The 63,601-nt window shown below is 30.4% G+C and overlaps 3 protein-coding genes and 1 pseudogene across 4 annotated transcripts; 3 read left to right on the top strand and 1 right to left on the bottom strand.

Moving 5' to 3' along the window:
* Nucleotides 1-5,267: 5,267 nt before the first annotated feature.
* Nucleotides 5,268-6,764, bottom strand: LOC146886150 (uncharacterized). Its single transcript, XM_085673043.1, has 5 exons — nucleotides 6,467-6,764; nucleotides 6,262-6,361; nucleotides 5,710-5,852; nucleotides 5,543-5,617; nucleotides 5,268-5,408 (listed from the first exon to the last, which is right to left on the bottom strand). Exons 1-4 carry the CDS (start codon nucleotides 6,525-6,527, stop codon nucleotides 5,556-5,558), a joined length of 366 nt encoding a protein of 121 aa, XP_085529169.1. The 5' UTR covers nucleotides 6,528-6,764; the 3' UTR covers nucleotides 5,268-5,408; nucleotides 5,543-5,555.
* Nucleotides 6,765-16,980: 10,216 nt separating this feature from the next.
* Nucleotides 16,981-19,519, top strand: LOC114186298 (putative glucan endo-1,3-beta-glucosidase A6). Its single transcript, XM_028074354.2, has 3 exons — nucleotides 16,981-17,585; nucleotides 17,668-18,966; nucleotides 19,157-19,519. The coding sequence occupies exons 1-3, from the start codon at nucleotides 17,525-17,527 to the stop codon at nucleotides 19,192-19,194; spliced, it is 1,398 nt and encodes a 465-aa protein (XP_027930155.1). The 5' UTR covers nucleotides 16,981-17,524; the 3' UTR covers nucleotides 19,195-19,519.
* An 8,296-nt stretch (nucleotides 19,520-27,815) lies between these two features.
* Nucleotides 27,816-30,436, top strand: LOC114183544 (UV-B-induced protein At3g17800, chloroplastic-like). The gene is made up of 2 exons (XM_028070599.2): nucleotides 27,816-28,368; nucleotides 29,443-30,436. The coding sequence occupies exons 1-2, from the start codon at nucleotides 28,019-28,021 to the stop codon at nucleotides 30,248-30,250; spliced, it is 1,158 nt and encodes a 385-aa protein (XP_027926400.1). The 5' UTR covers nucleotides 27,816-28,018; the 3' UTR covers nucleotides 30,251-30,436.
* A 16,148-nt stretch (nucleotides 30,437-46,584) lies between these two features.
* LOC114184406 (ABC transporter C family member 3-like) lies at nucleotides 46,585-53,790 on the top strand (annotated as a pseudogene). Its single transcript, XR_014995011.1, has 11 exons — nucleotides 46,585-48,927; nucleotides 49,105-49,191; nucleotides 49,288-49,938; nucleotides 50,085-50,249; nucleotides 50,399-50,693; nucleotides 50,784-50,998; nucleotides 51,220-51,323; nucleotides 52,608-52,809; nucleotides 52,939-53,002; nucleotides 53,208-53,447; nucleotides 53,529-53,790. The product of XR_014995011.1 is annotated as an ABC transporter C family member 3-like (transcript).
* Nucleotides 53,791-63,601: the final 9,811 nt, after the last annotated feature.

Below are 63,601 nucleotides of genomic sequence, written 5' to 3'. Positions count from 1 at the left end.
ATTATTACTAATTTTAAACATGTCAAATCTTACAAATTTTGAATTTTTCATCTTGATATTACAAGGAAGAATTCCTTATATTGGATTTTAAATTTTGAAATACATTTAGATGCAATGGATATTGAGATACCATTAAAGAAAGAAATAAAGCACCTAAGCAACTAATTTACTCATGTGACAAAAATATTGTGAAAAGAGATTTCACAAATATTATGAATTTATTTCATACCTAAGTATGGTTGGACGAAGCAATAAAGCTTTTGATGAAAAATGATGAGATCTGCCTAATCTGCTCCATTCCCAGAAGTGAATGCAGTAATAAATATTATGAATTTATTTCATGCCTTTGTATGGCTGAACAAAGCAATGACCTTTTGATAGAAAATCATGAAACATGTCCAATTGGTTCTGTTCCATTCCCAGAAGTGAATGCAACAACATTTGATTTATATTTTGATGATCGTGATCGTGATATTGATTATGGACATGATGATAACAAAAATTTTAAAAACACATTTTGTCACAGAAAGTGGCACAATAATGTGAAAAAGGAAAAAGGAAAATGTGAAAATATTGACAAAAAGATGAAAGTATATATTATCATTACGGTGGTAAAGGCCATTTGAGTTGTACTTATTGTACACCAAAGCATCTTACAAATAATGAGAAGAACATAGAAACACATTTTACTTATGAAGATGGTGATTCTGATTATGGCCATATGGATGCTACTCATCGTGATATTATTATTATTTTTTTTGCTAAAGTAAATGGAAGCATTGATCACCTCATTGGTTATGAGAGTGTTAAAAAAAATCTCATATTAATATTTACGTTTATATGAAGAACAAATGTTTGCACTAGTACCAAAGGTTATATGTCTTATTGATAGTGTAATAACTTATACAATTCTCAAGAGTAATAAATTTTTCTCTTGTTTGATAATGCGAGATATCAATGTTAGTATTATTTATAGTACTACAAATATATTTGAAGGCTCTAGAAGAGCTATTATACTTCTACCAAGAAGTTGAATAGAAACTTATTAAGTTTCAAGGATATTTGTCTAAATGGATATCATATTGAGACAAACAATGAAAAAGATATGAAATATCTTTATATCTCTATGATTGAGTTGAAAAAAAAAAGTGTATTGGAGAAATTATCAACATTGTCTTATAGTTTGTACTACAAGTTTATTAGTACAATTGAAATGCATGTCATGGTAACAAGAAGTTTACGAAGCAAAATGAATGCCTTGTTTGACATGATCAGTTAGATGATTTGCACTACGCATATATTAGTACAATTAAAATGCATGTCATGGTAAACCAGAAGTTTACAAATCAAAATGAATTCCTTGTTTTGTATGATCAGTTTGGTCATCTGGATCTATTATGATGAGAAAAAAAAAAGAGTTGAAAAACTCATATTGACACCCACTTAAAAGTCAAGAAACTTCTTCAGACCAATGAGTTCTCATGTACTATACATTCACAAATGTTGATAATTAGACCATCACCAGAAAAATTAGAAATGAGTTAATCTCATTTTCAAAACAAATACAGGGTGATATTTGTGGTCCAATACACCCACCATGTGGAACATTTATATCTTTCACGGTTTTGATTGATGCATTAACTAGATGGTCACATATTTGTTTATTATCAACTCATAATCAAGTAATTGCAAAGTTATTAGTACAATTAAGAGCTCACTTCCCAGATTATTCGATTTAGAAAATCTGTTTTGATAATACTGGTGAAATTACATCTCATGTTTTTCATGAATATTGTATATCAATTGAAATTGAAGTTGAACATCCAGTAGCACATGTTGATACTCAAAATAGACTTGTAAAATCATTACTAAAACGTCTAAAATTGGTTGGAAGACCACTACTTACGAGAGCTAATCTTCCAATGGCTACTTTGAGATATGCAATTTTGTATGTTGCATTATTAATTCGCATCAAGCCAATAAGTTATCACAAATACTCTATTATGCAGTTGGTTTTTAGTCAATGACCTAATATTCTCATGTAAGAATTTTTGAGTGTGGTGTATATGTTTCAATTTCCCCACTAAAAAGGACTTTGATTGGTCCTTAGAGACAAATGAGAATATATGTTGGATATGATCCTCCCTCAATAATAAAATATCTTGAACTACCAACAAGAGACTTATTTATAGTTTGACTTTTTAACTATCACTTTGATGAATAAGTTTTTTCAACATTAGGGGGAGAAAGAAAACAATTGGAAAAGAATATTGGTTGGGATGAATTACCATTATCCTATCTTGATCCTCGTACAAAAGAATGTGAACTAGAAGTTCAAAGGATAATTCATTTACAAAATTAGATAATCAATTACCAACAAATATTTTTATTGACAGAAAGGGTAATCAAATCATATATACCAACTGCTAATGCTCCGAGTATATTTGATATTATTTCATAACACGCGTAAAGCGTGGTAGGCATGTTAGTTCCAAAGACACGTTTGAAGCATGATAGGCTTATTGGGAAAGACACGTTTGTCACGTTTGTTAGTTCTAAAGACATGTTTGTCACATTTCATCAACGTTTGTCACGTTCCAAAGGTAAAAACTCTTGAATGAGAAAGGAAGCTAAAATGCAAGATGACCTAAACGAAAGGTGGAAATCCCAAAAGATTCATTTGACATAATTAATGATTCAGTTCTAGAAGAACCTCAAGTACCTGAAATTGTTCAAAATGATGATATCTTAATAAATTATGTCATGAATCATATAATATGGAACCAAAATGAAATCAACATTGACAAAACTTTTACATATAATATAACGATGAATGCTATGAATGACAACGAGGATCAATAATCAGTGATCATTGAATATTGTCGACAAAGAAATGATTGACCAAAAATGAAAATATGCAAAGAAACATAATTAGATTTGTTTGCTAAACGAAATGCTTTTAGACCTATAGTTCGCACACCTGAAGGTGTGAAACCATGGGTACATATGGATTTTTGCACAAAAAATCAAATAAAGAATGATAAAATTGTTAGATACAAAGCACAATTGGTTGCTCAAGATTTTTCACAAAACCTGATATTGATTTGTGAAAAGACATATTCTCTGGTATTGGATGCAACAACATTACAATATTTGATTATCCTAGTTGCACAACAAAGTTTGTATTTACCTCTAATGGATGACGTTACAACTTATTTGAACGGTTCTCTTGAGAATCATATTTATATGAAAAATCCCTAAAGGATTTTATTTTTCCAATAAGGCAAATTTAAAGAGGGTAATTCAATAAAATGGAACAAACCCTTTTATTGATTAAAGCAATTAGGACGTGTGTGACATAACCGTCTTATTAAGTACCTATTAAAAGAATGATATAGAAATGATCCTATGTGTTCTTGTATTTATATGAAAAGATCCAAAAATGAATTTGCCATAATTATTGTTTATGTAAATGGAATAAACATAGTTGGAATTCCTAATGAGCTCACAAAGGAAATTGATTGCTTAAAGACATAATTTGAGATGAAGAATCTTGAAAAGGAAAAATTTTTGTTTGAGATTATAAATTGAGTATTTAAACAAAGGTGTTTTTTATACATCAAGAGGGTTATATAATTAAGGTGCATAAAATGTTCTAAATGGACAAGACACATCCATTATGCACTCTAATAGTTGTGAGGTTGTTAGATGTTGATAAATGCTCTTCTTAGAACTTAAGAAAATGATGAAGATCTTCTTGGTTCAGAAGCACCATATCTTAGTGTCATAGAAACACTAATGTATCTTGCTAATTATACTCGACCTAATATTGAATTTGCTGTAAATTTGTTAAGCAAGATATAGTTCTTCAACTACAAGAAGAAAATGGTTTGGAGTAAAACATATACTTCGTTACTTTAAGGGTAATATGAATATGAGCTTATTCCATCCAAATGATTCAGATTCAGACCAATGGGTTATGTATATATATGTTATTTTAAATATTCTCACAATGTCACAATGGTTGATCACAAACAAGATGTTTGTTCACATGTGATAGCACAATAGTTTCATGATGGTATATGAAACAAACCATAGTAGTAACATCGGCTAATCATACAGAATTACGAGGAAAGTTTTGAATATCTTTGGTTAAGGTCTATAATTCAACATGTGCAAGAAACTAGAGACTATCCTCGACAAAGATGGAATCAACAACCATATACGAAGACAATAGTGTATTGTTCAATTGAAAGGATGATATAAACACCCAAAATTTCATTCATGTGAAAATATGACAAGTCTATTTATAAAGTTTTTGCCAAGAATAACTTTTGAGCAAATGATTCACAAGTTCGAACTCCGTCACCTTTATGATGTAAGTTTACATAAGGGGGAGAAATAGAATATGTGATGAACAATATTGTATTAAAGAATACATAATGTTGTATTCTTTTTTCTTCACTAGGTTTTTTATCCCAAAGGCTTTTTCCTAGTAAGGTTTTAACGAGGCACATTCTCTTATCAATGGACATTCAAGGGAGAGTGTTACGAATTAATGATTGTCCATTGATTTGATAAATCTACTCATATGATTGATACTCATATGATTCATTACTTTTTATGTAAATATTTGTATTAATTGATTGATTTGTTTCTTTTATGGATTACATGTTGTATTTATAAATATGACTCTTCCTATCAATAATGATACACAAAAAAGTTGCTTCCTATTCTTTCATTGTTTATTCTTCCTTCTATTCTTTTTTCTTTTCTCCTTTATTATTAGCTTTAATTTATAATATCAAACTCTTTTTTGTGTAAATAGAGCTATTTTAGGCTTTGAAGTTGGGTAAGGGAAAAACAATATTAAGAATATACTTTAAGGTAAATGAAGCTAATTATTCAGAAGTTGTTAATTTTCTTAAAATATTGAGTCTTGATTTTGAGATTTAATTTATATTCATAATTTTATCTTTTCCTAAATAGGATGGAGACTGAATTTTTAGCAAGCACTGTGATTATCTATATTAAAAGGGATATTGCAACAAACTTAGTTCTGATTCAATTATTGAAGATTTTAAATTATTGAAAGAGTGTGGAGGATTTTAATATATTTTTATTGATGATAAAATTTATGTTACACTTTCATATATATATATATATATATATATATATATATATTATCATATTTTTGAATTATATTATCATGTGTGTTTGTTTTGAATAGAAGAAATGATGTGAGAAAATGAAAACTTTTTTTTAATTAAAAAATAATTTATGTATGAAAAAGAAAATTTGGTCTCCTAAAATTTTTGTCCAAGTTCTACCAGTCACACAACGAACTTGCAACCACCACTTCTCATCTTTCCTTGGAACAGTTGTTCTGAAATTTCCTGGTATGTTCTCTGCATACCAAAATTCAGTGTCCTCAAAACTATCTAATATTTGCTGCAAACAATGTTATGTTCATGATCTAAGTTACAAGAAGTCTTCATGAAAACTGATGCAAGATGGAAGAAACAATTGAGGTTTGTCTTACTATGAGCATTGTTTCAAGCTTCTATAGTGCAAGGAGGCTGATATTGATGTCTAACCTTGGCCTGTTTTTCATCATCTGAAAGAGAGCCTCAGATCATGTTATATACTACATTTACATATACCAAAGAAGTTCTATTGAAGATTTGATTATCATTTAGCAAATCTCACCCCCACAATTGTGCCATCTTTTAATTGGAGCAAATTCTTGTATGTAGTCACACACTGATAAAAGACCTTCATTTCCCTTTTCCACATAGCCTTCTTCTCTGGCTTTAGTGGTTCCAACTTTAAGCTTTGGCCAAATACAGTTGCTGCAGAATTCACAAATCAAACACATTCAAGGACAAAAAGAATTGCATACAAATATGTGAGTACTAGAAACACACAGACACACACACTTTCTAATGCCTTTTTTTAGAGTTCTCTTATGTGTATTGAAATTTATTTGGATTAAATATATGTTTAGTTTATATTTATTTGAGTTGTTTATACAGTTTCACATTTACTTTAATGTTAACTGGGAGAATATGTTTGACACATAAAAAAAATCTAATTAAAAGGATTATATTCATCTATTCTTAAAATTTGAAGACCATAAGTTAAAGTTAAGGAACTAAAAATATAATTAAATTCTGATAAATTTTAAACAAAAACAGATTGTACGTTTAAAAGTGTGTTGTCAGGGAATGCTATTGAGTAATAAAAAAGTTAAAAATTTACCAAAGAGATTGGTAATGGCATTTGAGATTGTAACTGCACTGCAAATCTAGTAGAAGCTTTGTAAATCTTGCAAATCTTTGCTTCATCATTTCAGGCTCGGCTAAAAGCACAAAATTCAGTCGTTCTCCATTAAAAGTTGCTCTACAGTTATTCAAAGTATCCTAAAACATCACAAATAGTTACTGAAGAAAAAGTGCAAACATACCTGAACCTGAGTGATCACTGCCACCAAGTTTATCATTCATTGAATGCTTGAACAGCTTCATTCCTAGCTTTGAAAGAACATACGGTTTTGCACTTCTTGTATTGATCTCTAGAGACAGAGAAAACCCTAAAGCTCCCCAAGAATGCTTCTTCTGTTGAGACTAGAAATTGATTTTCAGATGAACTCAACAAAGGGTTGTGAAAGGAACTGAAAAAGAAAATGTAGGAGAATTTTCCGAGGCTGAAACGAACTAAAATTTAAAACTTGGAAGATAACGGTTGTCCATTAAGCAAGTGTCCCCAACATTCTTTTTCTATGTAATCTTTTAATGTGTTATATTTGGATTTAAAGTTTAAACTAACATTAGTTAAGAATGTTTGATACAGTTCCCTCTTGAACATTGTGCCACTCTGATTCTGGAATGGTTTAAGGATAAAGTAAATAAAACATATGGATGAGACCTTTGAAAAAGAAAAAGTCGGTTATTGATATGTTTTTATTAAATTAATTATAAAATTATGTTTAAGAAAAAAAATTTTAAAAACTTTTTTTTACTAATACATCTTTGTTAAACTAATTATAAAATTATGTAAGAAAAAAATATCTCAATTCTTTTTATTACTAATATAATTCTATTAAATTAATTATAAGTTTATGGTTGAAAATACAATTTAATTAAATTATTACTGGCGTTTGTTAATTTTTATTGATATTAAAAATGATAATTAAAGAGTTAAAATATTTATTTAGTAAATTATAATTTTGTTTATGAGAAAGAGAATGCTTAGTTATTTTTATTTTCTTGTAATCAATCTGATCCTATTTTTTTCTTTTATCTTTTGATCTCTATGTGACTTCTCTTGTATTTCTTTACTTTTTTCTCTTTTAAGAGTTATTTTTATAGGGTTTTGACATATTACATTCCTTGAATCTTATATTAGTCGTGTATAATAATTCTTTCATCCTTATTTCTGGTTAGTATGTTTTTTCTTTTTATTAGTGTTATTGTTTTTATTTTATATTAGATTTATATTAAAATTGGAAATGTGTTTCTTTTGACCAATTTTGTTCTTCAGTACTTTTCGATTTACGAGTTTTGAGAGTTTTTTTAGTATATATCTTAACGAGGAACTGTAATTCTTCTACAACACTATTAATTAGATTATAGTTTAGTCTTTTGCTGGATAATAGATTAATATGAGCATAATTCAAAGGTGGGTTTTTTGTAAAAAGATAATTTAAGTTTAGGAGAAAAAAAGACTTACTATCAAGTTAAAAAGAACAATAATTTTTTTAATTATTTTTATTAATGATTAATCTTAAAATAAATTATGCAGGTTTGTGAAAAAGCTGAGACTTGAGAAGGAGAAAGAGACTTGAGACTTTACGATATTACAAATCTACTATCAAGTTCACTCATTCATTTTATATACTTATCTTTAATAGTATTTTATATATTATTATTTTTTATTTCATGTAAAAACATATAGATATGTCAACTAGAAGATTTGAACGATGCTATTCAAAAATTCAAAAAAAGAGAAGAATTGATATTTTAATTGCATAACAAAAAGGAGCTATGAATAAATTTATAAAAATAGATAAGAAAAATTGGATTAGAAAATACAAATGCGTCAATAATTTTTTAAAGAAAGATTTGAAGAAAATGTTAAATGAAATTAATTATGACAATTTAATAAATAATTTTGCATTCAAAAAAACTTGAAAAATAAATTTTAAATAAAAACTTCATTTTTCAAGTTTGGTTTAGGTCTCTCAAATTCTTGAGTCGCCCCTACTTTGATCCTTTCTTTTCTTATTCTATTTCTTTCTTTGTTTTTCTTGTTATAGGCATTGTGTATGGGCATTCACAAGAAGGATCAAAGCTTTGCAATTGCTAAGGTCACAAAATTGTTAGATGGTAATAACCAGTAAGAGGAAGCTGAGGTGTTTGAGGCTATGTGACACTGACACGAACATAGGACACGACACGAACATAGACACTTTGACATTTGTAGTCTTCCAAATGTAGGACATGGGGACACAAATCTATATATTAGATCATGATGTATTTACATCCTCAAAATCATCCATAAACAAGATTAGTCAAGTATAATAATCTAAACACATTGTCACCTAACCAAAAAAATAAGTCTAATCTATTTACTTAATATCCAAAAAGTGAGACAAAATTAATATCTTTCAAATTGAACACTTTAGTATCCTTTTGTACACGTGTTTGTATCCGATACGTATCGAACACGAGACACGCCACTTATAAAACATGTTCGAATTTCATAGGTATGAGGATTATCATTGTGTTGAGATTTTTTGTGATAATGTTCCCATTTTTTATGTCACAAATGCAAACCGTTATGATTAACATTATGTTAAAATAATTTAAATTTGATAATTTCATTGATCATGTAGAGACAAAAAAGAGAGTCATCACATATATAGAGAACAAAACAAAGTAAAAGAGACACTTAGTGATGTTACTACTTAAGGATTTGTTTTCTATTTGTTATTGTTTTTCTTACTTATTATGCTTACTATTCGTATTGTTGATGTTAATGATATCTTCAATACTTTAAATTTTGTTCTACTTAGTTCTTCCAAGTTTTATGTTGAGGAGTGTAATGCATATAGATGACATATTAATAAGGTGCTTGTAGTTTCATTTTGTTTGTTTTCTATACATTAAAAAACATGTGGGTAAAAAAATTAAAATAAATGTCACACTTGCATACATTCAAATTTGAAAGAAGGACATATTTCTTTTAAGTTGGGTTTCATGTCAACACCATCTAGTCTCTTAGTGTTCATTGAGCTGTGAATCATCTAGTGAAACTGTATAGTGTCTAATGTTAATATTCGAGGAGTTCCTATTATATCATGAAGAACTTGCATAACACATTGCATATAAATCCTTAAAAACAATGAATATACATGTCTAAAAAAATCTATTTTGTTCGTATTTCGTCGGATTTTACAACAATGATCAAAGGATAATGATTTGCTGACTCTTAGAATTTGACTACAATTTTACTCCTTGAGCTGGCATTTGATGTGGTAGTAATATTTGATTGTTGGCAGCACTAAAGGGAGAGGGGAGAAAGTATGTTTTGTTTGAAATTGGGTTAGGTCATTCAAATTTCTCCTTTCTTGTTCATATTCTCATGTCTCATGGACACCACTCTGTTGCTCCAAAACCCTCTCATCTCCTCCACTTCAAATCTCCAAATGGCGGAAACCACCAAAATCCACTTCGGTTTCATTGGGTGCACCGTAATTGTGCGTAAAGTCTCCCGCACCATCGCGCTCTCTCCCAATGTCGTCCTTCAAACGTAGGGAGCCACTCCTTTGACAAGGTTCGCACCTTCGCCGCCACCAACGGCTTCCTGTCGTCGCCAAGGTGTACAACTACAACGAGTTTGTCCTCGACGACCCCGTCGTCGTCTACGTGCCACTCCCCACCAGCCTGCACTTGTGTTGGGTTCACCTCCAACAAGGAGAAACCCATGTGATGCTTGAGAAGCAAGTTGGTTGTGCAACATTGGAGGTATGAAGCATTGTTTTACGTTTTGTAGCCTTACGGTTTGTTTTTAGTGTTTAAAAAACCCAAAGTTTTGATTTTTTTTTTCCATTTCATATGTTGATTGTAGGGTTTCAGTTTTTGGGTTCCTATGATGGTTGATCGTTCATGAAATTAAATGTGGTATGTGTTATGTAGATATTCTGTTATTGGGTTTTGCTGAATAAGGTTATTAGTACTGTGTGATTTTATGTCATGAGTTGTGTGCGCATAAGTGATGACTTGTGTTGTATTTTTTGTATGCATGTGAAATCACTCAATTTTTGAAACTTTCATATTATAGCAGTAAGAAGTTGTTAATCTGGTGAGAGGTGCTTCTGTACAAGTTACAATCATGTGTGATCGTTTAAGGATATGTGTTTCATGCATTTTGATACACTTGCTCCGTTGTTTTAGGAATTGGAAATATTTAGACTGCATTATTAGATGAAGCAAGTATTTTTGATAAGTGCTTGAATTGTTAGTTTGCTGAATAAGATCATTAGTACTGTGTGATTTTATGTGATGAGTTGTGTGCACATAAGTGATGATTTGTGGTGTATTTTTTGCAAGCAAGTTGGATTTTTTAATATTTGGTACTTTGTTGTTATAATGTCGCACAACCACCATGCTTCTTAAGCATCACATGTGTTTCTTCTACTGGCGATGAGCACGGCCCAACACAAGTGCAGGCTGGTGGGGAGCAACACGTAGATGACGTCGGGGTCGTCGAGGACAACCTTGTAGTAGTCGTACACCTTGTCGAAGGAGCGGCTCCCTATGGTGTGAAGGACGACATTGGGAGAGAGTGCGATGGCGTGGGAGACTTAACGCACAATTTCGGTGCAGCCGATGAAACCAAAGCGAATTTTGGTGGTTTCCGCCATTTGGAGATTTGAAGTGGGGAGACAAGAGGGTTTTGGGGCGACACAGTGGTGTCCATAAGACATGAGAATATGAACGAAAAAGGAGAAATGTGAATGACCTAACCCAATTTCAAACAAAACATACTTTCTCCCTTCTCCCTTTAATGCTGCCAACGTGGATTTTAGAAAAATAAATTTCAAAACCAAATATTATTATCATGTCACATACCAACTTAGGGAGTAAAATTGTAGTCAAATTTTAGGAGTAAGTAAATCATTATCCATGATCAAAGCATACAATGTTATAAAAGGGTGTATACGAACCCTTTAACAAACAAGGAGATTTATCTTTATATATAAGTTCTTCAAACTTGATGTTTATTTTTTCCTTGTCTCTATAATAATGTCAAATTTTAAACAATAAATGTAGCGCGTAGAGATGGCAAATAAACCCGTGCCCGTGGGTATCACCCGAACCCGTCCCCGTTTTGACGGGAAATCCCCGCTTTGACTGGGTATGGGTATGGGTATGGGTAATACCCGAAATTTTCAACTGGGGATGGGGATGGGGATGGGGATATATATATATACCCGCCCAAATACCCGTCCCCGCTTAAATTACTAAACTATTTATAATTTATTAAATAATCTAAAAAATATATATAAATAAATAATATATTTACACATAAAATATAATATAATATAATATAATATAGTATATATACATATAAATAAAATATACTTTTATATATATATATATATATTTACACATATACATGTAATATAATATAATATAATATAATATACATATAATATATATACATAATAATATAATATAATATATATAATATATACGTATAAAACAAATTAATCATTTAACTAGTGAGATATTTTATAAACAAATTTATAACATGACAAATTTATAAAAATTTAAAAGAAATATATATATATATATATATATATATATATATATATATATATATATATATATATATATAAAAGCATAAAATATCTACGCATATACATATAATATATATACATAATAATATAATATATATTATTATATTTATATTATTATATAATATAATATAATATATACTTAAAATAAATATATATCTAAAAAAAAATAAAATATATATATATATATATATATATATATATATATATATATAAACATAAGATATCCACACATATAATATATATATACATAGTAATATAATATATAATATAATATAATATAATATAATATAATATATATATATATATATATATATATATATATATATATATATATATATTTAACATATTTCTCATTCTCTTTGTTTTTTGTTATACACTTTATTTACTCTCTCAATTGTCTGGTTTGTTTTTCAAGATTTAATTTTGAAGGTAATTTTTCTTCTTCTTATTACATAATTTGTACTCTCTGTACATGGTTATGTTCAAATAGGTGTTCCTCAATTTCATTCTATGAAATAATTTTTAGGTTACACATTTGATTATCTTTATTTATTTATTTATTTTCATGAAAATGTTTGACTCTTATTTTGTAGCTCTTCTTTTTGTTACTTTGGTTATACAATTTTTTTACTCTCTTTTAATTGTTTGGCTTGTTCTTTAAGGTTTAAGCAGATCTTCAAGGTACTTTTCCTTTTATCATAATCTTAATTATACATTTTTTTTTTCCGTTATGTTATGTTCAAATGGATATTCTCAAATTTGGGTCACACATTTAATTATCTTTACTCCTTTATGATAATTTTATTTATTATTTATTTTTTGTTTCATGATAATGTTTAATTCTCAATTTTAAGTGCTCAATTGCATAAATCCTTAATTTAATTCAAGATCAAAAGATGAAGAATCTATGTTTAAATTTGAATTATTATTAATTTAATTTTGTTATTTGTGCTATTTCGTTTAAGTGGTATAATATAAATTTTTAATAGTATAAAAAATATTTGAAATATTTTTAAACTTGATTATTGGTTTTCCTTTTATATTTTGTTAAAAAAGAAATTAACCTTTTTTACTTTGTTTGATTTTTTTTTGTTACGTATGTTAGTTTCTAGAGAAAATGAGCACAAGAGATCAAGATTTGCAGGTACCAAGTCCACCACAGTGTTCACAACAACCAACTCCCTTTCAAAGTTCCAATAATGACAGTCAATCTCCATTGAATCCATCTACGCAAACACCTTCAGAAGTTCATGATGAAATACATTCAACAACACAAGTAGAGCCTGAGAAAGGGAAATTGAAAAGTGTTGTGTGGGAACACTTTGAAAAGATAAAAGTTGATGGAAAATACAAAGCTAAATGTAACTATTGCAAGAAACTGCTTGGTGGAGAAGCAAAGAATGGAACAAAGCACTTGCACCATCATACAAACATATGTATTCAAAAGAAGGCTTTAGCAAAAGGAAAAGGGGGACAAAAAACACTTTTTTCTAAGATTTCAAGTGGCAAAAAGGAATTGGCTTGTGGAGCTTATAATGAAGAAAATGCCAAGAGGGAACTTGCAATAATGATTATATTGCATGAATATCCATTGTCAATAGTGGACCATATTGGTTTTATTAGATTCGTGACAACAATTCAACCATTATTTCAACTTCCTTCACGAAATACGATAAAGAAAGAGATACTCGGCATCTATGAACATGAAAAACAAGTTGTTATGAAGTTGATAGATACAAATAAAGGAAGAATAGCAATTACATCAGATATGTGGACTGCAAGCAATCAAAAGAAAGGGTATATGTCTATCACAGCTCACTATATTGATGACAATTGGACATTGCAAAATATAATTTTGAGGTACACCTTTTTTAATTTATAAATTTTCCAGTAATTTTTTTTATGCACCTCTAGAAAGATTATATGTCTTACAAAATATTGCTTAATTTATAGGTTCATTTATGTTCCCGCACCTCACACAGCTGATCGACTTTGCAATGTATTAGTTGATTGTTTGTTCGATTGGAATATTGATACAAAATTGTCTACTATCACTTTAGACAATTGCAGCACAAATGATAGCATGATTGAAAAAATTAAGGATAAGTTGAAGTTGGACACATTCATTAAGAAAGGGTCTTTGCTTCATATGCGTTGTTCAGCACATATCCTTAATTTGATTGTGAAAGAAGGGTTAGCCGTCCTAAAAGAAGGGGTGGAAAAAATTCGAGAAAGTGTAGCATATTGGACAGCAACTCCTAAAAGAATGGAAAAATTTGAGGAAACAGCTAGACAATTGCGAATTTCTTTCACTAAAAAGTTAAGTTTGGATTGCCCAACTAGATGGAATTCTACTTACAAGATGCTTGATATTGTCATATGTTATAAGGATGTGTTTTTTAGGTTAAAGCAACGTGAAGCTCAATACACTTCTTTGCCAACTGATATGCAGTGGGAATTTGCAAAGGATGTTTGTCGAAGGCTAAAATTATTTAATGACATCACAGAAATCATTTCTGGCTCCAAATACCCAATTGCCAACATCTTTTTCCCAAAGATTTGTGAGATCAAGATTGCAATAAATGATTGGGTTAAATCTCCTGAGATAACCATTCAAAATATGGCAATACAAATGTTAAAGAAATTTGAAAGTTACTGGAGTGTTATTCATGATATATTGGCAATTGCTTCAGTTTTAGATCCAAGGTACAAGATGGACATGTTAGAATATTATTTTTATAAATTGTATGGTAATGATTTTGATCTGAAACTTAGTAGGATTCGTCAAATGTGCTATGATTTGGTTTTGGAATATCAATCAAAAAAGAATGAAACTTCTTCTTATAGAGCTACATCATTGGAGTTGGGAAAGGATGTTGATAATGATGCGAATGAATTTTTAGAGTTTATGGCAAAAAAGAAAAAATCTAGAACTACAGTTATGAAAACAGAGTTGGATTATTACTTGGAAGAAGATAATTTGTCGGTTACACAAGAATTTGATATCCTATCATGGTGGAAAACAAATGGGTTAAAGTTTCCAACCCTTCAAGCAATTGCAAGGGATGTTTTAGCTATTCCAATAACAACTGTAGCTTCTGAATCTGCTTTTAGTACTGGTGGTCAAATATTAACTTCTCACCGTAGTCGACTTCATCATATTACTATAGAGGCTTTGATGTGTACAAGAAGTTGGATATGGAACTCAAACCATCTAGGTAAGTTACTCAAATTTATTAATATTTTTTGTTAGTATTTTTTGTGAATTCTCATCTAATATTCTACATTTGGTGTTTGTAGGTGTTAAAAAATTAAAAGGAAAAGATGTTCTCATGAGTGAAAATGAATCTGATGAAGAAGGTACATTATATTCTAGTAATTAAAATTTTCAATTTCAATTATTATATCATATCTAATTTTTCATTTTTTTTCTATGTGTAGGTGGATCGAATGCAAATGAAACCACTGATCATTTGTAAAATTAATAAATATTTTGGTTATTATAAAATTTTAGTAATGTTTAATTTTTTAGCTTTTATATAATTATTTGAATTTTATTTAGTTGTTATTTGATACTTTAATTTGAGATTTATACTATTATAATATTTTTCTTAATATTTGACATCATGAAAATCAAAAAGAGTATGTTATTTTAATATTGAATATTTTGATAGTATCATGATTCCGTTTGTGTGATTTTTAAATTTTTTTTATAAAAAATATTTAATTGATATATGGAACAATAAAAAAATGGGTATGGGTATGGGTATAAGAAAATACCCGTTACCCGGTGAGGATGGGGATGGGTCAAAAGTTGTATACCCGTTGGGTTTGGGGATGAATTTTTATTATGGGGATGGGGATGGGATCATGATACCCGTACCCGCCCCGCCCCGTTGCCATCTCTAATAGCGCGCATAGCCAGCCCAACTACACTCAAACACTTGGACTTTCTTAAAAGATTTTAAATTATATGTTAGTAAACAAATATATGTACTTTTATCAATTAAAACACTACTCCAAAACGGATTAAATATAAATGAATAATGTTCAACAAGATCCACTTTTTACTATTTATCCCACAACTCATAAAAATTTTAAAAACAAATGTTACATAAAATGTGTAACCCTCGACTGCACTCAAAAGGTTATCAACTAAGAGGTCTTTAATATGGACTTAGTAAAAGCCTGCTATTGATAGTATAAATAGGTGATGAGGTAAGGTATTTAGGATTCCTGATTTAAGCTCTTAAAGTATCTTCTAGAAAATTTCATTCGTGCTAAAGTCCTTACTTGATTTGTTCAACAGGGAAATGCTAGCAGAGACCAAAATCAGAGCCATGCCAACAGAGACCATGGATAAGGAGGAGAAAAAGATTCTCCAGACAAGGTAGAAGAAACCATTACATAAATTGAGATGACTTTCATAAATACTTTTTGCAACAGAATATAGTTGAACCAAAAGATGGCCACAATGTCACCTTCCCACCTATTGCTAAAGCTAACAGTTTCTAGGAAGCTGAGTACGTAGCTTGAGAAGAACATCTCCTCACCATTTTATAGTATCAAAGTAAAATTGTAAATATTTTATCATAACTAAAAATAATAAAATTCTCTCCTTTATACGTTATTTCAGAAATTTGGATGGAGGAAAAGAACAAAAGACTACAGAAGTAGAAGAGAAATTATGGAAACCAGTGAAGCAAAGTTCTAACCTTCAGAGTAGCAGTGTCGGTGTCTGTAGTCCATCATAAAGGAAAGGAAAAAGCATTCTCTGTCTGTTGGGCATCAATGGCTTTTTAGTTATCTTTTCACACCAACAGCTTTTTGCTTTCTTTTTTTTTTCTCTCCAAGTGTAGTGATAATAAAAATGGTTTTAAGGACATTAATTAAAAAAAATTTATTAACCACTATTATTATTTCATTTATCTTATGTTATTCTAAATTTAAAAACATTATTGCTAATGTAATTTTTACTTTCAATTTTTCATTTTTAGATATTATATAACACTGATTGTTTGTACTCACACAAGATCCTGCTTTATCACACTCAAACGGCTAGCTTCTCTTTCTGGCACATTTACGTACTATGAGACCTTTTTCAGACTCACTATCACCCACTTTTCCTCTTCTTCCTAGAAACACCAACAACTCACCCATAAATAAATCAACAATTAAGAGAAAAATACAATCATTCTCTCTATCCAATGCTAAACAACAACATGGTCCCCACTCTTTTCACTAGATTCTCTGTTGTAATTATGTAAATCACAATTCTACTACTAACATAATGTCACTTTTTGCAGTGAGAAAAAGATAATTATTCCCTCATTTGCAAATAGTCGTTGCAATTCTTCAAACTATTTATGATCTCTCCTTTCTTAAACCCGTTATCAAAGCTCGTCTTCCAACATAATCTCACCAATTTCAAGCATTCATTCCGTCTATTATATCCTCTCTGTGCGATACAGCTTCCATTTTTATCTTCCCCAGAAAAACCTTTGGCTTCTTCCCTCACCAACAAACAACATTGTTTCTTTCTGGTTATTTTAGCTTCTTCACACTCTCACACGCGTCGTTCCAGGTGAAGAGAACCACACAACACAAAAAAAGAAGTCTCCTTTTCCAAACCCTGAAAGAACCATAGCCAAGACAAAAATGGCTATGCTTCTTCTCATTCCTCTGTTACTATCTTCCATTTCACTGTTCACCATTTCAAGTAAGCAACCCCAAATTTTCTTCTTCTTTTACACACGATCTTCTTTCAAAATGCAATTTTTCTGATTTTTTTTTCTTGGCAGCTGCAACGTTCTCCCCGCAACCCGGAATATGCTACGGCCAGCTCGGCGACAACCTCCCGCCGCCGCGAGAATCAGTCTCCCTCCTAACCTCCCTTCACGCCAAGCGCGTGAAGCTCTACGACGCCAACTCCACGATCCTCAACGCGCTTCGGCACACGCGCCTCCAGGTCTCCGTCATGGTACCCAACGAACTCATCTCCAACATCTCCTCCAACCAAACCCTCGCCGACAAATGGGTGTCCTCGAACGTCGCAGCCTTCCTCCCCAAGACCCGCATCCGTTACATCCTCGTCGGGAACGAAATCATCAGCAGCACCACCAATGCCACGTGGCGCCACCTCGTCCCCGCCATGCGCCGCATCAAACACGCACTCAAATCCCTCGGGATCCGCAAAGTGAAGGTCGGAACCTCCTCCGCCATGGACGTGCTCCAAACTTCTTTTCCTCCCTCAAACGGTTCGTTTCGTGCAGACATAGCTGTTCCCATCATGAAACCCATGTTGAAGTTCCTCAACCGAACCAAATCCTTTTTCTTCTTAGACGTTTACCCTTTCTTCGCGTGGTCCTCTGATCCGGTTAATATAAACCTCGATTACGCGCTATTTGAATCCAAGAATCTTACGGTGACGGATCCGGGTTCGGGTTTGGTTTACACCAACCTCTTCGACCAGATGGTGGACGCGGTTTATTTCGCAATGGAAAAACTTGGCTATCCGGGTATTCGGATCTTTGTAGCGGAAACGGGTTGGCCCAATGGCGGGGACCTCGACCAGATTGGAGCGAATGTTTACAACGCTGCCACTTACAACCGAAATTTCATAAAAAGGGTTACGAGAAAACCACGGGTTGGGACGCCGGCTCGACCGGGTTCGCTTCTTCCGTCTTTTTTGTTCGCTCTATTTAATGAAAACCAGAAACCGGGTCCGGGCACGGAGCGCCACTTCGGGTTGCTGCACCCGAACGGGTCCAGGGTTTTCGACATTGATTTGTCGGGGCGGACGCCGGAGTCGGACTTCCGGCCGCTTCCGGCACCGGAGAACAACGAGAAGTATAAGGGGAAGATATGGTGCGTGGTGGCGCGCCGGGATAACGCGACGGTGCTGGCGGCGGCGCTCTCTTACGCGTGCTCGCAGGGGAATGGGACGTGCGACCCGATCCAACCCAGAGGGAAGTGCTTTAAACCCAATTCGGTTTTCTGGCATGCGAGCTATGCTTTTAGTGCTTATTGGGCGCAGTTTAAGAAGGATGGTGCAACTTGTTACTTCAACGGTCTTGCCACACAAACAGCAAATGATCCAAGTAAGTTAAAATGAATTTTCGACAAAATTATAGTGTTTTTTTTCTTTTCATTATTATGATTTGTAGTTAATTTTAGCACCGTGAGATTAAAATTGTGCTCTTGGGTAATTGGTTTTGTCAAGTAAATGTTTTGAAGATTTTGAAGATTTTTCTTCCTGCTAATTCATTTTCTTACGTTGAGTTATTGTAGGTTATGGATCTTGCAAGTTCCCAAGTGTGACACTTTGAAGAAGAGGAGAAAACAAACAAATAACTCAAATGGGTTTTCATGACTCAATCATACAATTGATTATTTGTTTTGACACTTTTTTTTTGTTGCTTTCATTTCATGAATGTGTGTTCCTCCTATATGTAGCAGCACCCCTATGCCAACGAGGAGGAACTTACATTGGTGAATGATTTTGAATGGATTGTTTGGATAACCATTTTATGTAACATTACTATCATTCCCCAATGGATGGTCATTATTTGTAGCCATGCTCTCATTGTAAGGTTCAATGTTTCTATTTCTTTGGGCAACATTCATTCATTAATAGTACATTATTTGACATCATGCTTTGCTACAATTAGAAAAAAGTGTTGAAGAAAGTGCAATATTTCTATTTACACAACTTGCATTTTATGTAATAGTAATTTGCAGCATCATTTTTATGGGGATGATTTGAAATATTTTGTCCTTTTTGGATGTGATTAGTAAGTAACGGCTCCAAAACAGCCCTAGGAGGTAAGGTTGCTCTTGACCTATGTTTTTCTGGCCTGTGGTGGTCCACTATACTGTTAAGTTTTGTTTTGGTGTGAGTTCATGTACTTTTCAACGTTGTTTTTTGGTCGTAAGTTGTTAATCAGTGTAAGATATAAATTCAATCAATTTAGTTATTAAATTTCATTAGATTGATGGTACAAAATCTTATAATAGTTTAAAATTATTTAGAAGTTGCGTATATTATTTTATTTTATTGTTTAATGTTTTTGTATGATATCTATGTATCTAAATATTTGTTACTGGACAGCATATTTATAAAAATTTAAAGTTGGTAAAGTTTGTGAGGTAAAAATAGGCTGTGGTGTTATGTTTTATAACAATAACACCGAAATCAGCACGTCTTTTAAAGATTATGTTTATGTGTAAATTATGTATCTATGACATGATTTTTATGTAAAGAAATTGTGGTTGTATGTCATAATTTATGACTTTTCAGAGTGAAGTCGTATTGGACTAACGAATTAATTATGATTTTTATATGATTAAAATAGTCGTGTAATTCAGTTATTCTTAATTTTAATTTTTGTTATTTTTTTAAATTTTATTGAAGTACTTGACATTTTGTATTTTTTAATTTTTGTTTATAATATGTTATATCAATTATGGTTTTATTTAAAATAAATTGTTGTACTTTATTGTTAACTTTTATATAAAAATATTATAACATATGAAGTATTTAATAAAATAAATAAAATATAAGAAAAATAACGCATACAAATTGATATGTAAAAATTAATTTATGCAACTATATTTGATGTCTATATTTAAATATTTGATTTATTTTAGTTTTTATATTTGTTTCTTATTCTTAATTTTGGTTAATTAGAGTTAATGTGGTATTTTATCTTAAATTAGTGCTAATATTCTTTGAAAGGTAATCATATATCAGATTAATAAAAGGCTTAAGAATTATTTTGATATTTATATTTTCTTAGATTAAATATATTTTTGGTCTTTTAGGTGAAAGTTAAAATTAATTTATTTTTGAAACTTTAGATCAATTTAACCATTTATTTTTAGACATATTTAAATTTAGTCTTTTTAACCAAACTAATATCAGGACCATGCGTGAGCACAAGTTTTTTTTTTATTTATTTGTAATAAAAAATAATATAATTATTATTATATTTAACTTAATAATATATTTACATGATTATATCAAAATATTATAATTATAAATAGTTAAAATATAAATATAGAATATGATAATAGAAAAAATAAATAAATAATCAATTTTAAATATTTTTTATAATAAATTAATTAAAGATAAATAATATTATTTTAATTTTGATCTTTTACTTCTCAATAATAGATTATAAAAAGTATAATTAATATTAATAATAGTAATGGATTATCGTATAATAATAATTATTATTATTTATAATAATAATAATAATAATAATAATAATAATAATAATAATAATAATAATAATAATAATAATAATAATAATAATAATAGCATGCACTCTTTTACACTGTGCTGCACAAAAAAATAAGATGAAAAGATAAATTCAAATAATAACAATTATACGGATGAAACACGTAATACGAGTTGTTGTTAAATTAAAATGTAGATATAACATCTCAATTTTAGCCGTTTAAAACTAATAAAATAAGATATTCCACCTTAGTGTTCAAAACAGATAAACAAATGTATAAAGTATATTAATACAGTCTTACAAATAATTGGACTATATAAATTTATTATTATACATACCAAACTTTTTTAACTCTAAACACAATCTAACCACTTACAACAACTTCCCACTGAGACCTCCTTCTGACCTAAAAGATGGCTCCTCAACCTCTAGAGGTGCCTCTGAAACTGCAACCATCACTGCTCCCACCGAAAAGGTGATCATCGCAAAAGAAAAACATACAACACAAGACAAAAACACAGAAGAAGGGTAAGCAAATGACTTTTAAAGAATATTCTTAAACCATATAATATTGATATATTAACAACTATAGACATGTAGATATTCACATACATATATTTATAGATTATGACTCAACTAATCTAGATATATGCATTGAGGTCGGATCCAGTCAGTTCTGCATTTGTAGTGACATCTCATGCTTTGTAGAGCGACAAATTAAGAGTCAAAACTCTTCCACATACAAGGTAAGTCTGTTAACACATATGGTCAAGGAAAAACCCTAGGCTTAGACCTCCTGCTCCTCTCACTACATACTTCATTCCTCTCTACTTGAGAATTTGAATGGTTATTAGAGCGTCAGGATAATTATCAAGACAATCCTTACCTCAATGCATACATTACCACAATCACTACTAATCCTCCTTGGGTTAGCATCAACCAATCTCAACTCAGTCTCATATAAACAATCTCATATCATACACTCATCATTCATAATAATTACAAAGCTTCTATGATAACTAAAATACCACCCACTTTAACTCAAAAATACAAGTTTCAGGTTCTGACTTACTCGCCCAACGAGTAGCACTCGCCCAGCCACTGGCCCATGCTCGTCCAGTGAGTAGCACTCACCCATCGAGTATGCGAATTTGCATAATCTACAGATCATGTTTTGCATAGTTATGCAGATCAACTCATTCGCCTAGCGAGTAAGCTCGCCCACCGAGGAAGTGAATCTGCATAATTCTGTAGAAATTGATTTAAGAAAAATTATACCTATTCAACAAATCCATCAACTCCAAAACCTCCACCAGAGACCATTCGAGTATCAAACATTAATTCTATCAAAATATTCACACCAATTGCATCCAATTGCACCCATAACATACGATTATTCTCAAACAACAGATAAAATCTAAGTACTTATCATTTTCAAACATCACAACCCAATTCACATATCAAACACATTAGTCAATTACAGAATAATCATATAATAATATTCCTAACAGGTTTGTGAGACATAATAGACATTAGCTTCCCATACCTGATATCCTGTTTAAACAACTCTATAAACGTCAAACGTCTCTAACTCCACAAGATGTTCTATCTACACATAGAAACATCACAAGAACGATAAGGACATACCATTATGATCACTGATCAGCAGAAACTCATACTGATAAATAAAATGACGCATACAAGCGGAAGAAGGCTTACATGCAACAGAAAACAGAAAAAACCAAATACGTATACACAGGTCGTTGTTAAACTAAAATATAAGTATATTTGATGTCTATATTTAAATATTTGGTTTATTTTAGTTTTTATATTTGTTTTTGAGTCTTAATTTTTGTTAATTAGAGTCAATGTGGTATTTTATCTTAAATTAGTGCAAATCAAATAGTAATAATTATACGTATGAAATACGCATTCACATGACGTTGTTAAACAAAAATGTAGGTATATTTGATGTCTATATTTAAACATTTCATTTATTTTAGTTTTAATATTTGTTTTTTACTATTAATTTTTGTTAATTAGAGTTAATGTGGTATTTTATCTTAAATTAGTGCTAATATCCTTTGAAAAGTGATCACATGTCAGTCTAATAAAAGGTTTAAGAATTATTTTGATACCTATATTTTTTAGATTAAATATGTTTTTGGTCTTTTAAGTGAAAATTGAAATTAGTCAATCTTTGAAACTTTATACCAATTTAGTCATCCATTTTTAGACATGTGAGAATTTAATTTTTTTAACCAAATTTTATTAAGTGTATTTGACGTTTCAATTATGATAACATTTTAGTTGTTAGGGCATAAACCCATGTTTTAGGCCTATTTACTTGTGGCTTATAGGGTTAGTTTTGTGTATATATAATACATCTCTTGAAACATTTTAATACACAATCAATAATACATAATCTCTTTCTTCCTATATTCTTTTTGTTTTCTACATGGTATCAGAGGCTCAAAACAATCTATGATTGAGAAGAGGTTCTTACAATAATTCTTCTTTCCTATACCTTAAGCCTTAAGCGTTAAGCCCCAAGCCTCTTTTGCAAATATTATGATTGAGAAGGGATTCTTGTAGTAGTTCCTCTTTCTTAAACCCTAAACTTTAAGTCCTAAGTCTTAAGCTTCTTTCACAAATTTTTAGGCGTTTCACCCATAGTTCCTTTCTCCTAAACCTTATGCCTTAAGCCTTTTTTGCAAATGTTATAATTGAGAAGGGATTCTTGTAGTAGTTCTTCTTTCTTAAACCCTAAGTCTATGTCCTAAGCCTTTTTTTTCATAAATTTTCATGCGTTTCACCAAGTATTTGCAATCCTCTAATATTAGGTACATATTATGTTTTGTTCGTTGCTTCCGTCGTGTGGTTCACATTTCTATTTTGTATTCAATTTATTATGGCGACTCGTAAATATGATTTTCTTCAGTCTATTAGTGTGCAATTGGATGGTTAAAATTATTCCTACTAGAGTTATTTTATGAAAAGCTTTTTTCGTGAAAAGTCCATGTGTGTTTATGTTTCAAGTGTTAAGGCAAAAATGATTGACACCAAAGTCAGTGATTATGCTACTACTTTAGAGGTATTAGAAGTTGATAACTCTAAAATTGTCAATTGGGTCAATAATTCTGTCACACACTTGATTGACGCTTAATTGACAAAATATGATACTACAAGGGAGGTACGAGATCACTTATCTTGATTGTATACACAATTTGCCAAATAGTATCAACGTGAGACATATATTCGTGCATTGAAGCAAATTGACATGTGCATTCAGGAATATTATTCTGCCATGATAACCCTATGAGTTCAACTTGCCTTGACTAAGCTTGCAAAATTGAGTGCTTTTGCACTATATATTACTCGTAGAAAATCACAACGTTGGGTTCAATTTTTTATGGTCTTGCATAGTGATTTTGAAAGTTTGCATGACTCAATTTTGCATCATAACTCTATGCCTTTTTGTTGATGATGTTGTTAATGAATTATTAGTAGGAGAAATTAGACTTCAAACTTATAATGATCACAATACCCAATACCAAGTTCTTCTTCTGCTCCATCTGTTTTTGCAGCTTCAAACGGATCTTTTACTGGAACTCAAAAAATAACATGTTGATAAAGTTGTTTTTGATAAGTATTTCTTATTACAAATAGAAGAATCATTTAGAAGTGAATCTCAAGCTTGTAGGAGTTTTTCTTTTATAGAAAATATACATATAAATGTTGGGATTTTGTCCCTTTCAAAAGTAAATTTAATATTTTTGGACATTTTTATTTTCTTTTCTGGGGCATTATCTTTCATTTTAATTCAAAACAATTGATAATACTAATTTGGTACATTTCATTATTTCTTATCATATAACTTAGAAAAGCTAAATATCTCTAATTGTTTAAGTTGTAGGATAGTTAGAGCTTTATAAATATCATCCGTTATATGTCAATAACCCTAATTTTATCTTCAACAGGGTTTCTATAGGAGCAAGTGACAAACATAATTATGTGAGGTTGGTTCCTTGCTTTAGATGCCATAAATCTTTTGTTTTATTTTTTATTTTTCTTAGTTTTTATTTTCTTTTATATATTAAATTGAATTCACTAAGCTATTGATATTCAATCTAGCGTGCAATTATACTGACAATTTTTTTCAAATGGTTTACCAATTTGAATTGTAACTCGATTTACTCTCAAAGATTAAGTTGTATAAATATTTGCTTGCAAGTGTACCAAACACGTTAACGTGTGAAATTATTTTGATGATGATAGATACAATTAAAATTTACTACGTAGCTTATAATATATCCCTTGTGTAAGGATGACAACTGGTGATGGTGACCAATAGGAATAGTACAATAAACACACACACACACACACATATATATATATATATATATATATAACTTTTATTACTTAAGCACATCTATGATATATTATTAGTTTTTTTTTAACTATTTAACAGTTGTATTTAACAGTTGGTAGCTTTTTAAAACTATTGAAATTCAGTTTAGATTTAGAGATAATGGAGGACAGATTAAAAGGGGTCAGTAAAAACTATAATTTATGTAAAAAAAATAAATAAATACTTAGAAATAACTTCTTTATATTTGTGAGAATAATATGTGAAAATGTATTCATAAATAATAGAATATTGAGAATGTCTAACTGAAAGAGTGAGGTAAGTGAGAGTCTCACCTTCTAAATCAATTATACATCTTTTTTTCATATTTAAATTTAAACAACTATTATTTCTAAAATATTATTTGTACATCTCACTCCTAAATTATATAATACCGTTATACATAATATCTCATCAAATAAATAACAGGTAGTACATAATGAAATAATATTATACCAACAAAATCTATTACAATTTCTTAATTTAAGTAATCATATATATATATATATATATATATATAATAAATTAAATAACAAATAATATAATAAAAAATATTTTTACTTTTATTGATATATGTCATATTCGGTCTCAAAATGACTTATAAATACTATGTAACTCAAAATAGAATGCTAATTCAATTTCTTATACAGTGTATATTTATATTTTCTTGTATTTATACTGTCATGTGTCGAATAATCATAAACTATTCTTCAATTAAACCATTTCTAAATATCAATAAATGAAAGAGAAAAACTAAAAAAAGAAGAAGATCGATATAGTTAATAAATAAAGTACTTCAAAATGGGTCACCATTTTTCTAGATGTTTTTTTTTCTTAAAAATAAAAAATAACATGCTTTTCATTTTTTCCAAAAAAAAAATATTATTTCTAGAAAATATATTATGTATTGTTGAATATTAAGATATGTATTTTATTTTTAATGTTAAAAACTTATAAAATATATAATTTTGGTTTTAATATTAATAAGATGTGATATTATATGAGTTGAATATTTTTTTAATAAAATATAATTTATAATAAGAGGTATATGCAGCTGGATGTAGTGCTCTTCAATCTTATCTGAACCTAAAAAGCTATTCTTATCTGTTATTGAAAACTTGACACATTCCTAAATCACTTTGTAAATTTGTTTGGCAAAGATTTTAGGAATAAAAGAAAAAACAAACACAAAATGAATCTTAAAAAAAAAATATTATCTGTTATTTTTGAAGATATCTCTTTCAGAGTTATGAAGTTGGGTTGTTGTTTCTTCGGCCGGCTTCTTCGCTTTTCTTTTCTGTTTTGTTCCTTTTCATCTCATTCTTCTCTCTTGAGATTATCTTTTTCAACAATGAACAATTATTTTACATTAAAACCCACCTTACGTGTCTACGTTTCTTTTCAATACCACTCATCAATGTCAAAATATGTTAATACCATCAAACAAATATACTAAATACTTATTCTCATATTCACTTTTATATCATTCTTCATTTCGGGATTTTGACCATGAATAAAATTTTAAATTCTATTTTTATCAAAATAAATAAATAAATATGAATAGTTACAACGACCGAGTACTTTACTTTTTAATTGAAGAATTAGATGAACATTAGTCTTTTGAAATATCATTCATTCATAATCCAAATCAAATTTTAAATGGATATGAAAAAAATTGTTCAAACACATTTATTATCTACAAAATAACAAACATTCTGAAAGTTAATATAAACAATGCTATTTTTAAGTCAAAATTAGGTACCATAAGTAACCGGTCATAACAGTTTTATCTCCAAATAACAAACGCTTTATTATTATTATTAATGCAAAGCTGTTGTTAAGTCACTTTTTTTTTATTGTTAAAAAGTTTATTAAAAAAGTACAAAAAGTATATAAAAAATGTGACAATAGTAGAAATCATCTCTCTATGACATCTCTTTTAAATATATATGTATGCCTATTATAACACTAGGTTCAAAAATAATTTCTTTGGAATAATAAACAAATTTATTATTATTATTGTATATTTACTTCTCTTCTATATTTCGTTTTTATTTTGTTTTATTTCCTTTCAAGTAAATAAGATGAACTTTAAATATTTTCCTAGTGATATGAATAATATATGATTAGAACTTAAATATATTTTATTTGACTTAAATTTTGTCATGCAATTTGACCTGAATTTCAATTTCTGCATTTATAACTAAATAGAGTTCTTCACTCTAGTGTGCATATCAATCTCAAGTTATCAATGACTTATCCATTTTCATTATTTATAGGACCAACTTTATCTACAACATTCATTCATCATAACTGAAATCCTTCCATTCCACAAAAGTCTCAAACAAACCCTATCCTTTTACCAGCCAAAATCTCTTCAACACACCACTTCACTCATCACACTTCTCAAACCAACCCTTCATTGTTCCATCTTCTCTAACCACACCCAGATAAAGAAGAACCCAAAAAGTCCATTTTTTTTTCCTTTGGGTCCTCTGAAAAATGGAAAAAAGTGTCTCCAACAACCACCACCTCCACCTTAGGACCATGCTCACTCCTTCACAGCCACCACCATCATCACCATCTTCGTTCAAAACACGCTTGAGATCGTTCCCGAAAGGGTTGACGGTGAGGGCAAGTGCGGGAAGGAGGCACTGCGAGTTCAGCAGCCTCAACGCGCCCCTTGAGCCACGCTCCCTTGTGGGGAAGTTTCTCGGCGGCGTGTTGCAGAATCGCCGCCAAATGTTCCACGTGGTTACCAAGGAAGAGTTGAAGATGTTGAGTGAGGATAGAGACTCTGCTATTGCTCGCATGGTTATCAGTCAGCACTCTGATGAAGCCCTGCTTCACAGGTTTCTCACCAATTCCAATTACCCCGTATTGGTTCTTTTCAATTATGTTCTTTCCCTTATTGGTTATTGGAATTTTTAGCTCTGCTTGATTCCCTAACATTGTCGTCATGTTAATTAAAGTGCATGTGCATGTATGCATTTGATTGCAATGTAATTTATGATTTTTAGTTTAATTTAAATAGTTAAAGTTTTTTAGTTTGTGTTCTAATTTACTGTTTTTAATTTAATTTAAACACTTAAAAAAAGAGATCATTTTACACAATTACTGAATCATAGACTTTTATTTATGGTAAATTTTTGTGAACATTAAATTATATTTTTTGTGTGTATATTTGATTAATTGGGGGTGGGAATTTTGGTGGTGGTTTTCTCATGCTATCTTTTTTTGTATGAATCCCTAAAATTTTCACTCTCTCCTACAGTATGGAGGAAATACAGTGATCTTATATTATGTTGTAGAAACTTGCACCTATTCATCTTTTAGTTTTTGTGGTTATTATGTGGATGTGACTTGAACATGATCTGTTTTAGTGTATTTGGAAACAAGAATGGGGCAGCTTTTTGTGAGACTAAACCTAATTATATTAACTAACCTCACATTTGAGGAAGGAGAAGGTTGTGCTGTATTTCACTTTAAACACTGGTAAATGCCAGTGATAGTGAATGTAAAAGGAGGGCAAACTTTTTCCGTTCTTGTTTCCAGTTCATTAATTTCCTTGTATATTATTTCTGAGGGTGCCAAGTTTATCTGCATTAACCTACTGTAATTGTGTTACTTTGGAGATCTAATACCCTGATATTTAGAAACTGTAACTGCTCTTTGCTGAATATATGTGTCAGTTCCTTTTCCTTATGTTTGGTGGAAAACTATTTGGTTTTAAGAATTTTAGCCTTAACCGATGCCTCACAAAACTTTGTTGTCTAAAGTTAATGTTTATTGATTTAGAATCATCTGTTGCAATGCAGACTGAACATATTAGACCTTTGTGCATATGTAATATTCAAAATTGCATAACACTACAAATACTAGTGGTACTTGTGGAATGTATTGACTTAAATGTTTCTGAATTCCAGGAGGATTGCAAAAGTGAAGGAGGATGAGTGTATGGTTGCTATATCAGATGTAATGTATTTGCTGATTCTATACAAGTTTTCAGAGATCAGGGTTCATTTGGTTCCAAAGCTTTCTAATTGCCTATACAATGGAAGACTAGAGATATTGCCTTCTAAGGATTGGGATCTGGAGTCTATTCACAGCATGGAAGTTTTGGACATCATAAGGCAACATGTCAGCACTGTCACAGGCTTGAAATCAAATCCTAGTGTGAGGGAAAGTTGGGAAACCACTGCTATTCGACGTAGCTGGCTTGCTCGAGTCTATGTTGCCTCCATATTATATGGTTACTTTCTGAAGTCAGTTTCATTGAGGTACACCCTAGAGCAAAGTCTTTCTTCATCTAACCATGCTCTTCATCCGGGTCAGAAATCTTGCCCTTCATTTCCCGACATGTATCGATTCGGGTCGGAAGATGTGATGCTTGGCAACAAGAATAATGACATGCAATCTGTGTGGCATGATTTAATGAGGCAGGAAGAGGGAATTGAGGATATAAAATGTTATGTTATGAACTTTCACCCTGGCTCATTTCAGAGGTGTGCCAAACTGAGATCTAAGGAAGCTGTGCAGTTGGTAGAGAGTCATAGTAATGCACTTTTTGGAAATGGGAAATCTGGTTTGTCTCAGCATGATGATGTTATTGTAACCTCATTTTCTAGTCTGAGGAGGCTAGTCTTGGAAGCTATTGCATTTGGATCCTTCCTGTGGGAAACAGAAGATTATATTGACAATGTGTACAAGCTTAAAGATCATGAGGTAAAGTAAAGGAGAAACATGTTGCTAATTAAGTTTCCACTTTTAGGCCTATTCTCTTTGTATATAAATGTGGTTAGATTTAGGTTAACTTTTATTTTGTATAGGATGATGCATTACCTCTTTATAATGTATAGTTTTTAATGCTTGGATGGTACCTGGGAACGAATAAAGATGAAGATTTTAAAGGGTGACAAAGTTAAAGTTGTTTACTTTATGTGGATCTATGTTTGGTTTTGTGCAGTTTTTCATATCATGGTTATAAATGCCATTTTTCTTTAAAGAATGTTTTACTTGTTCATTTGGTCACAATTCCAATTATAGTTGAAACTGTTCAATTAAATTCTGTAATTAGCAACACTGGTATATTTTTGGTTTGAGTGAATTTAATTTGTTTCTCTAAATTAAAATGTCGAGTTTGAGTACTTCAAAAATAAAGTGATTAGTAAAATCTTTAATACTTTACATTAATCACTTGGTAAACCTGAAATAATATAGTAAAATCTTTAGCATTTTACATTAATAACATGGTGACTAAACAAATTTAGTTATTAGAGGATACTATTAATTTGACGATTAAAGAAATGTGTGAATAAATTTGTTGATAAACATTAGTAAGAGAAGAAAATAGCTTTTTCTATAGAAATTATAATTTATATGTAAGTTAGTTTATAGAAAATATTTTACATTATTTTTTGAAAAATTAATTTTTAACTTATATATAAACAAGTCGTATATTAAAAAATTGTATATCATATAACTTTTTTAGTTTTTTCTTCTTTTATATTATTATTATATTATATATTACATTATTTTTAAAGCAATGTAATTTATAATTTATGCATTAACTGGTCCTATATTAAAAATATGTATATTATGTATTATATTATAGTAAAAGCACTTCATAAAAAAATGTTCTAAATAAGTTATATTTTTTTATATTAGTGTACGCTATTTCATTAAAAAACAAATAAGGAAAAGTTAAGGAATTTAAAAATTTATTTCTAAGTTAGTTTATAGAAAATATTTCACATTTTTTTTTTTGGAAAGTAATTTTTAACTTATATATAAATATATAAATTAGTTGTATATTAAAATATTGTCTATTATATATATTTTTTAGTTTTTATTTTCTTGTATGTTATTATTGTATATTATATATTACATTATTTTTAAAGCAAGGTAATTTATAATTTATACATTAACTAGTTCTATATTAAAAATATGTATATTATATTACAGTAAAAGCGCTTCATAAAAAATGTTTTAAATAAGTTATCTTTTAATATAAGTGTACGTTATCTATTATATATGATATATATTAAGAAAAGAAAATATTAGCAAAATTATTATATTACCCGTCTCTTTGATTGACAAGCATACATATTTATAATTATTTAGTTAATTTTTTTATTGTTTGGTCTATAAGGACTTGAATTCAAATTTTACAATATCTAATTTATTTTAATTTTTTTATTTGTGATTTTAATTATAATATTAATTATAAAGAATATTATTATATGTGATATTATTATAAATATTATTATTATTATTATTTATAATTAATAATAATAATATTATTATTATTATTATAAATTTTATTAAAATAATATTACAATTATTATTATTAAATATTATAATAATAATAATAATAATAATTATAATTATTATTATTATAATTATTATTAATGTAAGTATTATTAGTGATAAAATTATTAATATTATTATTATTCAAATTATTAGTAAAATTAATATATAATATACTAGTATTATTGTGGCTATTTTTATTACGTATTTTTACTGATTATTGTTAGAATTATTAGGAAAATTTATTAATATTGTTATTGTTATTATTAAATTTATTAATATTATTAAAGGTTACAAAATTATTATTATTATTATTATTATTATTATTATTATTAGCAATATTAATATATAATGTATCAATATTATTATTATATATCACTAAATTTATAATATTATTAGTAATATTACTATTATTAATATTATTTGTAATATACATTATATTAACTACAAAAATTATTATTATTATATTATGTGATATTACTATAAGTATTATTATTATTATTTATATTTATTAGTAATATTTTTATTAATATAAATTTTATTCAAATTAATATTACATTTATTATTATTTTTAAATATAATTATTGTTATAATAATTATTATTATATGTATTATTAATAGTTAAATTGTTAATATTATTATCAGTATTATTACTACTATATATTAATATTATATAAGATATATTATTATTATTATTATTAAATTTATTAACATTATTAATAGTAAAATTATTAATATTATTATTAGAATTATTAGTAAAACTAATATATAATATATTAGTATTATTATGGTTATTGTTATTACATACTTTTACTAATTATTATTATAATTATTAGAAAAATTTATTAATATTATTAAAAATTTTAAAATTATTACTATTAGCAATATTTATATATAATAATATTATTATTATATATCATGATTATTATTATAAAATTTATAATATTATTAGTAACATTATTATTGTTAGTTTATTTGTAATATTAATGCATAATATATTAACTAGAAAAAAATATTATTATTGTTATTTTTAATTATAATATATGAAAATCAATACGTAGATTAATATTGTAATTATTAGTATTACTTTAATATTGTTATTATTAATATATTAATCTTATTACTACTAAGGTTATGAGTATTATTATCATCGTTAGAATTATTAGTAATATTAATATAGGTTAAAATACAATTAATATTATTAAAATATTTAATAAAAATATCAATTTTAATAAAAATAATCATAACATTATATAAAAGTAAAATTTGATCTAAATTTGAAATGTCTGAAATTGAAAACTTTTAAAAAAATTTAGGATTCAAATCAAATTAACAAATATAAATATCAAATTGAGATTCATACAATAATTTGACACGTGTCACCATATTAGATTGACACGTAGTACACTACATACGTGACACGAGGCATAAATATTTTTTTAAAAAAATTAAAAATTTAAAAAAAAATTCAAAAAAGTTTCAAAAAAAATTCAAAACATTCAAAAAAACGAGTAGTTGACACGTGGCACCTACCTAACGGTGTTAGTTCTCTATTCACGGAAAGCATCTAATTGATATTAATCTACAAAAATGAGGACCTAATTGAGACTAATAAAAATACAATGATCAAATTGAAATTTTGTGACGAAAACAAAGACCAACGAAGTATTTTAACTTATTAATATATAATATATTAGTTTTATTATAGTATTGTTATTCCGTGTTTTTAGTGATTATTGTTAAAATTATTAGTAAAATTTATTATTATCGATATTATTATTAAATTTATTAATATCATTAGTAGTTATAAAATTATTATTATTAGTAAAATTTAATAATTTTATTATTGGTATTAAACTTATTAATATCATTAGTAGTTGTAAAATTATTATTGTTGATATTAGTAGCAAAATTTAGTATTACTATTATATATCGTTATTATTAATATTGTAAAATAAGTAGTTAGAAAAATACTATTACTATTATTATAGTTATTGTTATTATTAAATTTATTAATAATTTTAATAGTAAAATTAGTAGTGATAATTGTAATATTAATTAATATATAATATATTGATATTATTATTAAATAATAATAATAATATTATTATTATTTGAAAAGTAGTAATAGAAAATCTATTATTATTTTATGATTGTTATTTATTATTGCTATTATTATTATTATTAAAATTATTAACATCGTTAGTAATAGTAGAAGTACTCTTATTACTATTATTATTTGTATTATTAACAATTAAAAATATTAATATATAATATATTAATATTGTTATATATGATTGTTATTATAATTAAATTTATTAATATTATTAGTGGTAGTAAAAATATTAATATAGTATTATTTGTAATATTAATATATAATATATTATTTTTTTATATGTCATTAGTATTAATATGGAAAGAAATAACTAGAATTATTATTATTATTAACTATAATATAGAAAATCAATACTTAGTGAAATTATTAGTATTGTTATTATGGTTAATGTTATTATTATTACATATTAATTTTATATATTATATATTATATATTATTATTATTATTATTATTATTATTATATTTATCAATATTGTTAATAGTAATAACATGGTTAGTATTATTAGAAATATTAATATATAATATATTTATATTATTACTAATATAAGGAAAGAGAAAATAAAAAAATATTATATATATATATATATTAATAATAATAATAATATTATTATTATTATTATTTATTATTATTCTTAACATTATTCTTACTATTATTATTATTCATATTATTAACATTATTAACAGTATATTACGTTTTTTATTATTATTATTATTATTATTATTATTATTATTATTATTATTATTATTATTATTATTAACAATATAATACTATTGTTAATATTATATTGTAATATTTATATACGCATCTTACTTTTATTTATTATGGGATTATACTTTAATTACCTGTATTTTTATTTGTTTTATTGTTAATTTATCTTTACATTTAATTACTTGAATTCAAATAAGTAATTACTAAAATTAGTAAAATAATAAAATCAAATAGTAATTTTTATTATAAATAATCATTTTAATTTAAATAATAATAATTAGAATTAGTATTGATATTTATATAATAATAATTATTATTATTATTATATTATTATAGTGATATTACTATTGTTAGTATTATATTGTAGTATTTACATACATATCTTACTTTTATTTATTTCAGATTATACTTTAATTACTTGTATTTTAATTTACTTTACTGTTAATTTATCTTTACATCTAATTACTTGAATTCAAATAAGTAATTACTAAAATTAGTGAAAAATAAAATTAAAAAGTAAGTTTTATTATGAGTCATCGTTTTAATTTAAAAAATAATAATTAGAATTAGTATTGATATTAAATAATAATATTATTATTATTATATACTAATTTTATTATTATACAAATTATTAGAAGTATTAGTTGTAGTAATATTATTATTATTATTATTATTATTATTTATTATTATTGCTAGTAGTACTATTCTTATCATAAAATATATTAGTGTTATTACTATTATTTCAATTCTGACACGGGATTATATTTTAATTACTTATATTTTTATTATTTGAATTATAATATTTAGATACACATTTTACTTTTATATACTACGATTAGAAGTATTACTTGTTGTAATATTATTATTATTATTAACATTATTATTATTATTATTATTTGTTGTTATTATTATTATTATTATTATTATTAGTACTATTCTTATCATAAATAATATTAGTGTTATTACTATTATATCAATTTTGACACAAGATTATGTTTTAATTACTTGCATTTTTATTATTTGAAATATTGTATTAGGATATACATTTTAATTTTATATACTACAAGATTTATTTTAATTACTTACATTTTTATTTGCTTTGTTGTTGATTTATCTTTATATATATAAGCAATTAGTTGAATTCAAAAAAGTAGTTTCTAAAATAAGTAAAATAATAAAACTGAAATGTAATTTTTTTTATTATGAATAATAATTTAAGTTTAAAAAATAATAATTAGTATTAGTATTGATATGAATATAATAACAATAATTATTACTATTTTTGCATTTTTATTTTAAATAATATTAATAATATTATTATATTAATATCAATCTTAGTGTTATTATTATTTGAATTGTAGAATTTAAATACACATTTCACTTTTATTTACTACGAGATTATATTCTAATTACTTGTATTTTTATTCGTTTTGTTGTTGATTTATCTTTACATACGAGTAATTAGTTGAACTTAAAAGAGTAGTTAATAAATTAGTAAAATAATAAAACTAAAAAGTAATTTTTTTGTTATGAATAAACATTTAAATTTAAAAAATAATAATTAAGAGGATAAAATTATAAAAAAATAGGATATATATATATATATATATATGTTATATTAATATGGTTTTTTTTATCACTACATGATAATAATAATAATAATATTATTATTATTATTATTATAATAATTAGACATACATTTTATTTTTATTTACTATGGGTTCTAATTACTTGCATTTTTTATTTATTTTGTTGTTGATTTATCATTATATTACATATGAATAATTAATTCAAAAAGTAGTTACTAAAATTAGTAAAATAATAAAACTGAAAAATGATTTTTTATAATGAATAATTATTTAAATTGAAAAATAATAATTAAGAGGATAAAATTGTAAAAACAAAAGAAGACACCAAAATGTGTATATTTTCATATATGTAGTTGTTGTATTATTATTATTTTTCTTTTTATCATTACGGGATAATATTGTAGTGGTAGTGATATTATTATTATTATTATTATTATTAGTATTATTATTATTATTAGTATTAGTATTATTATTATTATTATTATTATTATAGTCAATACACATTTTACTCTGATTTACTTCGGGATCATATTTCAATTACTTGGATCTCTTATTTGTTTTGTTGTTGACGTATCTCTTTATATAATTATAGATCATTGTTATTAACATTAAAATTAGTATTAATATTTATATTAATATTTTTAACATAAATTCATTATTATTATTATTATTATTATCATCATTAGTGTGTATTATTGTTATCATTATTATTTTTATTATTATTATTATTGATAGTATTTATTATTATAAGTGTTTTTTTAATTATAAAAAATATTAGGTTAAAATATCTTTTTGGTCTTAATTTTCGTCAAGTTTTTTCAAATAAGTTCTAATTTTTGTGTTGTGTTCAAATAGGTCCAAATTTTCGTCAATTTTGTTCAATTGGGTCCTGTTTTGCTAACACCGTTTAAATCATTAACGACCATGAACAATGACTGCCACGTGTCACATTGTGGTTTTTTTGAATTTTTTTAAATTTTTTTTGAAATTTGTTTAAATATACGCGTGTTAACCTAGTAGCGTGCCACGTGCCACTTTGTGATTTTTTTTTAACTTTTTATTTTTTATTTTTAAATTTTTTTTAAATGTCCACGTGTCAACCCAGTAGCGTGCCACGTGTCAAAGTCAATGTTCTATATTCAATTTGGTCCCTATATTTGTTATTTTTTAGTCCCAATTTTTGTTAACATTAACCAATTTGGTCCCTCTCAAAATTGAAACCAAATTTAATTTTTATATTAAAATTCACATTTTTTATTAAATATTTTTATATAATGTATTTAAAATTCATATCATTATAACTTTGATATAAAAATTAAATTTGGTCACATCTTTGATTGAGACCAAATTGATTATGTTAACAAAATTTGGACTAAATTGAACAAAAATAACAAATATAGGAACCAAATTGAATATAGAACATTGATTTTGACAAGTGGCACGCTTGACATGTGGACATTTAAAAATTAAAAAAAATAAAATAAAATAAATAAAAAATTCAAAAAAACCCCAAAGTGACACGTGACACGCTATTGGATTGAGACGTGTACATTTTAAAAAAATTAAAAAAAAAATAAAAAATTAAAAAAAAAATAAATAAATAATTCAAAAAAACCACAAAGTGACACATGGCAGTCACTGTTCATGGCCGCTAATGATTTAAACGGTGTTAGTAAAAAAAGACCCAATTGAACAAAATTGGGACCTATTTGAACACAAACCAAAATTAGAACTTATTTGAAAAAATTTGACGAAAATTGGGACCAAAAAGGTATTTTAACCAAAATATTATTATACTATATATTTTTATTAAATAAATTTTTCATCTCTTAAAAACTTATAATTATTATTAATATTGTTATTAGTATTTTTAATAAATAAATAAATATTTTTAAATTTATTTAAATAAATATAATATCAATTATATTATTTAAAAAAAAACAAAAAAAGTCATAGACTAGTTTCATTAAAAAATAAATAACGAAAAGTTAAGGAATTTAAAAATTTATTTTTAAACAGAACGAACTAAGGAGTTTTATCAAAAATTATTTATCATTACAATATAACTTAATTTTAATATTATATCACATCTAAATTATAAAATATTACAAAATTGAATTCTTCATATTTGAAATTGTGAAATTTATAGTTTTACTTGTTAATTTTAAGACTTTAAATATATCATGGCATGTTCCTACTTAAATATGAAATGTTGTTGGATAAATTGTTACCATGCAATCTGCCGAAAGATATTTAAACATTAAATGTGTAACATCTCATTTTAATATCTTAATACTACTAAAATAAAACATTTCATTAAGAATAGTTAGAAGATAGATAAACAATTGTATATCGTAATTTAGTATACTTTTACAATATAAGATTATAGTAATACCACTCACACATTCTCAAGTTATTATACCAGGATCCTATTACAATATTATACCTAACATGATTTAAAGTCGTTCGTCGTCCAGACAACTGACTTCTCAACATCAAGATGTGCCTCTACACTTGTATCTTCATCTGCTCACACCAATAATGTTATCATTGAAAAGGAAGAACACAACACATACAAACAACAAACAAAAGGGAGTAAGCTAGTTTATAAGAGAAATAATCATATAATAGTTAACTTATTACATCATAAAATAGCATATTTAAAACATTCATAAAAAAATATCAAGCATACAATTACAAACTATCTAGACTCATTTATCCGGATTTATGCATTGCCTCATATATAAGTTGTACATCTGTCATAAAAGTGGATTGCGACATAGGCCCTAGCTCCAGTTGGCCTAACCAACATGAATTAATTTCCTCTCAACAGTGTGAGTTACTTATGACATCACCAGATTAGTGATCCCACCCTTAAGTGCCATAAAACCCCCATGAACTCTCACTACCTAGGTCACAACACTCTATATGAGTTTGTAAAACTAAAAGAGTATAGGATAACTTCTGATCAACACATATCTGTAACCAATGCGTAACAATCTACTGGTAAGGACTGCACTTCTTCCTTATAAGCCAAGACTCAAAACAAGGATGTAATTCAACCTTAACCATTTCATTCCACTGATTCACTTTTACACTTATAACCTCATCACTTCTCATAAATCATGATTTCACACCAAATTCCTCATGCTAAACAATCATACACAACTCATTCATCATATTCTATAAATCATCACATTCTATTAAAATATCAAACATATGCATATGTACATGTAAATATATATATATATATATATATATATATATATATATATATATATATATATATATATATATATATATATGCAGAGCATGTGGGGGCCACAACCCCAAACTTTTTCATTTTTTTATTTTTATTTTTATTTTTATTTTTTTAACTTTTTTTTTTAATTTTTTAAATATATTTGTGTTTACATTTTTTAAAGTATGTATATTTTTCGATTCTTTAAATTATATGTATCTTTTTAAATTAGGTAGTAGTATATTGAAAAATTAATGAAAATTTATTTGGTATTTTTTATTTCTTTTACTACATTTAATATTAATAAATAGTAAAATATAAAATTAAATATAATAAAGAAAAAATTATTAAGATAATTTTTTAATTTTTATTTTCATTGTCTTTTTAGTTTTTTACATGTTGTATTCATTTGTCACCCTTACCTGATTTCTTTTATTACCAAAGAAAAAAAAAAAACAAAAACTCAGTATCTCTGCCCTCATTTTTTATATCTTCTAAGAAAATATAATTTTCTCTTGTTTCACTTAGTAGTGAAATACTTGTTTAATTTTAGCACTATTTTTTATCTTATAACATTTTTGTATATTCATTTTTTTATATGAATATAGAAGAGCAAGTAATGTATTATGATATTTTTTATAGACAATTTTTAATTGTTAGTTGATTATCATAATTTTTTTTAAGTAATTATGTCTATCAATTATTTATTATATTATGATAAATTGATTTTTAGTCTTAAACTTGTTTTTCAAATATGTATATTGATGAAAAAAAAGAGAATAAATTCATTTTTTTTAAATTCATAAAAGAGGAGTGAAGATTAAAATATGACAATATGGTTGTTCATCGTATAACAATAAAATAAAATGTTTGTGATGACTTTTGAATCGATCTGTGCACAGTAGTAAAATGGAAAATGAATATTTTGCCGATAATATGGTTATTTATATTGAAAAAAAAATAGCTGAAAAATTTAGTTATGATTGAATTATTTGATAAGTGCAAGAATATGAAAAAACGATGAATAATCATTTAGATAGTGTAGTTTCTTTTATAATGACAGTAATGTTAAATATATTAATTCTAATTATATTATTTTGGCTACCCCATAAATTTTAGTCAAGATCTGCCACTATATACATATACATACATACATACATATATATATATATATATATATATATATATATATATATATATATATATATATATATATACACACACACATAAAGTATATCAAAACAGTGAACATTATTTATCTGATCACAAACTTCAAAATAAAGATCCCATAAGTCAAAGTGAAAGATTGTGTGTTTATGATTATTTGTTAAAATTTTAGCTCGAACGATAGTTAACGAAGTACGAATCTTCATTTTACCAAGAGGATACAAACTAGAAAAATAGTGCTGGGAAAAGTCGCGCCCGACGCTCAACCCTTGGAACCCACTGACTTCCAACGCTCGACGATCCAAAAGTTGTGCCCGACCGCACCAAGTCAATGGCCTAACATCCGATGACATTGTAATAATGCCCGACGGTGTATCAGAAACAACAATTTTGGAAAAATTGATCTTGTGAAATTGACTAATTGAGTACATTTCCTTTAGTGTTTTTTATTCTAAGTGGTTTTAGAGAGTTCAAAACTAATACTCAATCACTCAAAACACATATTCAAACTTTTCCCCAAATCAAGACCAAACATAAATTAAATATCAAACAAGTCAACATACAACTTATCAATTCAACACACCACAATTAACTACCAAGATGATTAGTTCACACAAAAATTCATCATAAACTTAGCTTCCCTTACCGGTAAAAGACAACCCAAATAACTTTTGGAACACCAAACTATCTACACATAGAAACATCACAAGAACGATTAGGACCTACCGTTATGATCACTAATCAACAGAGACTCATATAGAAGATTAAAAGGACACATGCAAGCAGAAAAGTCTCACATGCAACAAAAACTAGAAGAAGACCAAGAAAAAAGGGTTGAAACTTAACTTACGTGAATGGAAAAGCTGATCGATTCAAATTGAAGAGTTTGTCACGAGAATCACTCCTATGGTCTCAGATATTCAATCAGGCGAGTAAAGAACGGGAATTCAGAACTCTTAGAGATAAGTCAGAGAACTCTATAAAAGTGTGATTTCTAAAAAGATTGTATGTTTTAAAAAACTCGTTTATAATAAAACTATTTATACTAAAACTTTTTAATATTAACATAATCAAATTTTACTATTTTTAAATCACTATCACTCCTAAAATATCATTTTTTCTTATAGAATTAACGATATGAATGTTGATTTGTAGAATGTTTTTCGATGTTTAAGTCAATAAAATAAAATACTAAAGGTAATAGTATAAAAGTGGGGAGTGAATTGAGAAATAAAACACCACTCCCTTTTATGGAGGTGTTCTTATATAAATTTTTAGTTATTGAATAATAATAATAACAACGTAAAAATTAACAATATATATATATATATATATATATATATATATATATATATTCAAAAAGATTAATAGATTTTTATTATGTTATATTATTTTATTATAGATGTATGATTGTTTTGTTTAGGGATGTCAACGGGGCGGGTAGGGTACGGGTAGTAGTTCCCCCGTACCCTACCCGCTGAATAAATATCCGCCCCGTATCCGTACCCATATTCGTCGGGTATCCGTTATGCGGGTACCCGTCTATTTTTTTCATATCCGCGGGTATCCACGGGTATCCGCGGGTATTTACAAAAATATTTAAAAAAATAATTATTTAACCATAATTATTGTTTGGATCAACAAGTTCCCTTTCTCCGATTGATTCTTAAAAAACAAACAAATAAAAAATCACTACCAATTTATATTGTAGTTTATTTTTGAATAAAATATTAAAGAAATTACTAACTTCATCAATATCCACCTCTTGCAACATTGTATAAAGTTTCATGTTGTCCAATTTTAATCTAGAAGAGCCTTAAAACATAAGGAGTTCAGTAAAAATTTCTAACAATCACTTAATTAAAATATCTAAGTAAAAATGTTAATTTCATTACCTTCCATATTGGTCCATAACCAGTCTTAGAGACACATCAATGCCTCCACAGTATATGGAAGTAATTTACTCATTTGTGGGGTAAGAATCTGACCACCATTATTGAATGAAGACTCATAATGTTTTTACTAATATATATATATATATATATATATATATATATATATATATATATATATAAATTTTTTGAATTAAAGTTTTTACTAATATAATGAAGACTCGTAATGTTTTGACTTATTTGTGGGGTAATAATTTTTTTGAATTAAAGTTTAACGGGTACGGGTATCCACGGATACGGATACTATGATATCCGTACCCGCCCCGTTAACATGCGGGTATCAAAAATATCCATACCCACGGGTAGCGAGTATCCATTTTTAATATCCATTTCCTATCCGTTGCGGATTTTATCCGCGAATACCCGCGGGTACGGATTTTTTTGACATCCCTAGTTTTGTTATATAATATAATGGTTGGGTTATAAAAGATTATTATATATTTTTGAAAAAAATTATATCAATAGAGTTTGATTAATAACTAATTAATTAAAGATCTTCCAGTATTTTGACAACATGCACACAAATTTATGAATTAACTTATATAGTATTCATAAGAAATATTGACGTTTATTTTATTTTGAATTTCAATTTTAAAATTAGGTTTTTAGATTTTATGAGGTTTTGATTACTGTAATGTCTAGGTATAGAATTTAAGTAATGGGTTTTATCTTTTTTTTTTATTAGTTTGTTGGGTATCATTAAATTTTACAACAATTTGTGACCACAAAATAGTACCTACACGAATTCTCTCAAACATTCAAATTTTAAATAGTTACTAGAATCGATCAATTGTACTTAAATTAGAGTTATGAATTCAATTCAAGAAAAAATAACAACGTAATTCTAAACTCAATTCTATATGTAATCGAAAGAATTTTACCAAACAAAATCAATTATTCTTCAAGAACATTCAAATTTAAACATTTCGAATGATAAAAGATCAAATCTCAACCAATGAACCAAGATTTAAATCAGAAAATTAACCTAAAAATACGTGAAAGTGATAAAGAAAGCAATAAAGTGTAGAAAATTAAATTGCATGATTGAAAAGTAAAGAAAACAAGGAAAAAAATTAATTGATTAGAAATTGAAAAGAAAAAAAGGACATTAGATTTTTGAATCTGAAAGTGCTCCAAATGCAGAAGAAAGCTAGTAAAGAACAATGAATTGATAGAAATTTGGAAATCTAAAAGGAAAAATCTAAACTTAAAAAAAATGAAAAAATAATTGTGTGTTTATATATATATATATATATATATATATATATATATATATATATATATATATATATATATTGTACAATATTGTAGAAGTTATACAATGCAGAAGCCCAATCAATTTTAAGTTTATTAGCTTGTTGAGTTTTTCAAATCTCCATAATTTTGCTCATTAATGAATTGCTTCTTAAATTGGTTATTGCTATCTAAAGTGATTTTGTTTTGCTAAGCAAAATGGTAATTAAAACATAAACATGATTTAATTAATAATTTGATCTCTGGTGGTAATTCACTTTGGTTATTATATTTTTTATTTTACTAAATTGATTCACAATATTTTTTAAATAGAATCAATTTTATCTTTTACGTTAAATTTACGTTAACATTATTTAAAAAATATTATATATAAAAAAGTAGGTCATTTTTTGAATTTCCTCTGAGTTTAAGATTTTGAATTAAAAAAAAAAAGTACTCAAAGTTGAAACTTTTACTTTTATTTGGTTTTCTTGGTTAAGATTGACATTCTAAATTATTGTCATGTATAGTTAGGAAAACAAAATTGAGATTTTAAAGTTTGCCACATTCTTCTATTATAATCTGATGAGAATTTATGTGTATACAACGAAAATTATTTAACATTAATGAAAATATATACAATTAAGGTAACTTTTAAGTAATTAGTGGTTCATTTACCAAAATTAAGTTAAGAATGAACATTTATGTGCTAAATAATTAATATGGCATAAAATGTGTTGGTCACCTCGAAGCTCGAAATTTGAATGAGAATTTCATTGAGTAGGTGGATGATTTGGTTTACGAGATTGATGATTCTTTGTATTGTATAATCGAACGTTTGAGTTTTATGAGTAGTTGAGTTTTACTTGGACTTTGTTTCAAACACAACAACACTTTGATTGAATAATTTTTCACTGGTGTAGCATTTATGAATAATCATTAATTATCATAATGAATGATTTCTCCTATATAATATTCCAGCACCAAATGAATATCATACCTACAATAAAACAAATATGAATAATAATATCATAAAGAACCAGTTTGAGTTGGGAGATAAATGTTGCTCTCTTTTGTTATGACATTTTTATATAGACTTTTAATCCTCAAATAATAAGGTAAGGACCAACAAATATTAAAAATATTATTTAATTTGGAACAATGGGAATTATACAAATTTATGTATTCTTAAAAATAAATATCAGCAAACTTCAAAAATGGATTAAGACATAGCTCTTAGTTATTTATGTGGTGGCAGTAGTTAACATGAATCCCATAACATCATCGTTGATTGTTTTAGTGGTTTAGGAGGTAAAAAATTGTGGTAATGTTAATAACCATTTTGGTACTTTTCCACGTAAAACAAAGGCGTTTTTTTGTTGACTTGGTCTCTTCTCTTAACAAAACAAGAAAACCACACACAGTCTTTAATTCAACCACAGTTGTCATCCTCTTATACGCACGTCACGTCATCCTCTTATACGATAAAACTAAAAAAATTATTCATATTTAATTTTATAATTAAAATAATAATAACAATAATAATTTTATTATTTTTTATTATCACAATTTTTATCATAAGAATGATATAAAAAATAATTATATGTAGTTAATAAATTTTATTATAGGTTATAATTGACGCATTAATAGATATAACTACTAATTAATAAAGTTGTAACTCGTGACAACTTATTTAAAAGAGAAGTGAATGTGACATGTTATGTGTGTAATGTGTGGAAGGTTGGAGGAATCAATACAACATTTATTCTTTATTTGTACTGTAATAGAAAGATTATGACAGTTGTGCGATAAATGAGTTGGAATTGTTATGGCACATCAAAATATACAAAAAAAAAAAAAACACTTCCAACACATAAATAATAAAGACAACACAACTTGAAAATGTATGTGGATAGCTATTGTATGGTCTATCTAGACACATAGAAATAATATAATTTTTAAGAACTCTGAAAAAGATTTGTAAGAGATGTTTAATTTAACCCAAATTAAGACTTGGATATGAATTACAAATAAAATAACAAAAGCAAAATTTTCATACTCGAATTGGTGCTATCCTCTTGTTTGCATTAGATACTTAAAGTTTCTAGTTTCCTATGAACACTTTGTAAAGGTTCCTTTTTGCATATACATGCACTAACCCCACTTTAAGACTTTTAGTTTAGACTGTTTTTTCTTTTTTAAAGAGGAGATTCACACGTTTTTTTTGGCCGAAGAGAGTCTCCTTAAAAGGTTTATTTTTGCAAGTTTGAAGTGTTACCCGAATGGAAGTAGGAAAATTCATATGAAGGACTAGCTCAATAATAATGGAAACTTTTTGTTGAATTTCCTACTTTGTTAGATGTTTATCATAATAATGGGATTATGTGTCTTTTTTTTTCTTAGGTCTCTTTCTGTAATTTTAAACATCCAAGTGTTCCCAATTAATATATTTTTTATTGTTGATAAAAAAAATTGAATAATAAAATAATTTATATTAATAAATCTTTCTGTTTTTATTATAAAAAATATCTTAGAAAATATGGAGCGAAATAGTATAACAGAATCTGTTACTTCTACTGTTCTTTCTTCCTTTCTCTTCCTTCAATAAGGATTCTCATCTCACTTTTGACTCTTTTTGTCTTTTCTCTATCTCTGTTTTCCTTTATTTCTTCTCTGCATACAACTTTCTACTTTGTACCTTTCAATTTCATCTTCACTCATTTTTTCCATTTTCATTGTACATTGTGACTGCATGAACTACAACGTTGTTCATCTCCTCATGCACCCTCTTCTCCTCAACCCCGTTTTCCTTAACGTCTTATCCGCCTCCCTCCATTGTCTGTTGTTGGTATCAGCTTTGGTGTCATGGCTTTGGAACAAAATGACATTCACTGCACAAACCAGGGAAGAAGGCTCTATGGAGGAAGAGAAACCCAATGACAGAGACACCATCTTCAAAATGACCCTGTTTTGTTCTCTTGGTGTTTCTGCTTTCAGTTTCATTCTCTGTTTCTTCAATTACTTCTACTGGTATGCAAGTGGGTGGTCAGAACAAAAGTTTATGACCCTTTTGGATTTGGCTCTCAAAACACTTGCTTGGGGTGTTGTTTACGTTTCCTTGCACAAAGGGTTCTTCTTTTCCGGTTCTGGTGAAACAAGGTTCAGGTTTTCATTCATCTTCAGAGTTTGGTGCACCTTGTATCTAGTTTTTTCTTGTTATTCTTTCATGGTGGATATTGTTGTTGTGACCGAGATACCAACTCAGTCATTGGTTTACGATGTTGTGTCCACCTGTGCGGGCTTTTTGTTTTGTTACGTCGGGTACTTTGTGAAAAGAACGGTTCACGTCAACGGTATTGAGGAACCTCTTTTGAATGGTGATGCAAGAGAGACCAAGGGTGGGGACAATGTTACTCCTTACTCACATGCTGGAGTGTTTAGCATTCTCACTTTCTCTTGGGTGGGTTCTCTTGTGGCTGGTGGCTACAAGAAAACCTTGGACCTTGAGGATGTTCCTCAGCTAGACAACAGAGACAGTGTGGCTGGTGTTTTTCCTAGATTCAGAGATAAACTTGAGGCTGATTATGGTGCAAATGCCATTAACAGTCTCACCACGCTTAAGCTGGTGAAGAGTTTAGTAATGTTAGCGTGGAAGGAAATTCTGTTCACAGCTTTTCTTTCATTGTTAAGCACCGTGGCTTCTTATGTTGGTCCTTACCTTATTGATGATTTTGTTCAGTATCTTGATGGACAACGACAAAACCAGGGTTATGTTTTGGTTTCTGCCTTTTTCTTTGCAAAAATTGTGGAGTGCCTCTCTCAAAGGCAATTGTTCTTCAGGTTTCAGCAGATTGGAATTCGAATTCGAGCACTGCTTATTGCGATGATCTACAATAAGGTTCTCACACTTTCTTGTCAATCAAAGCAGGGCCACACTTCTGGGGAAATAATCAATTTCATGACTGTTGATGCTGCAAGAGTTGGTGTCTTCAGTTGGTACATGCATGATTTGTGGTTGGTGGTGCTGCAAGTCTCATTGGCCTTAATGATTTTGTATAAAAGCCTTGGCATTGCTTCCGTGGCCACTCTCATTGCAACCGTTGTTGTTATGTTGGCAAATGTTCCCTTGGGGTCATTGCAAGAGAAGTATCAAAAAAAGTTGATGGAGTCAAAAGATATTAGAATGAAGGCCACATCCGAGATTTTGCGGAGTATGAGGATCCTCAAACTACAAGGTTGGGAAATGAAGTTTCTATAAAAAATAACTGACCTCAGGAAAACTGAGGAAGGCTGGTTAAAAAGCTTTGTTTATACGTCAGCCATGACCATATTTGTGTTTTGGGGTGCACCCACATTTGTGTCTGTCGTTACTTTCGGCACTTCTATGTTTCTAGGGATACCCCTTAAAGCAGGGAAGATCTTGTCTGCACTTGCAACATTCTGGATTCTTCAACAGGTCATTTTTGGCCTTCCTGATACAATTTCTATGATAGCACAAACTAAAGTTTCTCTAGATAGGATTTCATCATTTCTCAGGCTTGATGACTTACCGTCTGATGTTGTAGAGAAGCTTCCTCAGGGAAGTTCGGATACAACAATTGAAGTAATTTATGGAAACTTCTCTTGGGATTTATCTTCCCCTATCCCAACATTGCAAAACATAAACTTCAAAGTTTTTCATGGGATGAAGGTTGCTGTTTGTGGTGCTGTTGGATCAAGCAAGTCTAGTTTACTTTCTTGTGTATTGGGAGAAGTACCTAAGATATCAGGCAATCTTAGGGTTTGCGGAACAAATGCTTATGTTGCTCAGTCTCCATGGATACAAAGTGGCACCATAGAGGATAATATTTTGTTTGGTAAAGACATGGATAGGGAAAGGTATGAGAAGGTACTTGAAGATTGTTCCCTGAAGAAGGACCTGGAGATTTTTTCTTTTGGTGATCAGACAATTGTAGGAGAACGTGGAATCAATTTGAGTGGTGGACAGAAACAAAGAATTCAAATTGCACGTGCTCTGTACCAAGATGCTGATATATATCTATTTGATGATCCTTTTAACGTTGTGGATGCTCATACAGGCTCTCACCTGTTTAAGGTTTTCATCATTTGTTTATTATGTGCAATGTGCAATATAATATGAGCTATGATATTTTGCTTGCACCTATGAAATGCAAATAGTCCTCGGTTTAACTCTTTTTACGTGCAGTTCTTTCCAAAGCACGAGACTAGAATTATTAATTTCCAGTGAGTGCTTTTTTTTTGTGTACTACAGGAATGCTTGCTGGGTCATTTACAGTAAAAAACAGTGGTTTATGTCACTCATCAGGTGGAGTTCTTACCTGCCGCTGACCTTATATTGGTGAGCATTTCATGTAATTTTATTGTCAATAACGCAAAAAGAGATGTGTTTTTTTGTTTTTTGTTTTAGTTCCATAATGTCATCTTTTGTTGTTAGGTCATGAAAGATGGGAGAATTACTCAATCTGGAAAGTATATTGATCTACTTAATAGTGGAACTGGTTTTATGGAACTAGTTGGTGCACACAAAAAAGCTCTATCTACTCTAGATTCATTGGATGTAGTGACAACATCTAATGAAACAAGTACCTTAAAACAAGAAGCAAATGTCTCTGGCACACATGATTCTAAAGAAAAAGAGGCAAACAAAGATGTTCAAAATGGGGAAACACACACCCAAAGTGAACCACAAGGTCAGCTTGTTCGAGAAGAAGAAAGGGAGAAAGGTAGAGTTGGGTTTTCAGTCTATTGGAACTATATCACAACCGCATATGGTGGAGCTTTGGTACCTTTCATATTGCTGGCTCAGATTCTTTTTCAAGCTCTTCAAATAGGAAGCAATTATTGGATGGCTTGGGCCACTCCTATCTCAACGCATGTGCAACCACGTGTTGAAGAAATGACTATTATAGGAGTCTATGTTGGTTTGGCTACTGCAAGTTCTTTCTGTGTCCTTATCAGAGCAATGCTTCTAGCCACAACAGGTTATAAGACAGCTACCATACTCTTCAATAAAATGCACTTCTGCATTTTCCGTGCTCCAATGTCATTTTTTGATTCCACTCCATGTGGCCGAGTACTTAGCAAAGTATGTTTACATTCTTTCAAGTTTTGTCTTTCTGTGTTTTAGATTGTTGTGTTTTTTTTCTCCTTAGTTTGTTTGTTGTTTTTGAACAACTATAGATTATAGAATACTTTGTCACCTCTCTTTTTTCAATGTTTTTTCCTTTTTAGGCTTCAACTGACCAAAGTGCAGTGTATACATGCATTCCTCATGAAATGGCCTCACTTGCCTTCTCTACGATCCAACTTCTGGGAATTATAGCAGTGATGTCTCAGGTTGCATGGCAGGTTTTCATTGTCTTTATACTTGTAATAGCTGTCGGCATATTGTATCAGGTACTCATTGGATCGTGTTCTTTGGTAACAAGGTGACAAATAATGTCTTCACACGCAGAATATGTACCAGATATATTCTGCAAAATTGACTCCATTATTCATTTTGTATGATATCATGGCAAACATCTAAAAAATTTATAATTCTGCAGCAATACTATGTACCATCACCTCGAGAACTATCACGTTTAATTGGACTCTGCAAAGCCCCAATCATTCAACACTTGGCTGAGACAATTTCTGGTACTTCAACCATCAGAAGCTATGACCATCAGTCAAGATTTAGAGAGACAAATATGAAACTGACTGATGCGTATTGTCGGCCAAACTTCAGTATTAGTGCTACCATAGAATGGTTGCGCTTCCGCTTAGATATGCTGTCTTCAATCACATTTGCCTTTTCCTTGTTAGTCTTAATATCTATTCCACCGAAAATCATTGATCCAGGTATATATATTCCAATCTTGTACTGTTACAAGTCAAAATCAACATGGAATTCAACATAATTGTTTCCCTTTCGTACCACTTTCTTTGAAGGCATTGCTGGTTTAGTTGTTACATATGAACTTAATTTGAACGCGATACAAGCTTGGGTGATATGGAATATGTGCAACATAGAGAACAAAATTATATCAGTAGAAAGAATGCTTCAATATACTTGTATTCCTAGTAAGCCTCCCCTTGCTGTAGAAGAAGATCGACCCAACCCTTCTTGGCCATCATATGGCGAGGTTGATATACAAGATTTGCAGGTAGTTTCAGCTACTATTTGTATGTTTATAGTTTTGTACTATTGTTTTCTTTCATTTTCTGCCAATTGATTTATAAAACTCATGCTAAGTTTTTCTTTTCCTGAATGTTTAGTGGTTAGTTTCTGATACAGAAAACTTGTGCCAACATATTTCATAGCAATAGCATAACTTCTGCATGATATATTTGCTATGTTTGCAATGATGTGCTTTCCATGATACAGGTTCGTTATGCTCCACATCTTCCACTGGTGTTGCGTGGAATAACATGTAAGTTCGGTGGAGGATTAAAAATCGGCATTGTTGGAAGAACAGGAAGTGGTATATGAAGCTCCGACACGGCGTCGGAGCCACGCTTCCCCGCGTCGGAGGCGCACCGGACACGGACACTTGCCGGAAGCGCACACGACGCGGTGTCAGAAGCTTCTTTTTTGCCGGACACGGCCTTCTCTCTCGATGCAGAAAAGAAACGTTTGTGGTGCTGAAAAAGTGGAACGTGGACGCCTTGCAGAGTTGCCTGTTGCATAATTGCAACCAAATTCGCGGAGAGGAGAAGGGAAGATAGAAGATAGGAAAGGGAAAGTTAAGCAAAACAAAAAAAATCTGAAAAGAAATACATCTGTTCAGATTTCACTTTATCTAAAATTTTCTTAAAATATTTTATTTAAAGAGATTTTAACTTGTTTTATCATTATATAATATATTATATTATAATTAATTTTAATCTATAACATCTTTCATTTTTTATACGTAAATAAATATAAATAAATTACTAGATACATGTTCCATATTTCAAATAAATATAAATAAATTACTTTATATATAAAAAAATAAAGATAAATATATAAATAATCTTAACTAAAAATCTTAATAAATTATATAGAATTAAAACTAAAAATTTTAACAAAATAATCCTCAAATATATCTATTTGAATATCTTTATATCTCATCTTTTAATAACAAAAACCTTATACATGTTCTATAAATACATACAGAGATTTACAAAATATACAAAGAAAAAGAAATCAGTTAGAGGTAAAAGAAAGAAACCTTGAGATTTAGTGAGCGAAACACATAGTCATTGCAAAAAAGCTCTTAGAGGAAGAAGGAATAAGATGACTCCCAAAAGGGCAGAAGATTTAGTATTTATCCATAGTAATCTCCGTCTTCTCTCAAGAAACTCCTCAAAGTATAGAGAAGAGGAAACTAAATTGTGAGATATTGGAGGAGATGACTTTTCATTGGAAGACAGCGGAATTCTTCAGATTGCTAGCCTATCTCTTGATGAACCAGAATTAGAAGAAGCATTTTTCAATGAAGATGAACAAATATGAGAGTTAAACATCATGATTTACTTACGTTTTTTTTTTTGTTTTTCTTTTGCTAGACTTTGTTTCTTTTATAATTGTTTATCTTGATTTCTATTAGATCATGAAGTATAATTGGTGGATTGTTTTTTATATAAATATTAATTTTCAATTTTTTAGACTATGAATTGTAATTGTTATATATATATATATATATATACGTGTCCGTGTCTTACATTTTTTCGATTTAGACGCTTCCCCGTGTCCATGTCCGTGTCGTGTCCGTGTCCGTGTCTGGGCTTCATCACCCTCATTCAAACACTTTTCAGAATTGTTGAGCCTACCTGTGGTCAGATCATGATTGACAACATCAACATCTCTTCAATTGGACTTCATGATTTGAGGTCTAAACTAAGCATTATTCCACAGGATCCAACAATGTTTGAAGGAACTATGAGAAATAATCTAGACCCTCTGGAAGAATACACTGATGAACAAATTTGGGAGGTGGGTTGGTTTATATTTATGAACAGATATAGACACACTAAGGTCTCTCCAAAAGATTATACTTTTACTTGTTCTTCGATTTTGTATTTTGTGTTGCGTTCATTCACTTGTTTACATTCTTTTAAATAGGCCCTGGATAAGTGCCAACTTGGAGATGAAGTTAGAAATAAAGAAGGGAAGCTAGACTCCACAGGTTTGTCTTTGAACCTTGATCACATTAAGTTTTCCATAAATACCTGTAGAAAGATAAGTAGAACAAGTTTTTTGTATTAAGTTAAAATTAGTTTAGTTTATAGGAAGTACTTATTTTCTTTCAGTTTTCCTTCTTGTTTTCTGCTTATATAAGTGTTTAGGAAGAAACTTTAAAGTTGTTTCTAATATGGAAGTTGATGTTGTAGTTACTGAGAATGGTGAGAATTGAAGTATGGGTCAGAGGCAGTTGGTGTGCCTTGGCAGGGTGCTCCTGAAGAAAAGCAAGATTTTGGTGCTTGATGAAGCCACTGCATCAGTAGATACAGCTACAGATAATTTGATTCAGCAGACTCTTAGGCAACATTTCTCTAACTCTACAGTCATCACCATTGCACATAGAATAACTTCGGTTGTTGACAGTGACATGGTTCTGCTTCTTAGTCAAGGTCAGGAAATGATGTCATTCTTCATAGAACTTTGATATTCATCATGTTTTTGTTGTCTGATGTGGTTAGACATTACTGCAGGACTTATTGAGGAGTATGACACCCTAACAACATTGCTAGAGAACAAGTCTTCATCTTTTTCACAACTTGTTGCAGAGTATACCATGCGGTCCCACACCAATTTTGAGAAATATGTGGATCACTGACTTTTGAGCTTACACATACATGGATTTTGAGATTTTGTTTATAGAAAAATGTATTGGGGCAGTACAAATGTTATTTTAATCAATTATAGGTCCACACGGATTTAAAAATTGAGACGTTTTGGTTCTGAAATTTTCAATGCTATAAGAGAAATACTCAAACGATTTTCTCTTCCGTGCTTCTGCTGTTATTTTTCACCACTCGCATATGTTTGAGGTCATGGTGTTCTCTTTGCATACGTATTTGACATGATTACAACGATGAAGATGATGATAATATTTGCGAAGTCTTTGATCGTGGCAATGAAGTGTGAGATGATAAATTTGTGGATTTTAATGCAAAAGAGATGATGATATATTGGTGACAATTGAATATCTTGATTTAACCCTAACTTAGCAAAATGTCTTTGACGCCCAAAAGTTTTTGTGAATGGTACACGTCCAATAAGTTAATTCAAAGGAAAAGGGTTATTGAAAACAATTCTTCATGGTAGAGCATAGTAAAAGTATGGGTGTAATAGGCAACGGCTGTCACAAATAATTTTTATTTTTTAAATTAGGTCTAAGTAGTAAATTGATTTAAATTGATTTTGATGTTTAAGTTTTTTATTTGTTTTGGTACCTATACTTTTTTTACTCAACTAAATCTGTATATTTGTTAGCGAGTCAACGTGATTCATCACTTAGATTAACATTAACATTTTTTGGAGAGTGATTATACGTGTGTCCAACAAAGAGTTAGATAAATAATGTGTGGTGTCTATCTTGTACCATACACTAATCAAAAAAAAAAAAAATCTTATATTTCTTTTTTTACTAGACTCTATTTAACAAATATTGAATATTACTTTAATCAAACAAATATGATACAAACAAATAAAGTTTATTTATTATTCCTTAAAATTTAAATTTCTTCTATAACGTTAAAATTTAATGTTGAATTTGTTTTTTCAAAACTAAAATAATAATAATAATCAACCAATTGGTCTGGAATTTTGATTCTTTACAGAGATTTAGTGTTGTTAATTTGTTATATCTTATTTCAGTATATTACAAGATTTTTAATATATTTTAAAATGTTAAAATTAATGTACTTTGAAAGCACAATAAAAAGGCACTATAGAAAATTTAACAAGGAATTAATAAAAAAATCTTATTAGATTTGATATTAATAAGCTATTTTTTAAATAAGATGTTAAATTTGATAATTTTGATAAAAAGATCACGCTAATAATGTTCTATCAGGAATCTATTTATTAATTCTAAGAATAAATATCAAAAGGAAACTTCATTTAATACTTTCTGAATAAATAACAATCGCTTATATTTTAAAACATAACTATAGTACCTTGCATAATGAATATATGTCATATTTTAATCTTTTTTAATAGATGATCCTCCCAGAGTTTTTTTATATCCTGGTAAAAGGCAATAAAAAGGTTTTAGACGAAACATTAAAGTTGATAATATAACTATTTAAAACATCATTATATTTACAAAAGTACTAAAATAAATAATTGAACGTTGTTAGTAATACTAATAGAGTAATAGTTATCAAAGAAAGTCCATAAAATATAATTAGGTGACAATCGTATTACGTGACTAATAATATATATATATATATATATATATATATATATATATATATATATATATATATATATATATATATATATATATATATATTTTGAAAAATAAAAACTGAAGTGTTCTGTTGTCATCGCTCAAGAGAAGTGAGTATTTTAAAATAAAAGGATAATGAAATTCAATTAACTCGGTCTTATTTAGATAAAGGATTTTCTCAAATATTTCTATGAGAAGAAGATAAAAAATGTAACATCCTATTTTCATAGCTTTTATACTATTAAACAAAACATTAAATTTAAAAAAAGAATTCAGAAGCAGGTGATAGTAATAGGCCAGTATAGGTAACGATACAGTCATCCTCAAAATAACTATACATATATTGTCTATACATACAGCCTTTACTAAACAAAAGGGTTACAAAACACCCTAAGCATCTAAGAGGAATAACAGATGACAACTACTACTGGAGACGTCCCGGAACCCACTCAACTCCTGTCCAAGAGTGGTGTATCCTCACCTGCACCTATATCTGCTCACGCCATTCAATAAGGATGATTATTGCAAAAATAGAAGACACATAGAACACACAGCATGCAAGAAGGGTAAGCTAACTTAAATCAAGAATAAATCATGCAATTTTGATAGTTAGGCATTAATCAAAATTAATCACACAATTATCAGAATCATCCAATTCATCACAACCATAACATCATATGATATCCGGATTATGTAAGTGACATTGGAGCTCTCAGTGGCTTGCACTTGTGACGGTTCCCAAACTCTGCAGAGTTTTAGGCACAAGGGGTATTCACCCAACCACTCCCAAGGTAAGCCCCCTTCACGCCTATGACGGATCGGGTCCATAGACTAGGACCTCCTGCTACTCCCCCCGACATAATCCATTATACTCTATATGAGTCTTAATGGTTATTAGGAGCGTCAGGATGCCACCAATATGAGTCCTCATGTCCTTACATTTACTAAAACCACCTTCCTTAGAATTCTCTTGAATTCCTAACTCCAACATATTCTCATACAGACCAATTTCACACTCAATTCCATCACACTGACTATTATGCATAAGAATCACATACAAGACTAGCCATTATCACATCAATCCAATTAATACAGCATCATTTAATCAAAAACAGAGAAAGAGCTCAACTTCTGTAGGGAATCTCGCTTAGGCTAGAGGGTCTTGCCTAAGCTAGAGAGTTGTCTCACTTAGGCGAGCTACTCTCGCGTGGGCGAGACCTCTTACAGTGGCAAATTAAAAATCCTGAGCGAACTCTCGCTCAGGCTAAGCTAGCTCGCCTAGACGAGAAGTTCTCTCGCTCAGGCGACTCCAGCTCGCCTAGGCGAGACTTCGCGTAGTGACAGAGGCGATCTTCTGGTATTTTCGCTCAGGCGAGAGCTGCTCGCCTGGGCAAAATTACCAGGATTTCTCATCTATTCTTCACATGCAGACTCGCTCAAAATCATCCAACACTCAATTTCACACACAGACAGTTCCAAACATGAATTAAACACATAATCAAGCAATTCAATCACTCAGGAACACATTTCATACAAAAATTGGGTGAAAAGTCAGCTTCCCTTACCTATTTTTGGGTGAATACTTGAGTGAAGGCAACTTAAGAGAGGAGGAGCAGAATTCCTTAGCTTAACCTAGAGAATTCATCATCCAGCCACATGGAAAGGATGAACACTTGATTAAACTCTGAATGAAAGTAGAAATTCGAGTTGAATTTCGAAATTGAACCTCAAAACACAAAGAGAGGTTTACCTAGAAGAAGGGAGGCTAAGAGTGGAGGCAGCAGGAGGCTCAGGCGTGGTTACTTCTCCAGAACCTGATCAAGAACCAAGAGATTGTGAGATGGCAGCAAGGTTTGAGAGAAAGACAGATGGAAAGAGAGTTGAATTGCAGAGAAACTGAGAGAGAGGGGGTTGGGTTTATGGGAAGAAATGGAAAAAAGAAGGGTATTACATTCTTCCCAACAACAAAAATTTTCGATCCGAAAATTGAGACTTACCAGAGAACAAGTGTGGATATGACTTTCTCACGTCTTTTTCTAATTCCCAAGTGGAATCACCTGTCCTCTTGTCCCAAATGACCTGGACTAGTCTGATGGACTTCCCTCTGAGCTGCCTCATCTGAACATCTCGTAAACCAACGGGTTGAACCTACACTGTGAGATCTCCCCTAATCTACAAATCTTCCATCTCAAGCACATGAGAAGGGTCAGGCACATACTTCCGGAGCTGTGAGACATGAAACACTTAGTGGATGTTGGCTAAGGGAGGAGGTAGGGCGATCTCATACGCCACTGGTCCAAATCTTCTCAGAATCTGGTATGGACCAACGAACTTAGGAGACAACTTCTTCTGGCGAATTGCCCTTCCCATACCAGTGGTCGGGGTAATTTTCAAGAAGACATGATCCCCCGATTCAAACTCCAAGGGTCTTCTCCTCTGATCAGCATAGGGTTTCTGTCTGCTCTGAGATGCTTTCATTCTTTCTTGTATGAGCTTGACTTTCTCAGTAGTCTGCCTCAGAAGCTTTGGTCCCACCACCACTGATTCCCCGTCCTGGTACCAGCACAAAGGCGTTCTGCATCTCCTGCCATAGAGGGCCTCATAAGGTGCCATGCCAATGCTGGTATGGAAGCTGTTATTATATGTAAACTCCACCAAAGGCAGGACCTCATCCCACGCACCCAAATGGTCCAGCACGCATGTCCGTAAGAGATCCTCAAGAGACTGGATGATTCTCTCGGACTGCCCATCAGTCTGAGGGTGATAAGCGGAGCTCATAGCCAACCTGCTACCCATAGCATCCTATAGCGTCTGCTAGAAGCGAAAGGTGAATCGTGGGTCTCTATCGGAGACTATACTCGACGGCACACCATGCAACCTCACGATCTCACTGATATACAACTGTGCCAGCTTCGCCATGGACATCCTCAAGTTTACTGCTAGGAAGTGGGCACTCTTGGTGAGATGGTCTACTATAACCCATATAACATCGTGATTCCTCACGGTCCGGGTAAATGGGTGACAAAGTCCATAACAATGCTATCCCATTTCCACTCGGGTATCTCAAGCTGCTGAAGCATCCCTCCCAGTCTCTGATGCTCTGCCTTAGCCTTCTAACAGGTTAAACATGATGACATATACCGAGCAACATCTTGCTTCATGCCCGACCACCAGAATGATTCCTTTAGATCATGATACATTTTAGTCATGCCTGGGTGCATGCTAAAACGGCTCTTGTGTCCTTCCTCAAGAATCATACTTTTCAGCACCCTATCACCTCCCATCATGAAATCCTTGGCCTTCTCAGTGCCAAGCAACTCTACCGTCCTTTGTAGCTTGGGTCCGATGGCTGTTTCTCCTTTATCAATGTAAGGAAATCATTAGGCACCGTGAGATGGTTACATCTAATGACTCCCTCATCTAAAACCACTTGTAACCGCATATCTCTGAACTGCTCCACCAAGTCTAACTCCCTGACCATCATATGAGATGCGTGAACTGCCTTTCTGCTTAAGGCGTCAGCCACCACATTCGCCTTCCCCGGGTGGTACAACAACTCGAAATCAAAATCTTTCAAGAACTTCATCCATCGTCTCTGTCTCATGTTTAACTCTTTCTGGTCAAACACGTATCTCAGACTCTTATGGTCACTAAAAACCTGGAATTGTGCACCATATAGATAGTGTCTCCAGATCTTCAGTGCAAACACCACTACTGCTAACTCCAAGTCATGTGTGGGGTAGTTCTTCTCATGATTCTTCAACTGTCGTGAGGCGTATGCCACTACTCTCCGTTCTTGCATCAGAACACATCCCAACCCCTGATGGGAAGCATCACAGTAAACCTCAAAGGGTTTACCAGTATCAGGAATCACCAACACTAGGGCGCTAGTCAACTTTTGCTTTAGCTCTAGGAAGCTTTCTTCACACCGGTCGGTCCAAGCAAAAGGTTGGTCTTTACGGGTTAACTGGGTCAAGGGTGCAGCTATCTTGGAGAATCCCTCAATGAATCTCCTATAGTAACTTGCCAGCCCCACAAAGCTCCTTATTTTAGTCACTAACTTAGGGTGTTCCCATTTTAGCACAATTTCCACTTTAGATGGATCCACTGATATGTCCTGAGCCAAGATCATGTGCCCCAAGAACTGAATTGAAGTCATCCAGAATTCACATTTTGACCGCTTTGCATACAACTGCTTCTCTCTTAGTATGCTCAGAATTGTTTTCAGATGCTCTGCATGTCCTTCTTGAGTCCGTGAGTAAATCAAGATGTCATCTATGAAAACCACCACGAACTTATCCAGGAATGGCCTGAAGATTTTGTTCATGTAGTCCATGAACAAGGCGGGGGCATTAGTCACACCAAACAGCATCACTACATAATCGTAGTGCCCGTACCTAGACCTGAAAGCGGTCTTCTGCACATCATCAGACTTGACTCGAATCTGATGGTATTCTGATCTCAGATCAATCTTGGAGAACAATGCAGCACCGTGCAACTGATCCATCAAGTCGTCAATTCTTGGCAGAGGTACTTATTCTTGATGGTTAGCTTATTCAGTTGCCTGTAATCCACACAGAGTCTAGAACTGCCGTCTTTCTTTTTAACCAGCAACACTAGCGCTCCCCATGGCGATACACTAGGTCTGATAAACTGTTTTTCTAGCAACTCTTCAATCTGTTTCTTCAACTTCACTAGCTCAGCAGGAGCCATTCTGTAGGGTGTTATAGACATTGGCCCTGCTCCCGGCACCAGGTCAATGGAGAACTCAATCTCCCTAGTAGGGGGTAAGCCAGGCACGTCCTCAGGAAACACATATGAGAAGTCCCCTACTACAGGTGTCTCCAAGGGTCCACTTTCAGTCTCAACGGACAGTTGGGTCAGAATCAAGAAGCATTGAGACCCTTCCTTCATCGCCTTGTCCACCTGCTGTGAGGACATCAACAGGTCTTCATCTTCCAAGCTGGGAAACAACACCTTTTTCTCGTTGTAGTTAATGAGAATGTGATTGGCAGATAGCCAATCCATCCCCAATATGACATCTAGCCCCACCAAGGGTAAACATATGAGGTTTACCCTGTACTTGCGCCCCTCAACCTCAATCTTACACCTAGCACACACGGTCGAGGTTCTGACTAACCCAGAAGCAGGTGTGGACACCACCAGGTCATACTGGAGGTCCTTCATCGGAAGACCCAACTCCACCACTCTAGATTCTAACACAAAGGAATGTGTCGCTCCTGAATCAAACAGAACATGTAAGCTCCTACCAGCTATCACACAATACCCGATGATGAGGTTACCTGATCTACCTGCCTCGACACCCGTCACAGCATACACTCGACCAACCGCCTGTGGTCTCGCACCTCCCCTCGTCTGATGTGGCTGAGGCTGTGATGAAGGCCTCGCCACTGTGTTCCTATAAACTGGATAGTCCTTGATGAAGTGGCCCTTCTGGCCGCATCTATGGCATGTCCTCCTGCCAGATAACTGGGGGCAGGCGCTCCTCAGATGGGGCCCCCTGCAGTAAAAGCACTGTGGCCTAGAAGGCTAGGATTGCTGAGGCTGATGTAAGAACCTCTTGGGCCCTTGAGACTGAGGCCTAGAGTACAGCTTCCTCCTGTCGTCATGTTTGCTCGTGGACCCAGATGGTCCTCCCACCTTCTGTTGAGACCTTTGCTGAGCTTCAACTCCAGCCTTAAGCTTCTCCATTACTCTTGCCTTCTCTACCAGGGTAGGGAATTCCTTGATAGAGAGCGGAGCCACCTTGAGCTTGAGGTCACCCCTCAACCCATTCTCAAACTTTCTACACTATCAGTCCTCTACCATCTTCAGGGTGTGAAATCTGCCCAAGTGTTTAAACTTTTCAGCGTACTCCGACACTGACATGTCTCCTTGCATCAGCTGCAAGAACTCGACCTCCTTTGCATATCTCCACTATCTGGGAAGTACTCTGCATAGAACTTCTTCTTAAACAGTTCCCAGGTGATGGTCTCTTGGCTGTCTTCCAACATCATCTTCATGTTGGACCACCAATGCACGACCTCTCCAGTAAGAAGATACTCAGTGTATGCCAGCCTGTTCTCTGTAGGACATCTCTTTGCATCATAGATTCGTTCCATGTCCCGCATCCACTGATCAGCTCCATCCAGGCTAACTTTGCCATCAAAGCGGGATGGATGGTGTTGTAGGAAATCCTCCAAACTCCACTCTTGCACTCGTGGTAGTGAAGCTTGGGAAGAACCAGCCGCTGAGCGGTTTTCTCCAATCTGATGCAGGGCTTCCAAGTGCCTCTGCTGAGTTGCCTCTGTTGCTAGTCTTGTAGACTCCATCTGTTGCAAGGATAGGTTTTATTGATTCACCATGTTAGCATTCTGCTGCTGCATGGCTGCAATCATCGCCTCAATTGCTCCCACCAAATGAGGATTATCTGGGTTTGGAACAGGAGGAGGAGGAGGCCTAGGTGCCATAGCTCTAATCACACAAAGAAGGAACTATCAGATTAGTCAACATGTACTACAACCATGCTAAACACGTTACGTGGAACACACAACAGAAACTAAGTAAGCTCACACCTATAGATCCTAAAGGAACCACTGCTCTGATACAAAAAATGTAACATCTCGTTTTCATAGCTCTTATACTATTAAACAAAACACTAAATTCTAAAAAAAATTCAGAAGCACGTGATAGTAATAGGCCAGTATAGGTAACGATACAGTCATCCTCAAAATAATTATACATATAATGTCTATACATACAGCCTATACTAAACAAAAGGGTTACAAAACACCCTAAGCATCTAAGAGGAATAACATATGACAACTACTGCTGGAGACGTCCCGGAACCCACTCAACTCCTATCCAGGAGTGGTGTATCCTCACCTCCACCTATATTTGCTCACGCCATTCAATAAGGACGATCATTGCAAAAATAGAAGACACATAGAACACACAACATGCAAGAAGGGTAAGCTAACTTAAATCAAGAATAAATCATGCAATTTTGATAGTTAGGCATTAATCAGAATTAATCACACAATTATCAGAATCATCCAATTCATCACAACCATAACACCATATCACCATTCTAGACTCGATATCTGGATTATGTAAGTGACATTGGAGCTCTCGGTGGCTTGCACTTGTGAAGGTTCCTAAACTCTATAGAGTTTTAGGCACAAGGGGTATTCACCCAACCACTCCCAAGGTAAGCCCCATTCACGCCTATAACGAATCGGGTCCATAGACTAGGACCTCCTGCTACTCCCCCCGACATAATCCATTATACTCTATATGAGTCTTAATGGTTATTACGAGCATCAGGATGCCACCAATATGAGTCCTCATGTCCTTACATTTACTAAAACCACCTTCCTTAGAATTTCCCTTGAATTCCTAACTCTAACATATTCTCATACAAACCAATTTCACACTCAATTCCATCACACTGACTATTATGCATAAGAATCACATACAAGACTAGCCATTATCACATCAATCCAATTAATACAACATCATTTAATCAAAAACAGAGAAAGAGCTCAACTTCTGCAAGGAATCTCGCTTAGGCTAGAGGGTCTCGCCTGAGCTAGAGAGTTGTCTCGCTTAGGTGAGCTACTCTCGCTTGGGGGAGACCTCTTACAGTGGAAAATTAAAAATCCTGAGCGAACTCTCACTCAGGCTAAGCTAGCTCGCCTAGACGAGAAGTTCTCTCGCTCAGGCGACTCCAGCTCGCCTAGCCGAGACTTCGCGTAGTGACAGAGGCGATCTTCTGCTATTTTCGCTCAGGCGAGAGCTGCTCGTTTCTCATCTGTTCTTCACGTGCAGACTCGCTCAAAATCATCCAACACTCAATTTCACACACAGACAGTTCCAACACGAATTAAACACATAATCAAGCAATTCAATCACTCAGGAACACATTTCATACAAAAATTAGGCGAAAAGTCAGTTTCCTTTACCTATTTTTGGGTGAATACTTGAGTGAAGGCAACTTAAGAGAGGAGGAGCAGAATTCCTTAGCTTAACCTAGAGAATTCATCATCCAGCCACATGGAAAGGATGAACACTTGATTAAACTCTAAATGAAAGCAGAAATTCGAGTTGAATTTCGAAATTGAACCTCAAAACACAAAGAGAGGCTTACCTAGAAAAAGGGAGGCTAAGAGTGGAGGCAGTAGGAGGCTCAGGCGTGGTTACTTCTCCAGAACCTGATCAAGAACCAAGAGGTTGTGAGATGGCAGCAAGGTTTGAGAGAAAGACAAATGGGAAGAGAGTTGAATTGCAGAGAAATTGAGAGAGGGCGTTGGGTTTCTGTTTTTGGGA

This window comes from Vigna unguiculata, chromosome 5, assembly GCF_037176805.1.
Source record: "Vigna unguiculata cultivar grain cowpea cultivar isolate G323 ecotype 2 chromosome 5, ASM3717680v1, whole genome shotgun sequence".
Taxonomy (NCBI): domain Eukaryota; kingdom Viridiplantae; phylum Streptophyta; class Magnoliopsida; order Fabales; family Fabaceae; genus Vigna; species Vigna unguiculata.
Note: the sequence above shows the minus strand (reverse complement) of the source record. Positions and strands in the feature narration are given on the sequence as shown.

Coding starts and splice junctions, on each gene's coding strand:
- LOC146886150 (XM_085673043.1), bottom strand. CDS start 6,527: ATGAAGCTGTTCAAGCATTCAATGAATGATAAACTTGGTGGCAGTGAT. Junction 5,853..6,261: donor TGCCATTACCAATCTCTTTG/GTAAATTTTTAA, acceptor TGAATTCTGCAG/CAACTGTATTTGGCCAAAGC. Junction 5,618..5,709: donor AAGATGGCACAATTGTGGGG/GTGAGATTTGCT, acceptor GCTCTCTTTCAG/ATGATGAAAAACAGGCCAAG.
- LOC114186298 (XM_028074354.2), top strand. CDS start 17,525: ATGGCTATGCTTCTTCTCATTCCTCTGTTACTATCTTCCATTTCACTG. Junction 17,586..17,667: donor TTCACTGTTCACCATTTCAA/GTAAGCAACCCC, acceptor TTTTCTTGGCAG/CTGCAACGTTCTCCCCGCAA. Junction 18,967..19,156: donor ACAAACAGCAAATGATCCAA/GTAAGTTAAAAT, acceptor GAGTTATTGTAG/GTTATGGATCTTGCAAGTTC.
- LOC114183544 (XM_028070599.2), top strand. CDS start 28,019: ATGGAAAAAAGTGTCTCCAACAACCACCACCTCCACCTTAGGACCATG. Junction 28,369..29,442: donor GATGAAGCCCTGCTTCACAG/GTTTCTCACCAA, acceptor TCTGAATTCCAG/GAGGATTGCAAAAGTGAAGG.